Consider the following 70,419-nt stretch of genomic DNA (forward strand, 5'->3'; position numbering starts at 1 on the left):
TTTGCTTGGCTTTGGCATCGGGGGGGAAAATCAGATGCAGTTTTGGCAATTGGTGGGGGGGGGGCGGGCGGGGCGGTTGCATACACAATGTGGGATTTGTTTTTCTCCTTCTTTAATGGAATTCCTTATATGACAGAAAGCGACAAGAAGGGGACACCATCCGTGTGGGACGTCAGCCTGGCGAGGCTCCTGGGCTCAGCATCCTGGGCGCGTCCTGGAGGCTCCCCTCAGTGGGCCGTGCTGGGGCGGCTCCTCCGTGGGGCCCGTGGGCTCCGCTTCTGTAGTCTGCGCTTGTATGTGGAGGCTGGGGTGGAAGGGAGACCAGAAATCTTGACCGCTTGCTCAACAGGGAGCTGGGGCAGCCCAGCCTCTCCCCACGGGTCCCTCCTCTTCCCCTTCCCCGCAGGAACCACGGGCTCAAGAAGGAAACCTGAGGCTTTGAGCGCTTTCTGGTTTTGATTTTTTCTTGGCACCAATTTGGGCTAAGGGCCTTTGAGCTGGTGTTGAAAAGGAAAGCAGGCTACCTGCTTTTTCCTTCGAGAGCGAGCCCTCCCCGAAGGCAGAGGGAGTGAGTATGAGGGAGTGAGCCCCCGGACAGTGCGGACAGCTGGTGCTCAGGCCCCCCCCGGGAGAGGGCAGGAGGACCTGGTGGCGGGATCTAACACTGTGCCCAGCCAGGGTCGGGGGCGGGGGGCGGTGCTCACGGTCTGTGCAGGTGACCCGAGGCTCCTCCCAGTGCCCGCTGGGCTGGCAGCGGATGGTGGGCACGTGACGCTGGACAAAGCCCTCGGTGCACTGGTACCGCACCAGCGAATTGATCTCATACCGGTCCTTCTTCTGCCCGAAGGTCCTGGCGTGTTCCACCACGGGGGGGTCTCCGCAGGCCACTGTGGGGCAAACACCCTTGAGAAAGTGCGCTCAGAGGGTCTCCCGTGATGGCCCATGCCCGTGATGAGCCGGTGCAGCCCCCTCTGGCTGTGAGGAGACAGCCCAGAGCCCAAGGAAGGGACACCTGGCCCTGAGCGCCGGCTGCTGGCAAAGGGCCGTTTTCGCGCCGTGCTAAGCATCTGGGAACCACTGGTTCTAACATCTGGGCCCCTGTGTGGTTTAGGGCAGCAGGGCAGGAATACAAGGAGGGTCTCGAGGGGACGAGGAAAGGACAACAGAGTGGGAGAAGGGTGGGAAAGGGGCGAGAGCCAGGCAGACGGCCTGTGACTTCTTTATGAAAACAGTGGGACAGAAAGGAGGCCCGGGCAGGGCACAGGAACCAGAGAACCATGTTCGACCAGCACCTCCGTGTCCACAGACTCTGAGCAGAGGATCGGGACCTGACCACTGACACCCCTGGGGACCCCGAAGAGCGCCGGGCTGCCCGGTGTGTCACTTTCTGTGTGTCACTTTCTGTGCAGGTGCCCAGGGGGCTGTACATGTCTGTCCTCCAGCCTGGGACCCTCACCCTCCCTAGGAGTAGGCCTGATCTTGCCACTGGCCCTGAGATGCTGGCACAGGGAGAGCCCCCAACGCCCAGACCAGCGCCAGTCTGCCTGCTGGGCAGGTGAGGGGACAGCAGCACCCAGGAGGCAGGAGATGTGCCCCAGATCCCACAGCAGGAGCCCCAGGGCCTGACCTCAGCCAGGCTGGGCCGCTCCAGGGTGGCCGCTCACCTGTGCCCTTTTTACACGTGAAGGGCAGGTGATAATTGCAGGGCACGTCGTTCCACTCTCCCTTCTCATGCCAGATCATCACCACGCAGTCCTCTCCGCTGACAAAGAAGTTGTCTGGCTGGTTGGGGCGCCAGTTCTCAAATTGCTGGGGGCGGGGTGGGGGTTTGGCAGGGGTGAGGCTGAGGCCAGAGCTCGGCCTGACCCCCGCCGCCTTCTCTGTCTCTGATGAGCCCATGCCACTCCTCCATCGGGCCAGCAGGGGCGGGCCTCACAGGCTGCCTCGTTTGGGTAGGACTGGGCGGTGAAGACGTGGCTCCCAGGTCCAGACTGTCTCCCTAGGCTTCTCCCTCAGGCTTGGCCCTCAGGCGGAGTCCGCTTCTCCCACCCTCCAACTCTGTTCCCATCCACCTCTTCCAGGAAGCCTTCCCTGACTTCCTTTGCCGAGCTGCAGCATTACTATGTGTACTGTCCCTTGGCATCTACGTCACTTCCTGTGGGCCTGCCTCCTTGAGTCGACTGAATCTTCATGGGCAAGGAAGCCCTCAAAGCCTCCGTGTCCCCTTCTGTTGGTGTGCCTGCATTCCGTCATTGTCTGCCTCACCCCTCCTTCATGCCAGCGTTCCTCGACCCGCCCTGGCAGAGAGGACTGAGAGCAGTCCCGGCCGCCAGGGCTCCCAGCCCAGCAGCAGCTCAGTGGGTGCCTCCATTCCCCTCCTCGGGCCCGCCAACTCTCCCCGGTGTCCCTGGCAGAACTCACCAAGGAGTGTCCGTCTGACCAGCGGAAGTCCCCTTCGATGGTCCTGTCATTCAGGCCGATCCACTGGTAGTCTTGGGCGTTGTCTAGAGAGAGGCGTGAGGGTTGGGCATGGCACTGAACACCCTGAGGGTGTCTGAGAACTTGTGCGCACAGACCCGGAGGGGATGGGGGAGTGGCAGGAGGCGGGTGGGCTCCTAGGAACAGGCCACCTGCTTCTATGGCCCTGAAAAGGGTCTCAGCATACGCACGTGAGGAGTGTGCTTCGGACCAGCCCCCAAGCTGGCACGGACTGGCGATACCCACTCCCCAGGGTAAGTCTGCAGCTTCGGGGTGCAGCCCCGGCGGCAGAAACCCCCTTCCTTCCCTCCCTGCCCCCCATCCCTTTAGGCCCCGACACCCCCTCTCCCCACCCCGCACTCACTGTTGACAAACTCCTGCTCCTCGGGGGTGACGATGCTGCTCAGGTGTGACTGTTGGGCCCGACACCGGCTCTCAGCATCCACCCAGCTCTCTCGGTCCGGGAAGTAGCGGTAACAGTGACCCTGGAACTTGGTCCAGCCCTCCTCACACAGCTCCTGGTCTGCAACACAGGTCAGGGGCTTGAAGGGAGAGACCCAGGGGCCGCCTGGGGGTGTCTGGTGTGGCCAGTCCAGTCGTATGCCAGCTGCCTCCATTCACCCCGCCTTCCAGGTCCGTGCCTGAGGGCGGGGCCCATCTAGACGAGGCTCGAGTTGGGAGCCAGGAAGGCCCGGCCCTGGAGCCCCAGAGACTCTGGGTATGTTCCCACCATCTTTCCCTTCTGTCGGCCCCCCAAGCTTTTCTCCTGTCGGACCCCTGCTCTGCAGGGTGGAAGGTGGGGGGTGTCGAGGTTGAAGTGGGGAGGGAGGGAGCTGTGGTGAACGTGTGAAGGGACCAGCAGCAGGCATTGCTGGGGGCGAGAAATGGCACTTGAGGTGGCAGAGAGGGGCAGAAATAAGTCCGGTCCGGGTCTGGAGAAGACTCAGGGCTTTCCATCTGCCGATCTGAGCTGGCCCTGGCTGGGCATGGGATACCGGCCTCTTGGAGGATGAGGAAGCCAACTGGGGGTCCCTGACCCAGGGGCCTTGCCTGTTAATTTAATTTCTTGGTGACAGGTGAGAAGCGGGGGAGCTTCTCTCCTCACAAACCTAAATGGGTAATGGGTTCCGAGTTCAGGAGAAGGACTGGTTTGGAGCTCTTGGAGCAGGCCGGAGGGACAGAGTCTCCCGTAGGCTTGGGAGAGTCATATGACCGCGTCTTCCCATCTCTGCCTTCAGTGACACCACGTCAGGAGCTGTAAATTCCTCAGAGATCGGCAGATGCTACCCCTCAGGGCTCCCCCTTCCTCCTCAGGAGCTAGCTGTTAACCATCAGCCGGTACCCCATGGGACAGAGGGAATTCCCAGACCCTCTCTTCCTCCTTCGCCTGGGGCCTCCCAGGGGAAGGGGTGTTCCTCGGGCCTGCGGGCAAGGCTGGGAACCCCTCAGGCTGTACGGAGCCTCCCTTACTGGGTGCAACCCACAGTCTGGCTGACCCGGGAAGGGAGGACCAGAACCAGAGGGGGAGGCGGCTTGGGGGAAGGGGTGGATGCTAGGCAGAGAGACACTCGGGGAGCCCGAGACGGAGAACGCGAGGAGGCCGGCAGCCCTTGGAGATGAGGCCGAGCAGCAGGAGGGCTGAGCAGAGGCCGCTGGCCCCCTGCAGCCCATGCCTCCTCCAAGGAGCAAGGCAAAGGTCTGCAAAGAAGGTGGCAAGGGGTCCGAGGGGGCTAGGCGCCTGAGCAGGTGAGAGACGGCATTCCAGGGCTGTCGGGGCAACGCGCTGGGCTGAGCAGGCAAACCTGAGCAGGGGTGGGGGGTGGGGGGGGTAACAGCTCTGGGAGGGCCCGGGGCATGCAGGATGGAGGCTCTGGGGAAGCATGAATTCCAGCAAGGCGGGAAGGCGCAGCGGGCCCGGAGCCAAGCCGCAAAGCACCCGCCGGACTGAAATGGGAGAAGAGAGAGAGCCTCGCTTTGCTTAGTTGGGCGACGCCGGCACCATCTCTGCGGCCCGCCAGAGCACACAGCCCGGTGGGGGCCCCGCCTCCACGCTGGGCAGAGCACCTCCTTCCCTAGTCTGGCATCCAAGAGCAGACGTGCCAGACACTCCTCCCCTGTGGCAAATATTTTGGCATCCTGGGAAGAGAGTCCTATAACCCTCCATTCTTCCCCGCAGCCAAGACCCCATGCCTAACTTCTTGGTGTCTCGGGGTGGAGGTGGAGGGTGGGAGGCTGCAGGGAAGGAAGGGGGTCCAGGCCTTTTCTTCCAGAAACCTTAAGTTCCTCCACCAGTCTGTAATCTTGGCAGTGCCTGGAAGGAAGATGCAATCCCAAACTACCTCCCCAGACTGCTTAGGAGTTTCTTTTGCTTTCTGGAAGTTCCTGGGATATCCAACTTGAGCGATCATAGAAAATGGTCTGGAACCCCTACATGCTTCTAGGTCTGTGTGAGTTATTGCTACTAGTAATCACAAGCCCCATCTCCCCCTTTCTGAGTTGGGGTGACTCTGAGGCCTAGGAGGATGGCAGGGGGAGACTAGAAGCACCAGAGTGAGGGAGTGCGGGGGGCGGTGAGCGGGGGGCGAGGCTCAGGGAAGTTCCTGGCACACGGCTTCTGTGACCGAGCCTGGCCCAGATGCAGAAGTGAAGGGGCTGACAAGGCCCAAGAGGGGAAACTCAGCCCCCATCCCTTGTAGCGAGGCTCTGTTCTCTCTGGCCAGCCTTTTGACTTGCACAAGGGCAGGAAAAAGGAAGCACGGGCCAGGAGTGGCACTGACATGGCAGCTGTCACTGGTGATGGGAAGACATTGACATGCAGCAGCAGCCCCTGCCCATGCATGTCATGCTGGTGACACAGAGCTCTCAGGCAGACAAAACAGAACGCTTGCCAGAGAAGAAAGAGGTAGCGTGGCCAGTGTGGCCTGGTGGCTCCCCAGGCCATGGAGGGGCCACAAAAGTCCCACGGGCAATACAGCAGGCCGACACACGCTCATGACCCATAGCTTCCTTCCAGACGAGTGCACGGGATCAGCTCTGTCCTCTTTAGTCTGAGGCACGCACTGACCTCAAGGTGCTATCAGTGGTCTGGAAGCCCTGAAGAAGGTCAGTGTTTTAACGATCCCCCAGGACCCCACCTTCCAGGGCACAGGCTGGCAGGTCTCTCCTATGGTCAGATCAGCCAACGCCCCAGAGGAGGGTTTCCGCAAGAAGAGTGGGACTGAGTGAGGCAGACTTCTCAGTGGGGGCCCCCGAAATGGCTGTCCGGGTGGAGCGTGCGGGCCCCAGCCAGGGCCGAGAGCCTGCGGTTAGAAGGAAGGGTGATGGAGGAGGGGGGGTGGTGCGGCAGTTAGTAACATTAGCTGAAGCCGAGACGGCCGTACCAATCTCACACAGGTCCCCTCGGTAGCTGGGAAGGCATAAGCATGTGAAAGAGTCGATGGCGTCCACGCAGGTGGCTCCATTCAGACAAGGACTTGAGAGGCATTCATCAATGTCTGCAAGAAACCAAGGGCCACCATTAGGACTCCGGCCGGCAGTTCCAGCTTGGCAAGCATCGCAGGTAGGTGCCCTATGGGTGGCCAGCCCTGCTGCTCTCCAGAGCCCTGGGAGGGGTGGCTGGACTTCCTAAGAGCTGTTGCTGCTGCTGCTGCTGCCGCCATATTGGAGCGCTGAGCCAAAGATCCAACCAGGGTTTTCTTGGATGTGTGGGATTCCTGACTGGCAAGCCCGGAGCCCTGGAGGCAGGTTTCCCTGCGGGTGGAGAGATCTGGGGCTTCTGAAGGTGAGCGCCCGCTGGAAGACTGAGCACGCAGCTCCTCCGGGATGCCTTCTCTTGTGAGTTATTTCGAGAGGCTCTGTGTCTGAGCTGGCTCGCGGCGTGACGCTGGTGAGCAAGGACACCGGAAGCCAAGCGCCTGGAGTTTGTTAGAGCTCTTTCTTTTCGGATCTTCCTCTGTAGTTACGAACTGAGGCAAGAGGGCAGGGCACAAACAAGCCGGAGGTGGTCTGGAGAGTACAGAACCATGAGAACATGGCGGCAGGGGCTATCTGCCCGAGACTCGTTCCATCTTTGGGAGTCGCAGACGCCTCCGTCTTCAGTAAATCGGATTCTTTTTTATAAAGGTGAAGCTGGCTGGCATCATTCTCCTGGGGGAAGGAAGAGAAACCAGCCCAGCGTTTCCCCATGTTCCTTCCAGCTTAGGGCCCTAGAACGAGGACATCTCCAGTGAGTCCCAGTTTTCAGACAGGTTCCTTTCTAGCCAGCGGGAGACTAAGATTTGAAGCTGGTGAGCCACTTACTAAGTGGCCAGCCACCACCCTGGGGTATAGCAGGTCTCCATCGACCTCTTCTTTCCAGGCAGGCTCTTCCTCCCTTCTGTTCTTCTGGCCCAAGACGTTCTTTCTGACCCAACTTCTTGGTGGGACTGGAACTGGTAAGCCACTGGCCTCCATTTTTCATCCATCAGCCAAGGTGAGAAGTGAATCCCCTAATCCGGTCTTTCTGCCTCGTTCTGAGAAGCCAGGAACCTGGGGGTCTCTAACTGTCTTCGTATTTCTACTACAAAGGCTCCTGCTGGTTTTCTCTGGGTACCTTCCCCTGGGAACATGATAGAAGGTATTGTGAAGCTTTTCTCCCCAGATCAGTAAGATTCTGCAACGAATGGGTGCCACTGGCCATTGGGGCATCATGATATATAAGGCTAAGCCTTGGCGTACGCAGCTGTGTTCACACAACCTTCAGGACCCGACATGTCCATGGGTGGTGTCCACGTGATCAGCGTCCCAAACACCTTCCAGGATTAGTTCCTGCCTCTCAGGACAGCAGATTAGACCTCAAAGTCCATCCCCTCTTAAGAAGGCAAAAGCACATTCCTGTGGATCCTTTTCGCAGGCTGGTGAGCAGTAGACGTCTTCTGAACCAGAGTTAGGTTTGGGCAGTGGGTGGCCTGAAAACCTCGGGTCCTCAGGCACCTTTCTGTTCCCACGGACTTCGTAGCTTCATCTCAGGGAGCGTGCGCCACGGATTAGACACCAACAGTTCCAAGGTCGGAACTGTTCCAAGCAAAACCAAAATGCATGGAGGAACTGACGGGAGTCCCAGCATGCACTTGGATTCCCAGCATGCACTTGGATTCCCAGCAGCAGCAGTAGCAGCAATAGGTCAGGCCGGTGGGCCGGGCGGAAGCTGGGGGCTACTCAACGGGAGCCCCTGTTCTCTTGTGTCCATTAGCGTCATTATGGGATGTGGGAAGCACCGGGCGAGGGGGGCTTAAGCAAACGGAGGCGCTAAAGCAGTTGTAGAGAGCAGGGGACAGGAGTGGCCTGTGGGCGGAAGAGCTGGATGGCAACCCCACCGCGGGGGAAGGGCGGAGGAGGAGGAGGCCCCAGGGAGGTCGGGCCAGGTGGCCTCCCTTGTCCTAGAAGCTTATTTCACATCATTCGCCCCCTGGTGGCCCAGAGACCGGGGCTGGGGGGGCCGTGTTGTTTTTCTCCTGGCTTTGGCACCCGATCTGAGAAGGTTGCAGGGGAGAGATGGTCCCCGAAACTCAGGGTACCCGTCCCCGGGTTCAGAAGCTGTTTTGTGCAGGGCCCAGGGTTCACAGATGAGAAGGGAAGGAGGGCCAAAATGCTGAAGACCACAGAGCCTGTGGGTGCCCGCAGGGCAGTGGAGAGAGGCCTTCTGCGCAGGAAGGGGGCCCGGCGTTCTGTGCGGGGCTTTCTCGTGAGCTGCTCACGTCTGCCAGGCCTCATCTCCTCTCCCTCCGGCCTTGCAGTGCCCATACCTCTTTCTGTGAAGGGCAAATGGGTTGTTGCTCATCTTCTGGAACCACGAGAGAAGGTGAGCTGGGCTGAGCACAAAGAGGGTGGGGACCCAGACAGGCTGCCAGCAGGTGGGGGGACGGGAAGGGCTTTGGGCAATGGGCAGACTGCATGAAGGAAGAGAAGGAAGAGAAGGAACCGATCTCTCTCATGAATCTTCTCTGAGACAGACAGTATGGCTTCCACACGCTTTACCCTTCCAACAGCCCCAGGGCGCAGAGGTCATGTGTCCCAAAGTACAGGTAAGGAAACAAAGGACGTAGCCTGCCCGTGTTGGTAAGCTGGGCAGACAGACTGGAAGAGACGGAGGCAAGAATCAGACACTCAGGCTGCAAGTTGCGCCTCTGTCCTCTGTGAAGGGAGAGGGTCACTGAAGTCTTGGATCTCAGTATCTCACTATCATTTCTGCTGCACCAGGCCAAGAGCTCCCCTATTGTTTCACCAGGGACCCTGGGGAGGGTCAGAACTCTGAGTCCTCTTCCCACTACTATAACCAAAAGGGATGATTTTTTTCCTGCACCAGACCCTAACTTAGGGGAGACAAGAACTAAGAGCCCCCAGTAAAGGTGAGGGGAATAAGATACTTCCAAATAATCACTTTGGCATCTGAATTGGGGCACTCAGGCCTCCGCCCTGAATAGGCCTTGGCTGGCTTTTGCTTATGTCAGAGATAAGGACCTCCAAACAAGAGAGTTTATTTGGCTCATAGGAAAAGGCTGAATGAAGACAGCAGGTACTTTTACTCAAAGGATACCCAACTAAAAGGGTTGCCAATCATAAAGAATATATGAATGGTATTCAAGTTGTTCAGTGCACAACCTGTGCAGCTTATGTGTTGACCCTGGACCTAACTTTCCTGGACAAACATGGAAGAAAATCCCCTCCCTCAAGAAGCACAGAGATGGGGCGCCTGGGTGGCTCAGTTGTTGAGCTTCTGCCTTCGGCTCAGGTCATGATCCCAGCATCCTGGGATCGAGGCCCATATCGAGCTCCCTGCTCAGCAGGGAGCCTGCTTCTCCTTCTCCAGCTCCCCTGTGTTTGTGTTCCCTCTCTTGCTATCTCTCTCTGTCATAAATAAATTTAAAAAAAAAAGAAGAAGAAGAACAGAGACAATTTCTTAACTCAGTGGACGTCCTACAACCTGCCAAGACCTAGGATCAATCAGATGGCCAGAACTGAGTAAACACACTTGCTTTCTGGTGTATCACAATTGACAGAAGGTTTATAAGAACATATTTGTCAGTTTCAATTTGCTTTTAAATAAACATAATTAAGTTAACCAATATGCTATAATTATACTATCAAGTCTTTTATATTTTTAAAGTTTGATCCTGAATATAAGTTTAATAGCATGCATCTTAAATTCAATCACAGTTGACCTTTGAACTAACATGGGTTTGTGTGTTGTCTGCTTATATGCAGATTTTTTAAAATACAGTACTGTAAACGTGTTTTCTCTTTCTTATGATTTTTTTTCTATTTTTTTTTTAATTAAGTAAGCTCTATGCCCAACATGGGGCTTGAACTCATGACCCTGAGATCAAAAGTCACACGTTCTACCTACTGAGCCAGCCAAGAGCCCCCCTTTTATGATTTTCTGAATAACATTTTCTTGTCTTCAACTTACTTTATTATAAGAATATAGTAAATAGTACGTATATCATACAAACTAAGTATTACTTGACTTTCTGCTATTACTAAGGCTTCTGGTCAACAGGAGGCTATTAGTAGTTAAGTATTTGGGGAGTCAGAATTTATATGCAGATTTTCAATTTGTGGGGGACTGGCACCTCTAACCCCCGGTGCTGTTCAAGGGTCGACTAGTCCCTGTTCAAATCTGCCCATTGACTTTTCCGTTATGTCGTGTCATGAAGGTGTGATTTGTATTTGCACTTGTAACCCTGTATTTTCCCTTGCTTTGACAACATCCCCTTCCCCCTGAGGCTAAGATTTCACTGAAATTCCAACCTCCCTGCTCCAGGGGAAGAGACATGTCAAATCATAGATCAGAGCCTCAAACCTACAGAATGAAGAGTCAGTAAGACGGAAAAGAAGCTGATTGAATTCTGAGTTCATGCCCTCCTAACCCAGGAATTTAGAGAAATCCACCCAGCACCAGTGATTGCTGGAAAACTGGATGTTGAGATCTGATTCGAACAGAATGTCTCAACCTTAGCAGAACAGAATCACTGCGGTGGTTAACAAAAATTTTTAAAAGATCTTTTGAACTACCAATGCCAGAAGCCCTCTTCAGACCAGTTCTGCTGGGGCCAGAAATCTCAACAAATGTCAGCAACAGAAGTGGGGGGGGGGGGTTGCTGCTTTTTAAGTGGATCAGAATGGGGGAGGTAGCCCTACTTCTTCAATCGCTAGGAAATCTGAGTATTCACTAAACATTATGTTCATTTCGACGTCAAGTGTGCAGATGACTCATTTATCAAGAACTTGCTTATGGAATGCTGACTTAGCAAGATGATGGCAATTGTCACGTATATTCTCTTAAGGGCTACATAACAGCCTCCAGCCTCATTTATTAGGTGGAAGGTTACCCCGAGTATTCAAATACTGCCACAGGAATAATGCGACATTTTGCTGCTTCTGGGGCCTGGAGAACACCCCCCCCCCCGCACTGTCTTTCAATAGCTTGTGCTTGCGGGTTCTAGCTCAAGACCACGGTGGGTCACCTGCAGAGGCGGAATGCTATCTGCAGGCCTTCTGGAAGCATCCTTACCACCTGCTCTTTAGAGATGATAAAGTTCTCCCTAACCAGTGGTGTGAGAGATGGGGAGGGGGAAGCGATGCCTCTTGGGGGGGCCCAGACGCTGCACACAGGTGCTCTTAATCCTCAGCCCTGGCTGCACCCCGGAGTCGCCTGGGCAGTCTTAAAAACTCCAATGCCAAGGCCATAGGACCATTTCAATCAGAATCTGGGGGAGTGGGACCCCAGACATCAGGAGGTTCTTAAAGCTGAGAACCACTACTTTGAACCTATTACAAATGAGGTCCCAAGGGATGGCCAAGCCCCACTTCTAAACCTCTCTCCAGTCTAGCGGCTCTGAAGTTCATCTCCCAAGCAAAGACTAGCAGCTGCCTCTTGTGTTCGAGGGAGGGCTTCTTACTTAGCGGGGCGTGTGAAACAAGTGAGTGAAGACCCCAGTTCTGGATTTGACTCCCTCGGAGGAGCTGTCGCTTCAGATGGGGATAACTGCCAAGCTACACACAGAGCTGTCTGGGAAGGAATCGTGGGGGCAGAAAGCACTGTGGGGGTACACATCAGAGAAAGGACTTGCTAAAAGGGAGAGAGGTGTCAGGAGGTACAAACACCAGGGCAAGGGGTTTCCGGTCCTGGCAGCTGTCCCGGAAGTCCTGCTGGGCCCTGAGTCTGCTCCCCTCTGACTCAGGCCGTGTCCAGGAGCACGTCACCCGGGACAGGCGCCCCTGCTGCTCCCCACCAGCCATACCCAGAGGGAGGACGGACTCTGCCCTCCCATCGGGGTGGATGATGGAGGGATGCGGCTGGAGTCCCAGGGGTCACCGTGGCCCCGTGACACTATCCCCTAGGTGGTAAGGCTGATTGCCCGAGGAGAGCCCACCCTCTGGCCACAGAGGCCCACAGTGCTCTTACTCATGGCCCCACCATGCGACCAGAGATCGACCCCAGTGGAGGAAAGAGTGAATCCGCAGTCACCTTAGGACCTGCTTACACGGACTCTTTCCGGTGTAAGGGCCAAGTATACAGCATATTTACGTGATGGGAGCAATATATTATGAAGTATTAATTTGCGTGTCCATAAATATATGCAAACACAAAATCTTTCTTTGTATATGATGTGATGACTATTAGGAGATAGCTGCCCGGCCCTAGTTGTCTCATGGGATCTGCTTTCCCCCAGGATTCATGGCTCTGATTCTGCCTGTGTCAGAGGAATGAAGCCCTTCTAGGAAAGACTCTGGGCAGAGGCTGGGGTAAGGGCGCGGGGGCAGTGCAGACACCTACCCCGAGAATACAGGCTTGGAGGTACCGGGCATCTGTTCCCTTAAGGGTGCTGATGGGACAAGAGGAAACGTCCTCATGGCCACAGGTCTCGATGTGTTCAGGGAACACAGGCAGATCCTCATTGTCTCCTTCTGGGGTGCCACCTCCAATCAGAGGACCCCCACCCCTGGGCTCCTCACCTGTCCCGCAGGCTGCTTGACCCATGAAAAATGACAGAGCCCCAGGGCAGTGGGGGCCGAGGGGCCAGACGCGGCTAGATCAAGTGCCCCAGCAGCTGGGGGTGGTAGGCAGTGCCCGTCATTTCCTTCAGGTCAAGAAGGGGACCCAAACCCCACCCAGGTCTGAGCATGGAGGGGCGAGCAGGGGCTTTCCTGCAGAGGGTGGCTCTGACAGTGCAAGGCAGCCCCCTTGGGGCTTCCCTCCCGGGGCCCAGGAGGCATGACCGGCTCGACCCCACTGATGTCCTAGCTCCACACTTCCTGAAAGTCACGGATGTTGTCTTCAAAATTCAAGCATATTTGGCATTTGACTCATAAAACAATCATTGGCTTAACAAAAAAAGGAACTATTTCCCGGTTTAATTACTTGAACTTTTTTCCCCGAAAGTGCCATGTAGACTAGATTTTCCAGAGAGACGTGCCATGTTTACCCTGTGGCGTCTACCCTGCGGTGTCACTGTGCCCCTCTCCTTCTTGGTCTGGGAAGCCTGAGCCTCAGCGGGCCTTGGTCACCTCCTCCTGCCTGCGGCCCCTTCTGGGGAATAAAGGGGTCCCCCTTGTTCCCCTGCCTGTCCCCCCACGGTCGACGAGGGGCTTAGCTATGTTGCAATGCTTGCCAATGTGGCCGGGGTGGGGGGCATGGGCGGGAGATGGGTCCCTCCGTCTCCCGGCAGTTCCCACAGGGCCCCTCGGCACGGGACCCGATGGGGCCGCAGCTCCCGGGGAGACACTGAGCAGCGAGACCGCAGCTGCCTGCCGGAGGTGCAGCCTCGCCTCTGAGACTCTGAGGTTGGGGCACAAAATCCCTGAAGCCCATGAGGCTGGCTCTGGGTCAGCATGTTTCTGGGGACTCTGGGGACCTGGCCCCAGCATCTCGGGTGGGGGGACTCTCTGACTGGGAGAGGTCTCTCGGCCCAGAGGGAGGGACAAGGGAGCCCCAGGCAAAAAGCAAAGGAAAATATCAGCCTCCTGTGCCCGGTGCCTAGGCTGTGTCAAAGTGAGACCGTGGTACGGAGAAGGCACCTGTGCCGGGGTCGGGGTCGGGGGGGGACCAAAGTCAGGACAGCCGGCGTGACGCTTCAGGTCTTTACATCATGCAGGTCTTAACCCTACATGAAGTTAATATCTGGGCATAGATGTCATCAAATTCATTCTCTCCTCTCACACGAACTCCATGGGAAAGGGGCGCGAGTAGAATTTCTAGCACTATCTGAAGAGTCCCCCTTCTCTCTCCCTGTGCCAAGCACAGACAGTTGGACTCACGTCTAATTGCTCTTGGGATGTAACTCCACTGCAACCCGAGCAAGCACGAGCCTCCAAGTGTGCGCCGGGTGCGAAGTTAGATGCTAAGTACTTGTTCGGTATGTATTTATATCCTGTTTACTAGTCCCTGGTACTCTTCCCACCTTCCAGATGAGGCTCAGAGAGATTAAGAAACTTGCCTGAGGCTACACAGCTGGCCTGTAGAGGAGCGTGAGTTGACGCTGCCTCTCACTACACTACAGTCTGAACTCCCCGAACACACTGAAAGGAGAAAAAAACATCGCGACCGTACCTGGAGCGGTTGGTGCTGATTCATCTGTCCCTCGTGGAGAAGTGGGGATGGAAACATCTGTGGGGAAGGTGGCTGTTTCGGCTGTTTGGGTCTCTTCTCCTGAGTGCAAGGGGCTTGAGGACTCGATTTCTAGAGGCGCCTCTGCAGGGCGCTGGGTCTGCTGGATCCACTCGGACTCTGGGACGCTGGGGCTCATGACAACATCCAGCCCTGACGTGGCACTGGACAGGTCTCCGCTGACTTCAGTCCTGTCTCCAGATGTCATCGGAGTGGCCGAAGGCCAGCCTGACGCCTCTGTGCCCACAGCATAGGTGCTGGTCGGCTCCTCTTGTACTCCCGGGGTGGCCGAGCCTTCCCTGGGGCCTTCAGGAAAGGCAGAGGCGCTGCTGCTCACTCCCAGGCCTGAGGCCCCCTCCACATCTGCTTCAGGGAAGGCGGAGGTACCTTCACCTACCTCAGCGGCCCCGGAAGCTCGTCCACTGGCCTCAGGGGCGGCAGACGCCCCCACCCCAGCCTCAGGAAAGACAGGCGTCTGGCTGCTGGATTCCGGGACTGATGACGCTTCTAGCCCAGCCCCGGGGAACGTTGGTGTAGCTCCACTAACTTCCCCAGATGCAGCGGCTTCTCCACTGGACTCAAACAGCTGGGGGGTATGTGTCACAGGGGGTCTTTGGGCAAGTTCCTGGGAAACAGTTGGTTCGGTGACACCCTCCACGAACTCTGAAGTGATTAAAGTAACTTCTGGAAGCCCCGAGGCCTCCCCACTGGTGCTTGTGGCTGTAGAGGAATCTCCACTTACATCCACGGTGCCAGAAAGGTCCCCACTAAAATACGGAGTACCCGATGGCTCTCCACTGGGCTCCAGCAGCCCGGACGGCAGCCCGCTTAGGTCCAAAACCCCCGAGTGGTCTCCAGACACGTCTGGTGCTCCAGAATGGGCCCCGCTGAGTTCCAAAATGCCCGAAGGCCCTTCTCCTGCTTCCTGGGCTGTCGGAGCCTGAGTGATGGATTCCACCAAAGTTCTGTCTACAAGAGACACAGTGGGGAGCCCAGATGGGAGTCCACTGCTGTCATAGGCTCCCGAGGGTGGGCTGCTCCCACTCTCTGCTCCAGAGGATTCTCCACTGACTTCAGCTACTCCACTTGGAAGGCCACTGAATTCTGGAGGCTGGGATGTCAACCCGCTGGAGTCAACTGCTCCGGAAGATTGGCCACTGACATCCACAATCCCAGATACGCCCGAGACATCTGCCTCCCCTGAAGGGAGTCCACTGACTTCCACAGACCCTAAACCTTCTTCTTCTTTAAACACAGTTGGGGTCACTTCAACCAAACTGGTGTCCACAAATGTAATTCCAGAAGACTCGCCACTGCCACTCGTGGTCCCGGAAACCAGGCCAGGGACTCCAGAAGTTGTCCCGCTGAACTCTGGCAACCCTGATGGCTGCCCACTGATATCACGGATCCCAGATTCTTCTCCACTGAGGTCGGTTATGCCAAATGGTGGGCCACTGCCAGAAAGAACTCCAGAGGCTTCTCCACTGACATCTGGTTGTCCGGAGGGCAGTCCGCTAAGCTCGGTTACTCCAGATGTTTCCCCAGAAAACCCTGATGGCTGTCCACTGACCTCAAAAAGCCCAGATGTTCCCCCACTGATGTCAGGAAACCCTGATGGCTGTCCACTGACACCAAAGAATCCAGATGTTTCCCCACTGATATCAGGAGACCCAGATGCTTGGCCACTGAGTTCAGCTCCTGAAGGGAGGCCACTAACTGCCCCACTAATGTCCAGCTCACTGAAGGGCAGTCCTGACGTTTCTCCAGCACCGCTGATGCCAATAGTTCCCCTCCCTTCCAGTTCACTTGCACTGGTAGTTGTGACCACTTCCACCAAGGTAGTATCCACTAGGGAGACAGTTGGGAATCCAGAGGGAAGTCCACTAAAGTCAGGTAGACCAGAGGATGGGCCACTTCCAAGGTCCATCCCTGAATACTCACCACTAAACCCTGAAGGAAGGCCACTTGCTTCTGGAGCTTGCCCACTTCCCACAGTTCCAGAAGGTATTCTGCCAAAGTCCAAGGCTCCAGAAGCTGAACCAATTGAGTCTTCTTTTCCAGAGGGTAACCCGCTGAGATCCTCAGCGCCAGAAACAGAGGTCTCTAGACCCTCCCCTCCTGAAGGCAATCCACCAAGGTCCTCTACTCCAGAAGCAGAGGTCTCTAGACCTTCTCTTCCAGAAGGAAGTCCACTGAGGTCCCCTATTCCAGAGGCAGAGGCTTCTGGGCCTTCTTCAGAAGACAGCCCACTGAGGTCCCCTACACCAGAGGCAGAAGTCTCTAGACCTTCTCTTCCAGAAGGAAGTCCACTGAGGTCCCCTACTCCAGAAGCAGAGGCTTCTGGAACTTCTCCAGAAGGTAGCCCACTGAGGTCCCCTACTCCAGAGGCAGAAGCTTCTCCAGAAGGCAACCTGCTGAGGTCCCCTACACCAGAGGTAGAGGTCTCTATTCCTTCTCCTCCAGAAGGAAGTCCACTGAGGTCCCCTACTCCAGAGGCAGAGACTTCTGGACCTTCTCCAGAAGGTAGCCGGCTGAGGTCCTCTACTCCAGAGGCTGAGACTTCTGGACCTTCTCCAGAAGGAAGTCCACCGAGGTCCTCTACTCCAGAGGCTGAGACTTCTGGACCTTCTCCAGAAGGTAGCCGGCTGAGGTCCTCTACTCCAGAGGCAGAGACTTCTGGACCTTCTCCGGAAGGTAGCCGGCTGAGGTCCTCAACTCCAGAGGCAGAGACTTCTGGACCTTCTCCGGAAGGTAGCCGGCTGAGGTCCTCTACTCCAGAGGCTGAGACTTCTGGACCTTCTCCAGAAGGAAGTCCACCGAGGTCCTCTACTCCAGAGGCTGAGACTTCTGGACCTTCTCCAGAAGGAAGTCCACCGAGGTCCTCTACTCCCGAAACTGAGACTTCTGGACCTTCTCCAGAAGGTAACCCACTGAGGTCCTCAACTCCAGAGGCAGAGACTTCTGGACCTTCTCCAGAAGGTAACCCACTGAGGTCCTCAACTCCAGAGACAGAGACTTCTGGACCTTCTCCAGAAGGTAACCCACTGATGTCCTCTATTCCAGAGGCAGAGACTTCTGGACCTTCTCCAGAAGGTAACCCACTGATGTCCTCTATTCCAGAGACAGAGACTTCTGGACCTTCTCCAGAAGGCAGCCTGCTGAGGTCCTCTACTCCAGAGGCAGAGACTTCTGGACCTTCTCCAGAAGGCAGCCTGCTGAGGTCCTCAACTCCAGAGGCAGAGACTTCTGGACCTTCTCCAGAAGGTAACCCACTGAGGTCCTCAACTCCAGAGGCAGAGACTTCTGGACCTTCTCCAGAAGGTAACCCACTGAGGTCCTCTACTCCAGAGACAGAGACTTCTGGACCTTCTCCAGAAGGTAACCCACTGATGTCCTCTATTCCAGAGACAGAGACTTCTGGACCTTCTCCAGAAGGCATCCTGCTGAGGTCCTCTACTCCAGAGGCAGAGACTTCTGGACCTTCTCCAGAAGGCAGCCCGCTGAGTTCCCCTACTCCAGAGGCAGAGGTCTCTAGGCCCTCACCTCCAACTTTAGGAATGCTGGACCATGGAATTTTATCTTCATCCCCTGAAGCCAGTCCACTTCCCACAGGAAGGCCTGAGCCCACAGCAGAGGTGAGCCCACTGGCGTCAAGATCTTCAGAGGGCAGTCCGCTTGCACTTTCTCCTGAGGGTTGCGCACTGGAGTCCAGACGTCCTGAAACTTCTCCACTGCCTGTGAAGTCACCACTGACTTCAGGTACCCCGGATACTTCCCCAGAGCCTGGCAGCTCAGTCCCACTGGGCACTGGGGGTGAAAGTGTGGACAGCTCCTCCCAGGGGAACGAAGGCTCCTCTGAGGTGGATGGCTCTTCTGAGGGGGACGGCTCTTCTGACGGGGACGGCTCCTCTGACGGGGACGGCTCCTCTGAGGGGGACGGCTCCTCTGAGGGCGATGGCTCCACTGAGGCTGAGGGCACTTCTGTTCCAGAAGGGCCTTCTGTGCTCTCCTCTGTTGCTGTGCTGGTGGAAGGCCATGTTGGAGGGATCCCTGGAGGAAAGGAAGAAGATGAGGTGTGGATTTAGTAACTCTGCTCTATTGGAGCCTCACCCATTCCTTCCACAGTAAAACTTTTCTTCAGAGGTGTGCTCAGACGTCTTCTAATGGAACCTTGCACAGTGTCTGGGGAAGGAAGGAGGGTGGGGCCCAGGAAGCTGTGCTCTTTGAGACTCCAGGGGGCGCCATCCACAGCCCATGCAAGTAGGGGTCTGGCTCCCATGGAAAGTAATGGAGGTCCCCTCTCCAGTACCTCCACACCATCACCTCATTTAGCTAAACCCATGATTTGCAAAGTGTGCTCCCTACACTGGCAGCCTTAGCATTACCAGCAATACAAGCATTCTCCGGGAGCCTGACAGAAAAGCAGACTCTCAGAGCTCCCCCACCTCCCAGTCCCTCTGGGGACTCTACGGTGGGGGTAGCATGTCATCTTTTTTTCCCCCCAACTTTTATTTTTTTAAATATTTATTTGTTTATTTTAGAAAAAGGGATAGAGCGTGAGCGGGGGAGAGGGGCAGAGAGGGAGACAAGCAGACTCCCCACTGAGTGGGGAGCCCAACACAGGGCTCAATCCCAGGACCCTGAGTGGAAACCACGAGTCAGACACTTAACCAACTAAGCTGCCCAGGCGTGTCATCTTTCAATAAGCCCCTTCCCCACTGCCCCCCGACCCTGGAACCCTCATGATGCTGATGCCCCTTCAAGTTTGAGAATCACTCATCCAATCCCATCCCTCTGAGGCAGGGGAGGCCAGGTAGTACTGTTTGCAAAAATACATCAACTTTTCCAATTCTGAGACTGCTACTGCAGAGGACTGGGAAACCAAAGCGGAAAAAGTCTCATCATTCTAAATAATCACGGTTGCATTCTTTTCCTTCCCTCTTGTTTCTACCTTTTGCATTTAAAAATAACCCAGCTGGCTGGGGCACCTGGATGGCTCAGTCAGTTGAGCGTCTGGCTCTTGGCTTCGGCTCAGGTCATGATCTCAGGGTCATGAGATGGAGACCCGAGTCGGGCTCTGTGCTCAGCACGGGAGTGTGCTTAAGATTCTCTCTCTCCCTCAGCGCCTCCCCGCGCTTGCCTGCACACACACGCTTTCTCTCTCTCAAATAAATACATAAACTAAAAAAACAAACAAAAAGAAGACCCAACAAAATGCCTAGCTGGGATTGGAGCTTGCACATTCTTTTGGGCTTATTTCTTAGGCAGAGAACCCGAGCCAAGCAGATGCTAGTCCCACTGGGCAGGCTCACAGCCTACTCTGGCTTACAGGAGAATCCTGGAGGTAGGTGTGGGGTTCAGGATAGTAGTGGAGGCTTGCAAGAGGGCGTTAGGTGGAGACAGATATATAAAATATACATATATACCGGAAACATTCTGGAGTAACCACTTACAGTCATGATAAAACATTTCTCTTTTAAATAAATTAAGATTTCTTTTTAAAGGCAAGTCAATTTAAAGAAAAAGACAAGAGAGTTAACAACAGTACAGATGGTTTCTGATATGGCCAAGGTGGTAGGGAACTGAAGTATGGAAAATGTTTCTAGGGGCCCGTTGGAGTCCCTTCCCTTGACAACTCCCACTAGTTGGTGCCAGGATCCTGTGCCAAGCTACACACTCTGGCCACACAGGCCTCGGTTATTCCGGTCTTGGTGAAGTGTGAGGAAAAGGCACAGGCAGGTGTGGCTGCTGGGTGAGGTCACTGGGCCAGAATCCCACCTGTTCCACTGACACATCCTCACCTTCCCACCTGGAGGGAGGACAGGCTTTTGCATTTCCAGCACCCAGAGGCGTGTCTGGCCTGGATGAGTGGCTTGGGAACAGTGCAGTGAATGAGTGACTACACGGACCCGTGCAAAGCTCTGATATACTCATTTCTTCAAATGAACATGTCCCTGGACAACCTGACTCTACTAAGCACACACACATTACTGGGCTTTGTTTAATTCAGCCTTACCCAAACTGGGCCATAAACGAATACTCCATGGGGGCTGGGGTGGGGGGAAGATTCATTTGGGACACTTTGAATACATCACCCCCTCTGCCTTACAGCACATATTAGCGTACTAAAGGCACTGAGAAGGTCTGTAGTGGGGGGGCATGGGGGAACCTTTTAATCTTTCTGTAGGCCAGCATGTCCCTAAACTTACGGCTGTAAAACACTTTTTCTGACATGGTTAGGGGACCAAAGCTTTCATCCCATCAAGTTCCATCTGACTTGATCAGGACAGATGGGGCTCAGGAAGTGCTGGCTGGGGATACCTGGCCCAAAAGAGGGACATAGAAGGAGGATCAAGGCAAGGTGACAGGTCACAGTCACACTTCCAAAGACCCCTATAGGTCCTTCCCCACTCTTGGAGATCTTCCTACAAGAGAGTTTTTAAAAGGTTAGAGGATAAAGATGTGAATGCAGGAAGACAGACTAAGAGCCTTCTGATCAGCTCAGTGATAGGTAACGCAGTACAGGTGGGAGGAATAAAAAGCAGGGAATAGCGAGTTGTGGGGTAGAAGGCGGGGGGGGGGGGGTGTTTTGTGAAAAAGTCTGCCTCTTCTTTCCCTTGGTGGTTGTCCCAGAGGCCAGTTGAGATGGCTGGTGTTGCCCACAGCTGGATATGCGGCCAGCCAGTGTCAGGGCTGGGGAAACAGCACAGGCCCCGGGGGAAGAACCACTGCGGGCTGGGCCACAGCCCAGGGAGACAGGCACATGCGACTTCAAGATACACCCCAGAGCCCTCGCCTCACAGACCTGGCGGTGGGGAAGTGCCCGCTGGGCTGTAGGCTGGTTCCCATTCCGTCTGGTTTTCCGGCTCAATGGTGAAGTCTGGGATGGCAGTCGTCTCCTCCCCCACAGGGACAGCAGCCACACCAGGCCCCACTTGGGTAGCGATCCAGTCCTCCACCACATAGGGAGTAGGTGTGCCACCCTCTTCTTCTCCTGGAGAGGGCGCTGCTGAGACACCTAAAGAGAGGCTGGTGGTGAGTCTTCCTTCCTGCCAGTGACCCATCCCAGGGGAACTAGGGGATTTTGGCAGGGGGGGGGGCAGCCTGGTGCAAAAACCTTGTTGGACCTCGACCTTCACCTGCAGCCCACCTCAAGCCCAGAAAGACGGCTCAGTCTTGAGCTGACTGCATCACTTACACGATACTGATACGCACACACCATCACACACAGATTATTTCAGGGCGGTCTGGGGCATGCCTTCCGCAGAATGTATCGTACATGTAAGGCACTGTTTAAAGGTGTTATGTATACAAAATCATTTTATCCCACAACAGCCTTATGAGATAGAGACTATGATCTCAGGTCCAGATGGGAAATCTAAGGCCCTGAGTTAAATGACTTGCCAGGGCCACTGGCTTATAAGTGGCAGATCCCGTCTTCGAAGGCAAGTATCTGGTGCCAGACTCTGCTCCCAGGCACGATGCTGCCTTTCCTGGGGTCTGAAATTAGGTTCCAAGTATGTCTGGGTCAAAAATAGGAGGCTGTTATTTAAAATCCATGAAGTGGTCCTGGCACTGGAGGCAGAAGGTGGGATTTATAGATGGGGGAAGGGGGCGCGTAACTGTTTTGGTTTAAGGAAAACCAGTGGTGGGCTCAGTTGGGAAGGAGGTCAAATCTCTTCAAAGTTACAGAAAAGACCGAGTTCACAGAGGGTCGGGGCCAGTGGGGGTGCAGGTCTAAGAACGAACTGGGAGGCTAACTGGTTTGGCTTCTGTTGCCCAGAGCGGGGAGGGGGTACCGGCACAAGAGCCCCAACACATCCTCCAGGAAGGGTCTGGCTTTCTTGAGGCTGTGCAGTGGGGCTGAGTGTCCTTTGAACTAGGTTTTTCAAAGATGGCTCTCGAAGTCTGAGAAGCTGGGGAAAGCTCAGGTTTTATTTTTTTGTTACCTTTGTTTTAAATAATGATACATTCATAGGAAGTTTTGATGCATTGGATATAAAACGTGGCCCAAGGAGTGACTATAATCTCCACTGTAGTAGATCGAAAACCGGGGGTGGGGGGGGTGGGGGGGGTGGATCTCATCCAGGCAGAGCCCTGCAGGGCTTGGCCACGCCCTAGCCACACCCCCTGGGCTGCTGGAAGACATCACTCCCAGAACTCCCACAGGTGATGAGGACGGACTGATGCGGCAGTGGGTCCTCAGCGTGGGCCAATTAGAACCATGAATTTCTGGTGCTTAGTGAAGAGTAAAAGAATACTTTGACTCAACTTATCACAAACATATTTACAAGCAGGAGAAAACTGGGCGAGGGTATACAAATTAAAACAGCATATCTATATGTATGTGTCTGTTATCTATAGAAAAAGTAACATTTACTGAGAATTTACTATGTCCCAAGCACAATGCCAAGTGTTCTGTATGCCCTCTTCCAGTTTATCTGCACACCTCTTTGAAGAAGGAATTATTATAGGCTAAGCAGAGGAACAGAGAGATCAAGTGACTTGCCCCGGGTTACACAGCCACTAAGCAGCAGAGCTGTAATTAAAATTCAGGTCTGCCTAACTTTAGAGCCCCAGTTCTCACTCATCTCTCTCTGCTGCTCTCTGGGGACCTTTAGGAGGATGTACTTGCCTTGGGGTCAACACTTAAGGTCATGCTAGCTCCAGAACTTTCCTGCCCCAGAGGGGCTTTCTCCTCCTTGCTCGGAGGGACAGGGATGGTGGACAGGGCCCAGAAGGGGTGAACCCAGAGGAATCACGCGCCAGGCAGAAAGGAGGCTGGAGGAGAGGCAGGAAAGCATACCTCGGAAGCAGAAGGCATGGTGCCGGGACTGCGGGTCAGGGAGGCCTGTCTGGTTGGGGTAGAGGTAGACAGTTCTCACGCCTGGCTTGTCTCCGCCGCAGGAAGGCCTCGGGGTGACGATGGGGTAACGGAGGCTGCCGTCCGACAGCCAGCCGGCATAGCACTTGTCCAGGCCTCGGCTCCAGGCGGCGTAGAGCTGGCCCGTGGAGGCCAGGGTGGCGTTGTGAGATTCACAGAATGCCAGCGCTTCCTGGAAGGTGAACTGCTCCAGGCGTGTGACGAAGAACACCTCCCCTGGGGGCAGAAGCAGGTGGCAGGTGTGACCCTCATGCCCACAGCCAGAGCGGCCTCTGCTTACTGGGGGGTGGGGGAGTGAGGGGCAGGGCAACTGAACTGAGACCAGTCGGTCCGTCTGTATAGGAACAGCCTTCCCTCCTTCCGTCTTGTCTAGCGTGTCCAGTCACTCTCGGGCACCCTCCCTCTGACCCCTTGGGCTCCCCTCCACCACAGGACTCAAGCACGGAGCACCTGAGGACTGGCAGCCCCCCACCCCCACACCTGGGGACTCACTGAGGGGAGGGCTGGGTCCTGGAGCCACTCTTGGGGTTTGGGTCCCTACATCCAGAATGGTACCCAGAATGGTACTGTCTGATTTGAGGGAAGGAAGTTCATGTTTACTGAATACCTACTTGTACCAGGCCCTTCTCACACACATCTCATTTAATACTCACCAAGGCTGATATTAGCACAATTAACTCCTATTTTATAGATGAGGGAACTAAGGCCCAGAGAGGTTAAGTAATTTGCCCCAGGTCCCCAGAACAAGTGGGTGGGTATGCTGAACTCTTTCCAGGACACCAGCATTTCCAAAATTGGGTTCATTGGAATAGTAATTCGGTGATGATCATTGTAATTAAAAGAAATGAAACGAAACAAAAAAAAAGGTCTTTTTGCTTGCGCTGCTTGGTTAAGCAGAGTTTAAAAGATTTTCTACTGCAGGACTTCCCAGAACCTTTGATTTGTTCCTGGGCATTGGGACTCCCCACGAGACAGATGGCATACCTAACATTTATTTGTAATAATTAAAGACTCATTGATCGGCAGAACTCACTGCTTTTTAATCAGTGCTCGCCTGCAGTGCTGGGGGAACCCGCATGAACCATGCAGGAGGGAGAGAATGAGCTTGATCTGAGAGAGAGGCTGGAAAAGGAACAGAACCGGGTGGTTCTTTGTGTCTCCCCATTAGCCCCCTGCCTGGGGCCCAAAATTCGAGAACACGGGCCGTACCTTCGAGCCTGTCCACGTAGCAGTAGACATCATAGGTTTCTGATGCTGGCTGCACACCGTAGGTCCTGACCCCTGGGCTGCTGTCTTTGTCACCCACACACGGAGTCCGTGGGCTCACAATGGGGTATCTGCAAAGGAGCACAGGAGGGGTGCGTGGAGGCCTGTTCTAGAGGCTGGGGGATGCGGGGCCCAGGGAGAGGCTGGCAGGTCTCTTGGGGACTTGGGCACATCTTCAGGCATCTGGTGGGATCGAAACCCGAATGGAGCTCCTCTTGCATCAAGCTCCCTGCGTGGCTGGGGGAAGGGTCTGGGGGCCCCTGGGGGATTCCTGGCTTCAGAAGAGAGCACGTTATATGGAAGGGCACTGAGTCAAGCTGGAGGGGTCTGGGGTGGGGGACCTTGAGGAGAGATTCTCCCTGTCTCCAGGGGGTAAATGACCAAGGACTTAATGTCACCTTGGGCCCTTCCCCACCTGCTCAGAATATGCCTTGGTTCTGGGGGAGAAATTAGGGGAGGAGCCATGGAGTCAATTAATTAATTACTGCACAGTGTAGCAGGTGCCCGTTCTGCTGGGTGCTGGACAGGTGCTGCTCCCCGAGCCCGACCACTCATGGTTGGCTTTGGCCTGGGGGGCGGGGCTGGTCCTTCACCTGACGGTCTGGTCCTGCAGCCAGCCGGCGTCGCACTGCTCGTAGCCTGCCTCGTAGGCGGCCTGGAGCTGCTCTGGAGAGGCGATGACAGCCCCAGTGCGCAGGCAGGCCTGCTGAGCCTCCTCAAAGGTCAGTGAGTAGCGGGCGGATCCAGGGCGGTAGTGGAACACAACCCCTGCTTGGGGGGAGAGGAAGAGAAGGAGAGACCAGGTAGGCTCAGGGCAGGCACTGGACACCACGGTGACAGAGCCCAGGGGGCCTGGTTCTTTGGCTTTGAGGGCAGGGAGGGAGCCCCGGCTCCTTCAGGAATGATTCCCCTTCATCCTCTCCTTCCTTTCCTTCCTCTGATCCTATTCTCAACCAAGTTGGTTCCCTCTGCTTGTTCAAGCCACTCCTGAAATCCATCTCCCTGAGAGGGCCTTGGAGGACTCTTCTGCCCTGGGTGTCCCCAACCCTCCTCTTTGTCTCTTTACTCTTTGAAACAAATGCATTTTTTTCTCATTATGAAAAGAATAAGCACTCGTTACAGAACATTTGGAAAATAGAGAGAAGCCTAAGGAATATATTGGACAACCCCTTGCATTTATTGTACCCGGCCCAGGCCCCAGGAAGCAGGGCCTGCCTGAAGATGCCAGCCAGTGTTTCTATGGGCATGTACCAGGCATATTCTGGGAGTGGCCTCGTGGTTTTTGCCAGGTTCTCGAAGAGGCAGAGCCCTGTCCTTGAGCCACCCCCTTACTCTGCGTCTCCTGCTGTGTTCGGCTGTATACACTGGTCTCTGTTTCTGACCCTCCCCAAGGTGATTGACCAGCCTATGTCACACCTTCAAATCCTTGGTCTGATACTGTCCCACGTCCCTTGCTCTGTCCTGTGGCCAACACTCATCTGTCCCTTGGCACCTTCCCACCCAGAGCCAATGGGACTCTTTCTAGTCTTGGCCTAACCCTGGGACCCAGCCATTTGGGGGGTACCCTAAAACTCTGAAACGATTTCTCCTTCACAACAGATTGTATTCATTGGGGCATTTCGGGCTGAAATCCCACTTGGTGGCATCCTGGGTGTGATAGTGGGTGGCAGTGTCCGTCTGCTTTTCCCCCAGAAGGGGATACCACCAAGGCCCTTACAAAAGCCACCCCAGAATGTCCTTCCTGTCCTTGGATTAGAGTTTGGAGAGCAGCTGAGCTCTATAACATCCCAAGCCTCCACACCTTTATTAAGCCCCTGGAATACACCTTTCCTAGAAGAGGGGCTGGCAAGCATTTTCTGGAAAGGGTCAGACAGGACATAGTTTAGTTTCGTGGGCTCACTGGTTTCTGTCACAACTGCTCAACTCTTCGGTGACAGCCCATAATGGGCCACAGAGAGCACACTGACGAGTAGCTGTGGCTTTGTTCCAGTCCAGCTCTATTCGCGGATATTGAATCTTGAATTTTATGTCATTTTCGTTACATGACACAAAAGGTTATTCTCACTCTGACTTTGCCCCCCAACTATTTAAGACTGTAAAGCCATCCTTGGTGTGTGGACCATATAGAAACAGGTGGCAAGCTGGTGTGATCGTCGGAGCTTGGTTTACTGACCCCTGTCCCCGAAGGTCAACTCTGTGAGGAGCCCCGGGGTCACCTCGTACAGCGGTTTTCAAGCGGCTCTGTTCTGTGGCGGTGCCTGATGGGGAGAGGGGGCGCCCTGGACAAAAGGGCCCCAGTTCTTGGCTCCACTCCCCCCTAGACCCAGGTGGCATCCTTCTCTGCTTGACACATATTTCCATTTCCACCTACGATTTCATTTGAAGGAAATGCTTTGTGGCAAAAGAGCATGGGGGTCACTCTCTGGCCCACCTCCTTGTTTTACAAGCGAAGAGAACCGAGTCTGAGGGGAGGAAGGCTTGGCCCAGGTCTCAGGCAAAGTTGAAGGTACAGATCCTTAGGTACTCCAAGTTCTCTCCACCTGGCCCCCAGCCCCCATGCAGCCCCCTGAGGGGCGGGCACTTACCCCCAGGCAATCGTGGCCGCCCAGACACCTCAGCTCCGCCTGGGGCTGCGGTCACCTGCACGACATGGTCCTCACTGGTGAAGGCGGTGAAGGCTGGGCCGGGCGTAGCGGGAACACCCCAGGGCCTGGTGATCTCTCCGGTCCTGTTCTCAGCCTCAGGGAAGGCAGTGGCCCCTCCATCAGGGGCAAACGTGAAGGGCTCCTCGGGCTCCGGGGCGGACGTGAAGGGCTCCTCGGGCTCCGGGACAGTGGGAGAGACACCGAAGACGGGTCTCACGGTGAGGATCACGTTGCCTCGGGCTTCACCCTCGGTGACGTTTCTGGGCAGCGGCAACTCCACGTCAGGCCAGGTCACGGTCTGGATGGTGATGTCCTCCTCGCCGCCCACCCCGAAGAAGTTTTCTGGGATGTCCACAAAGTCTTCACCTGGGGTGGGGAGAGAGACAGGCTTTAGTGGCTCAACATGGGGCTGGCCTGAGGGAGATGAGCAGCAGATCCCTCCTTCCCCACCAGGGAAGGAAAGCTCTCCGTCTCCGTGTGGCCGAAGAGTTCCAAGGGATCATGCCACGAGACACTGACCGAGCGGCTCACCACTTATATGACCAGTCCAGCTAAACGTCCCTTCCTGATCAACGCCTGCTGCCTCCTCACCTATCTTCTGGGTACCCGGTGCTGTAACTGGCCAGCAGGACAAGGTAAATCAGTTACTGGCAGGGACAAGCCAGTCAATCATTTTAAGAGAGGAGACCCACAAGCGTGCTACCCCTTCCAAAAGGCTGGTTAGGATATTGAACGGTTAAGAGAGGCTTTGGGGGGAATCCTCGTTACTTTGGCAAAAATGCCTCTAGTCATGGAAATTCAGGCCATGAAAGCCAAACAGAAAGGAGCTAGGCCACTGTGCTGTCCCAATTTTGTCATAACAGGGACACAGCTCCATAGTATCCACGTTTTTTTTTCCCCTCTAAGAATTAGCATGTAATTGTTATCCCTAACCTAGACTGTGTAACATGAGATAAAAATCTTATTTTTAAAAGGTTTAGTCTGAATTTTCAAAATAAATTGCAGGTCAACACTGTCCCCTCCTGCCCACTCTTTTCGATGACCCTGTGGCCCTTCTGTAGACTGGATTCCAGAGGGTGGGTAACAGTGCCCGCCTCTGGGGGGGGCATGGTTTCATGCCCACCACCCACCCCTTGGACAGATGGGAACATTGAGGCTCTCCCTAGCTGCACAGTCACCTGAGGCAGAGCTATGACTCCAACCTGAGCAAACACAGATTCTAAGCTCGCTCTTTTAATCCTCTTCTGAGCTGACGAGCCAGGGCGGGATCTGCCTACGGTGCCTCTCCCTTAGGCGTTCTAGGAGCTAGTGATAGCAGAGGTGTTGAGACATGGGGTTTGGGCACCTGTGGCTCCTTGAAGGGGTAGAAAACAACCCCCATTCCCAGCTCCTCTTCTCTGGGCCCCCATTCCCACGACACAACGCCCCCCCTTCCTGGCATCCCTCTGAGCCCCACCTGTGTAGCAGATGGCGTCGTAGCGGGACGAGGGGTCCGGGTAGCCCGTCTGGTTGGCGTGCAGGTAGACGGTCCGCACGCCTAGGAGGTTGCCCCCGCAGTTGGGCCGGGCCTTGGAGATGGGGTAGCGCACGCTGCGGTCGGCCAGCCAGCCGGCACTGCACACATCCATGCCGCCCTGCCAGGCCAGGTAGAGTTGGCCCGTGGTGGCCAGCCGTGCGCCCAGCCGCCGGCACTCGTCGGCCGCCTCCTGGAAGGTGAACTTGTCCGGAGACGTCGCATAGAAGACCTCACCTGTGAGGGACGGGGTGGGCAGGGTGAGGACCTCTGTCCCCACTCCTGCCCTGCATCCCCAGGGAATCCACGTGACTCCTAGGCTCCAAACTCCCGCTCTACAGCATCCTTGCTCACGCTCTGCTGTGCAACGTACACCCTCCCAGGGCATCTTTCCTAGGAGTTAAGCATTGTCCATGCAAGCAATCCTTTAAAAAAATTCAAGTTGTGATGGGAAGAACAGGTATTAGACTTTGACCCTCCCAGTGGTGGTTCCCAAATGGGGGTCTCTAGCCCCCAAAGCATCCATAAGGGCCTCGTGAGCTCTTTTTACTATTTTCACAAACCCAAGCATGTTGTGTGGGGGGTAGGGGTTGGGGGTGGGCATCTGTTTCCTGGGAAGGCGCTGGTTGTCCCCACTCAGTGGCAGCTCTGATCGGCTGTGCCTTTGGTGAGCCAAGAATGGGAACACAAATAATTGCTCCTTAATAGGCCCTGGGCCCAGGGGTGAGAGAAAGGGAGCCCAGGGGTGAGAAATCAGGGGACTGTCCCAGCCTCGGAATGAGCCAGGTTGTCAGGTCTTATCTCCAGCCTGGGGGAAGCTGCAAACTTGGGTGGACTAGGGGGCAGAGGCGGCAGAGCCTGGAGTGTCAAAAGGGGTAATGTGTGCAGATGGGAGAAGAGGTAGTTTTCCACATGCCTGGGTCACTCAGGAAGTTCTGCGTGTGATCAAAATTAGCACCCTTTACAGAGCAGAGAAAGACCCAGGTTCCTTCCTGCCACCACTGAGGCTCTCCAGAACTAGCCCACCAGGAGAGCCTGGATGACGCTGGGGGCTGGCAGCAGGGAAGCTAGAGAGAGTGGAAGGGCAGCCGGCTCTCCTGGGAACTACATTTCTAATGGACCCACCCTGGAGTGGTCTGGGGTGTCCTTTGCGAGGGTGACAAGGCTGAGCTGGGCTTTACTGGTGCAGTGACCCTTGGGACAGTGATGGGCTGGTCAGAGCAGCAGGGGTCCTGGCTGGGAGGGGCAGTCCCAGCCCAGCCCAGCAGAGAGAGAGAGACAAACGTTCTTGAGCCCAGTAGTGGGACCAGATAGTTGGTAGGTACCCACCGCCTGCTGAGGCTCTTTCCAAAGTGGGGAGTGAGGGGATCTGTGGGCTCGTTCCTTCCCGCCACAGTCCCCTCACCCTCTCTGGGCAAGGCAGAGAGGGGTCTGGTGTGTGCTGCCCTGGGTTCGTGCTCTGCCTCAGAGGAGGCCCACATGGTTCCTAGTGTCACTGGGGAGAAGGGGACAGACAGGTGTCTTGGGAAGGGGACAGGGCCTCACCCTCCATCTCCTCAGCGAAGCAGTAGACATCATAGGTCTCATTGGTGTCGCGGATGCCATAGGTTCTCACGCCTGGAAACTCATCCTTGTCCCCATAGCAGCCTTCCCTTGGAGTGTGGATGGGGTACCTGCCAGGAACCCAGAATGGATGTTGTGTGACACTCAGGGAACAGAAGGGGTACGTGGCCTGGGCCCTGGTATCCTCCTCCCATGTGGGAGGAAATGGGGACTCACTGGTGTGTTTGCCAGCATCTGCCCTGGATATGGGGACTGTTTGTCTTTATGGCTTTGTTCCCCAAGCTTCGATGGAATACATGTTCTCACAGTTAGTGGTTATTACAGGCAGCCCCCTTTGCCAAATACATATTGGAACCAAACATCCAGGGCCTGCAAACCTTTTCGATACAAAGGCCAGAGAGCAAATATTTTAGGTCTGTGGCCCGCAGTGTCCCGTCTTGACCCCTCAACTCTGGCAACGGTGGTGTGAAGCAGTCATAGAGTTCCCACACGACTTTATGTACAGAAACAAAGGTGGGTTGGATTTGACCCATTGGCCACCATTTGCCGACCCCTACTTTGCGTCATTTGAGTCTCACGTCCACCTAATGAGGCAAGTGTTAGAAATTCTCCATTTTAACCTGGAAGAAACTGGGCCCCGAGACGATAAACAATTTGCCCAAGGTCACACAGCTTGTAAGTGTCAGGGCTGTGGTTTGAGCCCAGCTCTTTCTGAGGCCACAGTGCGGGCTTTTGCACTATGCCGGGCTGCTGTCTTGTCTTGTCTTCCTGCTGATAGCCTTTGTGTCCTAAGATTTGAAAGATCTACCCCAAGATTGCGAAGATATTTTCTTTCGTTTTCTTCTGGAGGCTTTGTGGTTCTGGCTCTTCCCTTCAGAGCTCTGATCCACCCTGAATGAATGTCTCATCCTGCCTCAACAGGCTCTCATGGCTTGAGATCCCTCCAGGGCAGAGCTCTGTCTGTGCGGCTGGGCTACACATCCCTCAGCAGCTGCCCGCACGGAAAAAAGCACCAGAAAGCTTAATTTATGTCTTGCCTTGTTAAAAACAACAACAAAAAAAAGGCAAGCGGTTTACAAAAAACACAAAACACCAAAGCCTCAAGAAACTGCAGAGATCCTGGCAAAGGGGAACAGGGGTAGGAAGGGTAATGATGGGTAATTTGCTCATTTAGGGCGAAGTTGCTAGCAGCTCCTGACTCTGCCACAAGGCAGACTGACAAGGATCTAGACAGGTCAGGAGTCTTCCATCAACAGAGCCAGACATTTTCATCGGACATTCCAGAATGTGTCGTGACCACCCAGGGGCTCCTATCTGAGACGGTCTGGGACAAGGGGCACACTTGCTTTATGGCTCACGCTACATTTTCAAATGAATACAATAAGTCCCTTTTTAAAACACTAAGGCACAGAAAGGCTTTCTGTGCAAGTTCTATATTATTTTAAAATTCCTTGCAGCCACTAAAAGCATTTGCCCCGGAGCACTGGAGCTTTCTAGAAAAGCACGTGGTGAATTTTTTGCATGCAGCATAGCTGACCCATGATTGTATCTTTCCTCATAGCTCAACTGGACGGTCCCAAATCAAATATTTGCTTCCGAACAACGACATAAGCATGGATAGAGTAGGCCAAGGCATTACTCCAGCCCCAGCCCAGGCTGGCCACAGCATCACGGCGGCCCCAGACCCGGGCTGCCCGACTCTGCATGTGGCCCTGGCAGCATACCTGACAGTCTGGTCGGCCAGCCAGCCGGCGTCACACTGGTGGAAGCCGTCCTCGTAGGCGGCCTGCAGCTGCTCGGGGGTGGCGATGATGGCACTGTTCTGCAGGCAGGCCCGCTGCGCCCTGTCGAAGTCCAGCGTGTAGCGTGTGGAGATGGCTCTGTAATGGAACACGATGCCTGCAAGACACGCGCAGGTGGGAGAGCAGGTCAGGCACAGCCTCCTGTCGTCAAAGTCCTTGAAGATTTATGGCTATGGTCAAGGGGCCTGGTCTGGGCATCTAGCTGATGCACTGATCTCCCCACATTCCCATGTGGTCCTTCTGCCTTTGCTAAAATACCTCTAGTGACGGGGACCTCACTACCTCACAGAGTATCTGTTTTGAATATCTGATAATTCCGATAATCGGAAAGTTCTTGAACTAAAATCTGCCTTCTTTTACTTTTTTTGTGGCACTCCCAGGCCCCATATTTTCTTCAGGGAAAGAGACACTTAGAGCTCCAAGTATCCTTAGTCCAGGGGCATCCTAGTGGGAACCCTATCCTCAAACTAATCAAAGTAACCGTATCCTCAAACTAACCAAACTAACCTTGGGCCAAGGAGCGAAAGGGAGCCAGGGAGGATTCATCCCTTTCTCTGGCTTCTGGAGCTGAGAATGGGTCTGGGGTGGGAGGTGGGAGAGGGAAAAGCATCTGGATGAAGAGTCAGGAGACCACTCTGACTTGCTTCCAGGGAAACGTCAGGCAGATCACCTAACCTCAGTTTGCTTATCTGTAAAATGGGGATGATCACGGAATCATGGGATTGTAGCAAAGCACAAACTTTCACTTACATGTGATGATGGCCAAGATGTTTTTAAGTCCCTCAAAGTCCAGAGAGAATGACAGTCCCATCTCTGTGTTACAGAGACACAACTGAAGCTAAGTGACTTGACTCAGGTGGATGGAAGCTGGCGGGGTAGGAGCTGGGATTTGAAAACCAGCCTGCCTGCATCCACTCCCATGAGCATACCATTCTGGTTCTTTCCCCAGGTGAAGCAGTGTCCCTGTGGGACGTTCTCACCTTTCACCACGACCTCTACGGTAGCCTCGCTGTCCTCAATGCCGTGCATAACCTCACAGCGGTAGATCCCAGAGTCATTGGAGCGAAGGTTCTGGATTTCCAAGGTGGCGTCGCTGGGGATGGCCGGGTAGTTGGGCAGCGAGACCTTGTCTTGGTAGGCACTGTTGACCCGTACCTGCCCTTCCGTGGCTACCAACAGGACCACCTCCTTCTCCTTGGAAATGCGGCTCCACTTAATTCTCGGGGCGAGGGGGGCAGTGGAGGGGGCGGTGGTCACAGGATGCATGGGGTCGATGAAGTAGCAGGGGATGGTGAGGGAGTTCCCCAGGAGGACCCGCAGAGGGGACGGTTCGGGGATGCTGACACTCAGCGAGTTGTCAGGGTCTGTGGGGCAGGGACAGAGCTGTTAGTGACTGGAGAGGACCACCCAGCCTCCTGGTCAGTTCTGGAAATAACAAAATCCCGTGAGTGCGTCTGTATTTACGGTGTGTGGGGGGGACACTCCTGTACCATCTGGAATTCTAGGAAGCTTTGCAACACCTTTTCCAGACCAACCTTCCTCAAGAACCCCAGTCTCCTCACCTCAAGACAGGAACTATGGGACTGGAAAAGGGCTGCAGGGAGGGCAAAGAAAACTTTAGAGCTGAGATTCCCCCTCTCTGTTTCTCAAGCTGGGGTACCCCAGGGGATACCAAGCCATAAGAGAAACAGGACCCCCATCTTCCTGAAATGATAGCTTAAAGATTTGGGGGAAAATCACTTTCGGGCAGGAAAAATTGTGATGAGGAAGAAAAAAAAATCCACATGATGTTTAAAGCTCAGATGCAAAATGACATAGACACTTGAGGTCTGCTTTGGACTCCATCCTGTCTTTGCAGAAGGACAAGGCATTTTCTCCTGCTGTTGGGGACTCAGGGATGGGGGGCCGGCTGGAGAAGCGTCGGAAAAGAGTAGACATTCATGTACGTCCGCAAAAAGTCAATCAGGGGTGGGAGTTAGGAGTGGCATATGATCACCTCCTCAAAAAATCACGGAGAGTATTGGTAGGGAAGATGTCACATGTTTACCAAATCCACTTAGAAGTAAAAGATCTTCCTGGAATGGGAAAGAAACAACTTTTGCAAAAATAGCACCTTTCACGGCAGGTCATATAGACTTATGGGACCCCCCTTTTTTTTTCCAGGAGAGCCTACAGGTTGAATATAAAAATGTCTCAGATATTTGTGGGTGGTAGATACGTAACAGGGCAAGGAAGGGGGGCAGGAAAATTTGGAGGGGTCCAGCCCTAAGCTTTGAGGTTCTGGGCAGCCACTGTTAGGTCCTTCCATAAAAATCTCCCTCTGAATGCTCAGCCCTCGCCCCACAACACAGCATGGTTTTAGAGCTGGGTGTTCTCCGGTTCTCCGGGGAGAGCTAAAAGTGACTGCAGGGCCCAACGATGCAGTTTTTAAAGCTCTCATGTGACCCTATGAACCGGTTTGCCTGTGTGGGCAAACCACCCAGGTTACAGCCAGGGGCTGGATATTTGTGGGTCCCCGAGCGAGAGTACAGATGGAGACCCATATATCCTATGTATAAATATTTAAAAGTTATAAATCAAGTCCACAGATTGTTAAATAAAATGTGCTCTATCTTCTTTGACAATGATACCTTTCAAAATGAAAAGCCAGATTCAAATTTAGAATTCTTGGATTCCTAGCGTTTTGCACTGGGCTCTGGTGGCCAAGCAGGAGGCCGCCTTCTCTGCCAGTTCTCTGCACCGTGAGGGGTCTGCGCTTATCCCAGCCCTCACACCCCAGCTCTGTCCACACCGCACACAAACAGCCACCCCTTGACCTCTCCCTCAGGCCTGGGACGGCTCTCACCAAGAGCATGGTCCTCCCTCTTGGAGGATGGGTCGTGGAAGTGGCTTGGGTCCACTTGGGCAGGTAATTTTGAGCATGCTGGGTATCCAGAGTGTGGTCTAAAGGGAGAGCCTAGATCCGGATGGACATGTCCCTACAGACCCCTCATCCTTTAAGGAGCACTGGGGCTGGAGGAGGGCCAGAGGGAAGCCCTAAAGTGCGTGGCCCAGAGCAGGGGCCTCTCTTGCCTAGGTCTAAGGGAGATACAGCTCACTTTGGGGCAAACCCGTGCTGCAGTCAGTGGACAGTCTGTTCACTCGGTTGAGGGCTCCATGATCAGAAACCCCGCGGGGTCTCCCCGAGGACGACGGCTTGCCAAGAAAAACAAAGACCTGTGTGATATGTTGGGGACTTCTCTCTGCTTCTCAAGGAATTTTCTCTTCTTTGATGTTCTAGCGGATCCTCCCTTGGCAGCTTTTCCTTTTTTGGTTTATCTATAATCCCGCCCCAGCCCCAAGCTCAGCGTGTGGCGGTTTAGGGTAAGATCCACAGACAATAGATGGGAAGGTGGGTACCCGCCAGGAGCTCTCCCCCTCGGCTGGCCATCCGCGAGGACGGCCGGGAGCAGACCTGCGCTAGGGCTCCTGGACGCATGCGCGCGCGTGTGCGTGCGTGCGTGCATGCGTGCGTGCGTGCGTGCATGCGTTCAGGCGCACGGGCACGCTCCCCGCACAGCTAGGCTTGCCTTCCATAGGGAAGGGGCCTTTAGGCCCAGGAAAAGGCGAGGATGGGGGAGCTTATATCCCTGGGAGCGGCAGCGCTCAGTTCGGGCCCTAGTACCCGGAATCCAGTCTTCTGCGGCTGCTGGATGCGCGAGGCACGCGCCGGGGGTGTCCTTACCTGAAGCTTCTAGGGAGCTGACGGCTGTGATGACTCTCAGAGTCACAAACACCAGGAGTAAAGTGGTCATAGTTCACCTGGGAAGAAGGGAGGCGGAGGGGTTAGTTGGAGGTTCAGATATGGTGAGATTGGGGGATCACGTGGCACAGGACACAAGGTGATCAATTCCAAGGGCAGAGATCTGACATCCCAGCAAGATAAGGCGGCCGCGTGTGGTTCGAGGGGTGTCTCCTCCAAGAATCCTCTCTTCATAAAGCCTTCACAGATGTCTCCGTTTGATGACACGTGCGGGGCTGGAAACCTCCTGTCTCTTCTAGGGCACTTCCCACCTTCTGACCTGTAAAGGCTGTGTCTGAAGGATCCCTGTGATGGTTGATGTCATGTCGACTTGACTGGACCCTGGGCTGCTCAGATATTTTGTTCAAACATCATTTTGGGTGCGTCTGTGAGGGTGTTTTTGGATGAGGTGAACATTTAAGTTGGTAAACTAAGTAAAGCAGATTGCCTGATAATGTGGGTGGGCCTCGTCTAATCAGTGGAAGGCATGAAGTTAAAACAAACAAACAAACAAACACTGAACCGCTCCCAGGAGAGAGCCCATTCCTCCTGCCTGATGACCTTCAAACTGCCTTCAGATTTGCACTGAAACATTGGCTCTCCCTGGGTCTCGAGTCTTCAGACTCAGGCTGGAACTATACCCTGGCTTTATTGGGCCTCCAGCTTACCTGGTACCTCCAGAATCATGTGAGCCAATTCCTTACATCAATTCCTTTCTCTATAGACACATCCAATTGACTCTGTCTCTTCGGAGAAGTCTGTTATAATCCCCCAGGCCAAGAGAAATGAAATCAGTTAGCCAACCTCCTTGATGGAACCCAGGCCTGCCCCCAACTTCTAATTTGGGAATCTTGTGTGTTTTTAGGATGAAGAAAGCCTGAGCTTTGGACACAATTCACAGGGGCCTGGTTCAAGCCAGGGGAAGGACTCCTAACCAGGGAGCCCTTAAGCAGGCTTTGGGATGGACAGATTACTCATGGAGGAGAGCAGTGAGAACCCAGGACCCCCAGATCCCTCCTGCTGGCCCAAAAAGTGACTTCCTGGGAATCAGAAAAGCTTTCTTTATTATTATCTGCAGTAAAACTGTCATGCCAAGAATACAAATACATGACAACCACAACATAAAGGCCTCCCCTGCACAGCTGGGCCCCTGACGCCAAGTGGGTCAGTGCAGGTAGACCCCAAAAGACCCCATTAAACTTACAAGAGATCAACCAGAACAGTGGTCGTCAACCTTGGCTGTATATGGAAATCATGTGGGCTTCAGCCTGGTCTTGAGGCATTTTAAAAGCTCCCCAGAAGGTTCTAATGTGCGGCCAAGACGGAGCACCACCAGCTAGAGAGTGTGCAGTCCCATGGCAGACCCCGTGGCTGGCACCCCATCCCAGGTACCTGATGATGTTTCCTGAGTTGTTCTGTTGGTGGGACCTGCACTGGCACCCATCCTCCCCTCCTCTCCAGCCTGGGAGCATTTCATCTTGGTTTAAGAAGTATCTGCATCACAGATGTTCCTTGTGGGGTGGGGGGAGGGAGGTGGGAGGGCTGGAGGACCTGGAACTAAAGACAAGCATGGAGCTTTGGGGAGGCTGGGACGGCACTCCCGGGTTCCCTGCTGTGTCAGAGTCGGATGGCCCAGCAGGTGTCGCTGTTGGCTCAGTCACCATCAGCCAGGGGAGCGGAGGAGAGGGGCAGCTCCTGGGCTCCCTTCCCCAGGAATGCATGGGGGAGAGGCAGGCAGGGCCCAGGACTCTGGGTTGACCCAGTCAGTTGTTTTGCGTGACCTTTCTTTCTATCACTGTCATTCATGCCACATACGTTTGTCACCTGAGAGTTGGAAGGACTGTCCGTGTAGGCCCCCGCTCAGGGGACAGAGATGAGGGCGTGAGGCATGTTTCCCTCTCACCATAGAGGGAAAAGATCCCAAAGACCTAACAAGCAGTCCCTTGCTTTTCCGAGATGCTTCTCCTTCAATGCTGCCTTCATTCTCTGGGGTTCCAGGTCCTGGCTCCGTGTGGGGCCACTCACGTGTGGCACTCCTTTTCAGGCCCAGCGTGACCAGTTGTGGGAAATTGTCCCCCAGAGGCTAGAAGGGTAAGGTGTCCCCTCCTGTCTGGGGAGGGGGCTAGACTTGCGAGCTCCTCTCCTCCCAGAGCCTCTGGGATACGGTGTCCAGACACAGGGCCCGCCTGTTCTTCCCTCAGAACACCCTCCACTGGGAAGTTCTGTGTATGTTTTTGGAGGCGCGTTTCTTCCCAAACTCCGTGAACAAGCCCGCCATTGTCCCAGAGGCAGTGCCTCTCTGTGGGGCTGGGGCCCTCTCTGTTTTTCTCCCTGGCCTCCACCAGGAGTGGAAAGGGCAGGGGTTTGGGGCAGGGGTGGACTGGACAGAGAAACTAATTTTATTTCTTCTTCTTTTTTTAAGACAAACTTTGGGATAGAAACATTGCAATAAATATGCTCTTGTGTTTGTGTTTTCTCAGCTGTAAAGAAAATAGGGAGAAATACCATTCTGTCCAGCTTCCAAGTGTCTCCAGGACTCACTGAGTCTTTTATGGAAGGAGAGGGACTCTGCCAGCCTGTCAACAGGGAGGCCTTTCTCCACGGGAAGCACAGCGAGGTGGTGGCGAGGGGACGGGGCTGGGGCAGAGGAAGGGGACCGGGGTGTCTGGATTGAAGTGAAACAAGGAGTTTGGGGGAGCGTGATGGGAGGGTGGGGGCTGAGGGGGTTCCGTGTGTGGCTGGGTGGGTCACCAAGGAACTGGCTTTCTCAGGAGAGAAGAACTAGGAGACCTGACGGGAAAGGAAGCTTAGTAGTGTTTTTGAACTGAGCTGAAGGTTGTGTGTGTGTGTGTGTGTGTACACACACACTCACGTGTGCCTGCCCCACAGCTGGAGATAGGGAAAACCTCCACCTTCTCATCAGCTAGCCTCTGCCTCATGGTTGCCAACCCAGTCAGCGCCTAAGCCTTTACTCCACCAAATTAAGAGACCGGACGGGCAGCTCACCCCCTTGCCTTGAAGCCCTCTTCCAGGACATCCAGTGGAGACCCCCAGACCTGAGACCCCCCTCTCTAGACTGGAGACCCCCAGTCCTGGTCCTGGCTTGGCCACCTACTACTTTAATACCCAACCCCATGGCTGTTTCAAGACCAAGTGAGATAATGTGCCACTCTGGCTCTCCTATCTGGGGCGGAAACTGTGTCCCTGGCTTGGAGGGGTGGCACTCGGCAGGCAGCTATCAACGCCACTCTCGCCCTGGTGTCCCTGGTGGCAGGACTGGGTGAGCTGACCGGAAGAGGGGCCAGTGGCTGGGGTTTATAGCCAGGACCTCCCTGCCGGGGATCCTGTCCACATGGCCAAGACAGATGGTCTTTCGTCTCTAACTGAATAGAAGGGGCCCGTTCCTTCACAAGGTGGCTCATGCCATGGCTGACGCTGGGGTCCAATGGCCCACCCCCATTATAATTTCCACTCCTGAACTCCCTCAGGGACCACACTCAACATGTCCACTCCTCTTTCAAGGGACTCATGCCAGATCTGCAGGGGTCCCCTCTGCTCTCTCGTCTTCTGTTCTCCCACAGACCGGCCCGTTCCTTCAACTCTTCCTCCTGTGCCTTCCAGACCTCGCCTCCCTTCCTGGAGCCAGAGCTGGGAGAGACATCAGTGAATGGCAAGTTCAACTCCTTCAGTTTACAGGTGAAGAAACTAAGACCCAGAGAGGTTAAGTGACTCGCTCAAGGCCACACAGTAAGTTGGAGGTGGAGCCAGGACCGGAACCCAGTTCTAGGGAGCCGGTCATCATTGTCCCCTGTTGTCAGCTCTATGTGTCTCTCTTGTACCTCGCAGTCTCCACAGCCCTCCGCAGAGCGCCCAGCACAGAGAGAGGTCATTCAGGAAATATCTGCGGAATGAATGAATGAGCAAAGGGAGGCCCGAGTACCCCAGGCCTCTGATGGAGGAGAAGGGATGCTGGAGGCTCACACTGGTTGAGCCCACAGCTGTGGGATAGACCACTTCCATTTTGCAATCAATAAATCTCAGCTACATTGCTGGTGACGTACTTGGCCGTGCTCCTTCATGTCAGCACGCCGGTGTAGCCTGTAGCTTTGGGGAAGGTCACAACCCATGTGCAGCCCAGGAGTGAGACAAGTAGGGACTTCCCTTCCTGGGGTCCCAGGGAGAACCAGTGGGACGGGGCTAGGCTGCACTGGCTGGGCAGAGATAACTTCCCATATCTCTTTCCAACCCCGTGTTCAGCGATGGCACACTGGGAGATTGAAATTGGTCATGGGACTATCTCTAGCACGGAAAATGAGGGAACACCACAAATGACAGTGTTTGCCTTTCCCTGCCTATTTGGGAGTGGGCTTACCAGCACACTACTGGAGGCATCTAATCCTAAACAAAGAACCAGGCTGGTTCGCCTCCCCCGACTAGGGCTGCTGCTACAGCCAAGTTAGTACCTAGCTTTTCTCCTATGTATGCTAGCTCTGCCTCACCATGCACACTGTGACCTCCTTAAGGCTTAAAAAAAAAAAAAAAAAGGCTTTTTTCTTTAAAAAAAAAAAAAAAGGAATTCCCTCCACATTAACTCATGCAACGCTGGGAACAACAAAAAATGGTATTTGATTCCTACTTACTGGTGAACCAGCGGATGCTGGAATTTTGTAGACTGGTTGACCAGTAGGATTAGTCGCAGACAAGCCCTCTGTGCATCATGGTGTTAACATATGCACCTAAGGTTGGGATTTCGAGCCCAGCATAGAGAAAGGGACAGGGATCACACACCAAGGACACATCTAGCCAGAGTGACCCCAAGTGCAGCTGCTAATTGATGGTGGGATGGTATGGAAAGGGAGAGCCAGGCAGCTGATTCCAGTCCTAGCTCTGTTCTAACTCACTGGGGAACTCATGGAAGCCCTCAGTTTTCCCATCTGTAAGCTGGAATCACAGCACAAGCTTCGCCCCCGTAAGAATTGTGAAGGTATTTTTTTATGAATGCGAAGATTCTTTTTGTATTTTCTCCTCTTTCTCCTCTCTTCCCTCTTCCTCCTGTTCCTTATTCTGTGTGTCTTTTTCCATATCTTTGCTTTCCTTATTCCTGTTTTGTTATTTGCTCTGTTGTCACCGAAGCATCTGGAACTCTTGACAATCACTAATGCGGGGTCCACTCTGGGGGTGGGTGTGAGTTCCCAAGTGAGAAAGTGCTGACCCATTCCTGGACCTTCCATCAGTAGGGAGGAGCCCTGCAGGTGTCCCGAGTCCTGGCTCTGCCGGTGCCTCCAGAAACCCAGGGAGAATTGGCTCTTGTAGCCCAGCGTGGCGGCTCCTCCCCCAAATCTGTCAGGGCAGGTGCCTGAGGGAAAGCGATGGCCGCTACACAAGTCCACTTCTGCTCAGCAGGGCTATGGCAGTCCTTGCTAACTTCCTTCCAGGGATTTTCAGGGTGGGTTTTGAAAAAGCTCTAAGCAAGCCACACCTGATTGAATGGCTCCTGTATCAGCTGGTACCTACAAAAACATGAATACACTTGCTCAGGAGTGTCTGGATTCCCATTAGCCAGCTCAGCAGAAAGGCCAGTAGACCCTGAGCTGGGTCTTCTGGACCTTTCTAATGTCCCACCCTCACCTTTGGCCGCTGGACGCGCTGGCCAGCTCCTTGCTGCTGCTCATGCTCCTGACTGCAGGGAGGGGGAAGCTGAGGGAAGAAAGCCCTTTCTGAACATCAGCTTCAGAAATTAGCCCAACGAGCTGTTTCTGCCGATGCCAATCTGTGGCCAACCTCACCGTCCCAGCCCGGGTCTAGGTTTTACTGGTTCCACAGTTTAAAAAAAGAAAAGAAAAAAAAAAAAAAAAAAAAAAGCAGGCCTGGGTTTGCGGAAGGCCTGCATGGTGGGAAGGGGAAGGCCCTGCCTACGGAGGTGGGGGGTGAGCAGCGCAGACCACTGGAAGGAGCCGACCCTGGTCAGGGCATGGAGCACATCCGGTACTGTAGAGACAACCACTTCTTTCCTCTCCGGCCCTTCTGCCTTGACCTCCTTCACCCACTGATAAATGTCCTCGCTCAGGGCTGTAGCCGATAACTGACTTGGATCTGTCGGGACGAGAGATAGGCTGTTCTTCCTCTGCTCTCTGGGGTCCACTGTGAACGCAGGCTCTGGGCAGTTCCCTGAAGTGGTCTCTGCTCCAGTTTTCCGGGAAAAAATGCAGTATGGGAGAAGATGAAATACAACCTGAATTCATACCTTTGACCCACAGCTTGTTATTTGGGTGAAGCTGGGCAAATTTCTTGCCATCTCTGGCCAGAAAATCCCTGGGTGAGGCTTCTGGAAATGGCTTCTTTCCAGTTAAGAGGAGAGGCAGGGAACCATGTTCTAAACTTCTTCTTGTTCCTTCCAAATCACAAAACAGAAGTTTCTATGTCCCCCAGGTAGTCTGATCCTGTTGGGGGAGCTGGCAGGAGGAGTGGGGAGAAAGGGAGCTTGTATCCCACTGAAATCTTCAATCAGAAGGGAGAGCTGGCCTGGGTACTTCACGGGAGCACAGGGTGGATGTTCTTGGAGCGAAAGCCAGCCCTCCCCTCCCATGGCCTGCAAGGCCCTACGTGATCTGCCCCCGTTCCTGCTCACACCACATCTCCTACTTCCATTTCCAGCCATATTCTAGCTGGCCCTTGAGCACAAAAACTTCTTTCCTTCTTTTTTTCTTTTCTTTTCTTTTTTTTTTTTTTTTAACAGAGAGAGAATCACAAGTAGGCAGAGCAGCAGGTAGAGAGAGAGGGAGAAGCAGGCTCCCTGCTGAACAAAGATCCCGACTCGGGGCTCAATCCCAGGACCCTGGGACCATGACCTGAGCTGAAGGCAGAGACTCAACCCACTGAGCCACCCAGGTGCCCCAACTTGCTTCCTTCTAAGAGCTTTTTGTATCTCATCTTCTTTCCTTCTGGTACACACTTGTGTATCTCTCCGTAGCTGGTCACCTTTCAACATTCCAGGCTCAGTCCAAAGGTCCCTTCCCTGACCACCCTGTTCCTTCACTCCCACCTGGTGCCTCCCTGATATTGTTTATTTATATTATTATTATTATTGGAAATTATCGTCCTTTCCTGTGTGTTGATGATCTGTTCCCCCTCCCAGAATATACGCCCCGTGAGGGCAGAGACTTTCCTCTCTTTTGCTCACTGGTCTGTTTCTGGTGCCTAGAACAGTGCCTGGCACACAGCAGGTAAATAAAAAATGTTCATCGACTACATGAATGGATGGCTCTTAGTGAATGGGCAATGTCCCTTCTGGATTAAGTTTGGGAATGCAAGGAGTGGTGAGCTTAAGGCTGATCATAACTGTTGGATGTCACCTGATTTCAAGATATTCCTGCCTCCTCAGCCTTGGAGACCATGAGAAGCCCTCAGAGAAAGGGTGACTGGGAGCGGGAGCTGTCAGGGGAGCTGGGAGCATTCCTGTAATCCATGGAAATATTCATACATTGCCCATGGAAACACTTATTCATGTTCCTCTCCTGCTGGGAGAGGACCAGGAGTAGGGCAGAAGGGCCATGTACAGAGAGGGAGAGACTCCAAAGATCCAAGGACAAAACAGAACTTGGAGCCATGCTGGCATCTGATGAAGGCTGCATTTACAAGAGGCTGGGGGGAGGCTGAGTCCGGGAGCTGAGAAGAAAGGTTGGCCATCGGTCTTGCTTCCTAAAGGTTGGGTGCCTGCAGCCATCATGGCCCCAAAGGGAGGGGGGCAGAACTGGAGGGGAAAATTCAGCTCAACACCATCAACCTTTCCCCGTTATGCCCACCTCTCCCCACTTGCCATTGCAAATTCCCAGTAAAACCAGTTTAAAGGGGAGGCGTACATAGTACGATTAATGGTTCCCGTACACTCACTCAGGGACTTTCAGCTTTGCCCCATTCTCTCCGTGGAAAAAACCCTAGGACTTGGGACCCAACCCTTCCTGCTCTCAGACTTCCCTTCCAGCTGGGCACTTAGAGGTTTTCTCTGCATTAATTTCAGACGATGTGTAAATATCGAACCTGGGATTTTGGAAGGGAGTGTCCTTCAGCCCAAACTTTCCATCAGGCACAAGCTCCTTTTCTGGGGCAGGGATCCTGGGCCAAGAGCTGAGTTCCCTCCACTCGGTGCTCACCGCCAACCTGGCAGAACGGAGAACGCCTTCTTGCCGGGGTTTGGGAAGGGGCTAGGGGGTCCAGTGTGACACCTCGGTGGCCTCCCCAGCTGAGAATGGAGCCCAGGTTTACAAAATGATCTTTGGTAGAGGTGTCTGGAAGCCGAGAGTCCCGGTGGAAAGGCCCGCTTGTCAGAAAGGGCCATCAGGTGTTTGGGGTGATAGCCGAGTCCCTGGCCAGGCAGACGGCCAGGTGCCTGGCTTGTGGCTGATGGGAAACAGGGGGCCACTGTCTCCCTGGGGCAGACGCTCGGGTTCTGCAAGTTAAGTCCCGGGGTCTAGTCAAGAGTAAGTAAGAAAATGGATTACTGGAGAAAAAAAACCTCATTTACTTTTTTCTTTTTCTTTAAGATATTTAAAGTAATGTCTGCACCCAACACAGCGCTCGAACTCACAGCCCTGAGATCAAGAGTCACACCTTCACCTTATGGCCGTCCTTCACCCACACTCTGTTCCCTTTCTTAGAGCATGAGCTCTGAAAAGCAGAGGATTCTTTTTCAGCTCTCATGAGCAAGGAATAATTATCTGCCTTTTCTCTGGAAAAGTTCCAGCCATTTGGGGCTTTCCTCCCTCCCTCCTTTCCTCTGTCAAACTCTGGAGCGGGTGCTGAGGAGGATGGAGGGATGGCCCCATGCGTATCTGCCCCCGGGGCTTACTGTGTGGGATGGGAGATAAGATGTATGAATCAATCCTACAACCCAAGACGAAAGGCCTCTCTCGTGGAGAGAATTCTGGGAGCTGAGAAGATGCAGAAATCGCTCCGCTTGGGAGGCCCGGGAGCGCTCTGAGGAAAAGGTAACATTTGAGCTGAGCCTTGATAGACATTCAGGGACCCAATGAGAGAGGGAAAGGGCCTTCGAGGAGGGAAGGATCCCATGAGCAAAGGCATGAAGAAAGGAGTATATCCAACTGGTGTAGAATTAAATGAAGTTACAAACGAGGCGGGGTCAGATTCTGAAAATCCCCTGTAATTAGGCTAGTGAGTTTGGCTTCATTCTGTAGGTGATGGGGAGGCTCTCGGGATGGGGGTGTGTGTTCAGGAATGTCCTGATCTGAGGTGTGTTTCAGGAGGAAACCGAAGCTTCTGCTCTAGCTGTCGCTGGCCCCCACCTCTGGGAAGTCTCACCAGGACCCCACTGTGACCAAGCTCACCCTCCTCCATGAAAGCAGGATCGCACGTGGCCGGCAGCATTCTCCGCAAGGAGATGGTGCCCACAGGAGCGGGCACGGGGCTCATCCTTCCTTGGGTCTCCTGCGTGCCTGAGCACCGACAACTACATCCTCTAAGAATGACCCTGTATCGAAAGCTGACCCCAAGCCAGCGTGGTGCCCGACAGCAGTCTGAACAAAGGCGTTGTCTCATTCAATGCTCACAATCATCCCGAGAGAGGGTCCTGGAGACGGAGGCTTAGAGCAAGTCAAAGACTTCCCTCAAATCCCACAGCCAGGGAGTGGCAGGGTCAAACCCAGGCCCCCCTGACTCCTAACCTGTTCTCTGCTTCCCGCATATATGCTAGCAATGGGGTTTGGTGCAGAGGGCGGCGCCTGTCAGGAGTCCGTTCTCACTGTCCAAAGGCCTTTGACCATGTACGGACGCAGCCTTAAAGCACAGCTTCCATTCACAGACATTTGCCGAGTTCCTCCCACGAAAGGAATCTTCCCATGGATGGGGTTAAGCTTTAGAGTTGGACTCAGAGCCCCCAGCCACCTTGGGGCCCCTGAGCCCCTCACAGATCCCCTCTGACTCTCAGCTTGCTCCAGAAGAGTTGGCCAAGAGCCATGAGCCTGGGCATGACCTTATGCTGCTCCCCTTGTTTCCTCCCCTTCCAGCTGTCTCCAGCATGTCCCCAGTGCTCGGCCAGCCTTCTCTGGCTGCGCCACTCTGCCCTGCACAGCTGTCAGGATTACGGGGCCTAATCGCCTCCCAATAGGATGCCAGCACAGCCGCCTTCCAGAAAGCATCTTCGAAGGATTCCCGCCGTCCTCTGCCTCCCGGCTCCTCCCTGCCAGTGTTTCTCCAAGGACATGGTCCTCACAAGAAACCCACCTTTCCTTTTGCGTGGTTGTTGTTTTAAATTCTTTTAAAAAGAATTGTGGTAAAATACGCCTAACACAAAAGTTACCATCTTTTTATTTAAGTAGCTCCCAACGTGGAGCACCGTGGGGGGCTTGAACTCATGACCCAGAGAGGGGCTTGAACTCATGACCCAGAGATGGAGGCCTGAGCTGAGATCAAGAGTCAGATGCTTTACCGACTGAGCCACCCAGGCACTCCACGAAGTTTACCATCTTCACTATTTTTAAGTTCATATTTCTTACCGTTCTGTAACATGAGGTACCTTCACATGTCACATGACTCTGCCGCCATCACCACCGTCTGCCAAGCTGAAACTTTGTGCCCCTTGGAAGACAACTCCCATTTCCCCCTCTCCCAGCTCCTGGCAACCACCATTCCACTTTCTGTCTCTGCGAATTTGACTACTGCCTTCCCTTTGAGGAGGAAAATCAATATCCCTATCTGTGCCAGTATGTAGAGATCTTTATGCACTATTCCAATTGGACAGGTCCCTTTTTTTTTCTGGAGGGCTCTCCATGGTCAAGGAGGCCTTCCCGTACTCAGGGCCCTGCCGGGCACTGCCTTTGGCATCCAGGAATGCCTGCATCTTCCTGGGGTTGGGCTCTAAAGCAAAGGAGAAACAGGTATGATCAACATTTCCCTTGAAAATTGCTAAGAAGGCGCCATGTTGGGGCCCCTTACACTCCCCCTAAATGAATCAAACACAATGGTCCTTTTTCCAATTTGGGGTTATTTATCTGAGCAGCAGATGAATTAGTGGGCTTGTTAGAAGGGCCATGTTTTTGGAGCTATACTTATATTAAAACTAGAAACAGGCTTGGCTCTTCAAGATGCTCGCACCATGAGAGGAACAAGGGACCCGATGCTGATTCTGGGAGCAGCAAATTTGAATCTCTCATCTCAGGCTTGCTGGGGCACAGATACGTTGGGTGGGACAGCGCCTGCAGACTTTCTTGCCGAAGGGTGCTCTCTCTTGGTAACTACCCCTACTGAGCCTCAGACCCCAGACCTATCTGAGCTTGGTGGGAGCAGCTGGGCCCATCTTCCTGGATGGGAAAATTCACCCACAGCCGCTCAGACAGCAGCCGTGCTAGGATGAGGCCCTGGGCCTCTCTGCTTCCTACTTTCTCCTACCTGGACTGCGGGCTCTCCTTGAGGGCAGGGCAGACTTCCCTCCTCCTTGAATTTTCCCTGCAGTATCCCATGGAGAGCCTGGCACGTGGGATATTCTAATTATGGAAAACTGAGTACTGACTTGGAAACACGTTCGCACAAAAAGCAAACGGCAAAATGTTACGTGCAATGCAACGCCATTTCATTTTTGGGTGTATCCATGGGGGGAAAAGGCCCAAAGGATGTACATAAATTTAACTCTAGTTATCTCTGGGTGTTAGGTTTACAGTAGATTTTTATTTTTCTACGTCTAGTGTTTATAGTCCCTCAACTTTCTGTGATGGTAAAACGTGTTTCAAAGAAAAAGTGTTTCCAAAAATAAAATGAAATTTTATATCCTTTAAAAAACAAAACAAAACAAAACCTTCATTCAGGACAACGAACTCCCCAGTGACCAAGGTGCCAGCCAGAGAGGGAATGGTGAGGTGGGGGAGGGGGAGGGCCTGGGGCTGGGGTAGAGGAGAGGAGAAAGTTCTCTGTATACTCTAAAATTCTTGGGAAAGGGCTGACAGTCAGAATTTTCTTCTGTCGCAGTTAAGTGTTCAACAGACTCTGGGCCCAAGGTCTTCCCAGCTCATGACTCTCTCCCAAAGGTGGTCCTGGAAACTGTGAGCCAAGGAACCCCCATGAGGTTCATAGGTATGGAATGCCAGAATGAACAGATCTGTATGCTCACATCCATGGATGGGCCCCAGACTGGGAGACAAGCCCCTTTGCTTCTCTTTCTTACGTTACATGTCTGGGTCCAATCTGAGAAATTCACCTTCTCTTTGGGCCTGAACTAGCCAAGAAACCATGAACTTCGGAATCAGACAGTCATGAGTTTGAGCCCTGGCCCTATAACTTACCAGCCATGCCTCCATTTCACCATCTACAGAATGGGGATATTAGACCTACTTCAAGCTTCTCGCTGCTTCGGGTCATGAGAAAACATTTATATCTTTTCTACTCAACATGCCCAATCTCTGGTTAGCATAAAAGCACTGACCCATCAGAGAACACGTCGTTTATCTAACTTGATAAACTCCCTGTACGTCTCAGAGACGAAGCATGGGTCCAAAATATGGTAACAAGTCAATGAAGGGTGTCATTGGTTGAACTGAGTTCTCCACCCCCCAAAAAAGATATGCTGAAGCCATAACCCCCAGGACCTGTGAAGGTGACCTTATCTGGAAACAGGGTCTTTGCAGATATGATCGAGTCAAGGTGAGATCATTGGGATGGACCCTTATTCCAGTATGACTAGTGTCTTCATAAGAAGTGTGAACAGGTGTGAAGACCCAGGCATGCAGGGAGAACACTACGCAGAGGCAGAGATCAGAGTGAGACAGCTCCTGGCCCAGGAACACCACAAACTGAAGGCCATTACCAGTAGCCAGGAAGAGGCAAGGACGGGTTCTCTCCTACGGGTTTCAGAGGGAGCATGGCCCTGAAGAGAGGGCCATGTGAGGTTCTTGTTACTTGTTACGGCAGCCCTCGGGAAAGGAATACAATAGGTAACTTTCTATTCTATTACAACTACAACTAAAAACACTTCTAAAAAAGGAGACTGCCTACCTTACTTGGTCGTCAACCTCAGGATGATTGAGATTTCTTTAGAAAATTATTTCTCATGTCTAGTCTAATCTAGTCTAAATCTCTCCTACCTTTTTTTTTTTTCTTAGTGGAGATGTGTCCTGCTTTGGGATTGTTTTTCGTTTTTGTTTTTTAAGATTTTATTTACTTGACAGAGAGAGACACAGCGAGAGAGGGGACACAAGCAGCGGGAGAGGGAGAAAGAAGCAAGCTTCCCGACGAGCGGGGACCCTGATGGGGGGCTTGATCCCAGGACCCTGGGATCATGACCTGAGCCGAAGGCAGACGCTTAACGGACTGAGCCACCCAGGTGCCCCCCTGTTTTGTTTTGTTTTGTGGATTTTATTTTTAAGTAATCTCTACACCCAATGTGGGGCTCAAACTCACAACCCTGAGATTAAGAGTCGCAGACTCTACCGACTACGCTAGCCAGGTGCCCTGGGATTGTTCTTGATGGATTTTTCTAGATCTTTCTCATCTGCCCTTTGAACCCAATCTTTGTGACTTCCTTGGTTTGGCTCCTTGACCCTCATGCCCTCATCAGGCCCTTCCATCTCCCCTTCCACTCTCACTGATTGATGACGGTGGCTCTCTGTTTTTCTAGGGAGCCAGGAGAAGGGAGAAACAGCCCAGATCCTGGTCTGGAAACTGTCTTTTAATAACAAAAACCCAGAAGTGAACTTCTCTTTGAGGCTTCTGGTCCGTCTGGACTCAGAGCATCTTTTCTCCTAGGGTCCAGGTAGGACCAAGAAACGCTGACGTTTCAACAGAGACCCAACTCAGGCAGTCCAGCTGCCTTCGCTAGCTCAGAACCATCGAAGGTTCTCTTGGGACAGTTAGACTTCCTGGCTCCCCAGTCCCAGAAGGGGAGGACAGGGCATGGAGCAGGCCATGGGGGGGTGTGTGGAGGGAGCTCTGAGTCCTGCACCAGCTCCCCCTCCCCAGCCCGCCTCCTGAAAGCACAACCAAGTTGGTAGCAGTTAGAACATCTGAAAAGGAATTTCTTGTTGGTCCATCCTGTGTAGGTGTGGTGCAGTCCCAAGGGGTGGCTGAGGGAATGGGGGCTGATGGGTAAAGCCGCAATCAGCTGTGCCCTGTACCGCCGCAGGGGGCAGTCTACACGTGGAAGGGAATGGAATGGCCCCCCCTGGGATTACACAGTGGGGATGGGGGGGGGGGGCTTGGTACAACAGGTCTTCCTGCAGCCACCTGCTGTCAGGCCTGCCAGGGGACCTGCCCTTTCCGCCACTAGCTTCCAGGTGGCACAAAGCATAAGGCTCTTCTTGGGTTCCCCACTTCCCTCTGGGCTCCAAGCTGCAGGGCTGCCTTAAGAGCCTCAGTGCTCAGGAAAACAGTGAGGAACGGCAGGCTGGGCAAGCAGAGGTAGTCACGTGACCACCCAACCCATCTCTGCAAAAGGTCAGGTTCTCAGATCCCAGGAATGCCCCGGGGATATTCATGATTAACAGCTGTTACTGCTTGGAGGCTTTTGCTCCGTGCCAGGTAGCTTAGTTTAGTGATGTTATTTTAACCTCAACACCTGAGGGTATCCACAAACTCATGAGGTCAGAAACGTTATACCTGATTTACAGATGTGGAAACTGAGGCGTGCAAGACTGATCAGCTCAGGCAAGGTCACACGGCTGGAGAATTGGAGCCCATCCACCTGACCCCCCTCCTGCGGGACAATGGCCTGATGGATTCTTTTGTGAGTCTGAACGCTCCAGTGATATCAGGAAGGGGGCTGGAAATAAAACATTGATGACCTCGGGCTGGACCTTCCATCACAAAAGAGAGACAGGATAGGGCCCCAGGCTCCAGGGAGGTCCCCAGCGGGGGAATCTGAGACACAGGCGAGCTGGAGGGGAGATGCTGTTCAGTGTGGATGGTGAAGGCAGAGTTGCCCGCTGAGGTCTGCAGAGCCATGAAGGCCGGGAAACCTCCTCTTGTTCTCTCTCCTAACCCCGGTGTCTGGCCCGCTTCCTCCAGGCCATAGGGAGTGCCGGGACCCCACAGCTTGAAAAAGGTAAAGGAAGCGAGATGACAGAAGGCTCCCTGTCCATGCTGGGTAGCCCAGTGATAGAACTTGAGGCTCCAAAGGTGGTAGAACCTAAAAATATAAATTAATTCCTAAAGGCAGCTGCTCCCTCTTGATGCTCGAGTCATCATGAACTACGAACGGAAGCTGGGAAGAGGGTACTGGCGCATGAGAGCGGCCATGTCTCTCCTCAGCTGGGTCCCCTTGGTGGCAGAGCCCGAGCTGGCTCAGGTGGTGGCCGTTCTGACACTGCAGAGTCCCTGAGCCATGGCCAGGGTGAGATGGGGCTGCCGAGGGGGCCGGAACAGGCAGGGGCTGTTTTTAGACAACGGCTCAGTTCAGTGGGAGTTGGGTCCTAGCTCCAGCTCTGACACCTTCCCCTGCCAGACCCTTAGGCCACACATGTTCTTTTTTTACATTTTATTTTAATTCCAGGATGGTGAACATAGTCTTATATTAGTCTCAGGTGCACAATATAGTGATTCAAGTCTTCCATACAACCCTCAGTGCTCATCACGACAAATGGCCTCCTTCAACCCAGCCCCGATGTCCCCATCCCTGCTCCCACCTCTCCCCTGCTCGCCAGCAGTCTGTTCTCTACAGTTAAGAGTTTGTTTCTTGGGTGCCTGGGTGGCTCAGTTGGTTAGGCGACTGCCTTCAGCTCAGGTCATGATCCCAGAGTCCCGGGATCAAGTCCCACATTGGGCTCCCAGCTCCATGGGGAGTCTGCTTCTCCCTCTGACCTTCTCCTCTCTCATGCTCTCTCTCACTGTCTCTCTGTCAAATAAATAAATAAAATTTAAAAAAAAAAGTTTGTTTCTTGGTTTGCCTTTCTCATGCTTTCCCCCCCTCTTTTTTCTTTTTTGCTCATTTGTTTTGTTTCTTCAATTCCCCATAGGAGTGAGGTCATATGGTATTCGTTCTTCTCTGATTGACTTACTTCTACCGGACATATTCCTTTCTAGGGCCCAGTTTTCTGATCTCTGACAAGAGTAGAAAGCCCCATATCAGTAGCTTTCAAAAGACACAAAAGTGCAGTTGTTCTGATCGAATCTGACATGGGGGGACCCCTAAAATCACTGTCCCTCTCTACTTACCTCTATGGCCTCTGTGGGGCATCACAGACAATGACCACATGCTTCCTGCAGACAGTTTGAAAAGTACTGGCCTAAAGTCATTTGTCTGGTTAGCACACTTTTACTGAGTACCTATCCTGTGCTGAGCATTTTCTAGGTGTTGGAGGTAGAAGAAGATCAAGACAGATCATCCGTGTGATGGGCACCTGTCCCGTGCAGTTTTGATTTGCTGGGGGCTGAGGCAGGGGGAGTCAGACAACCACCAAGGAAACCAACCAACCAGCAGTCTTTAGACAGCGGCAAGCGACAAAGAAAGTGCAACACAGGACTGCTGGGACCTGGGGGTGGGCGCGTCTATCTTCTTTAAATTGGGTGGTCAAGAAAGGCCTCCTGGAGGAGGTGACATTTGGACCTGAATGAGCCAACCTTGCAAAGCCAAGTGGGAAGAGCTTCAGGCAGGAGAGACCAGGAGAGGAAAGGTCCTCAGGTGGGAATGAAGTGGAAGATGCTGGAGGGTGGTGGGTGAGGGGAAGGTGAATTGGGATGCCGAGGGGGGAGGGGAAACGGGCTCCTGAAGGCCTATGGGCCAAGGAAGAGAACTGGGCTGTATCCCAAGGCTATGAGAGCCTCTGCCATGCCCAGAGGGCTGAGAAGTGATGTGCAAATAACCTGAAGGATTTCCATAAGCTTCTAAGCATCCGTCACCCATGCTATACTTGCAGTTACGGAGGAGGGAGCTGGACGAGTTACAGTTTTCCAGCCACAGAACGTTGTAGGAGCCTTATTTGGCATATGTGAGTTTTGCTGACCCCTGTGGGGACCCCTGGAGCCCCTGAGGCATTGAGATGGCAGCTGGGGCTCCTAGATGGAAGCCTGGATGGGAGGGTCCAGGTGGGCAGGGGACGCAGTGGGGGGTGAGGGTCTAAGCTTGTGCCAGGTTCTTCCCATGGTTAATAAAGCTCATTCCACCTCCAAGCCAGCCCTACAGCACTCTCCTCTCTCAGGACGGGGTGTGGAGACGACTTACGCAATCAGATCCCCCCACACCAGGGGGACCCTCTCCGCTAAAAACATTCCCAAAACAAGATCAGCGGAAGCCACTGCAGGTTGGGCTTAGGAAGGGGGAATCACAGAGTGAGGCTACTTTAGGGGGAATTAACGGCCCAGAGAAGGGCAAAGAAGCCCCCCCTGGAGGAACTGTGGGCAGGTGGGGTGCGGATGACACTCATGGATGTCATGACGAGGACAGGGGACAGAGGCAAGCATGCAGACGCGGCTCTTCCTTGCTCAGCTCCAGCGGCAGGGGTCATCCATAGAAATAGTCCCGACACGGGCGCCCCCTGCAGTCGCACGGCGAGCAGAGCAACCGGGTTAGGCCTCTGGTCCAAGGTGGGGAGGAGGGCTCCCATCATCATCCCCCAGTGGACCACAGGGAGTGCTCCACCTCCCTCCCATGTTTTTCAATCCGGTTTAGTTCAATGGAACTAAAATAAGCATCCTGCATGGTCAACCTTTAAAGAGAAGGTGGCAGGCGGGAAAGGGGAGGGAGGGGCCAGCCTGGCTCTGGGGGTGGAGAGGGCCTGCTGGATCAGTGACCCCGTTTGCGATTTAGGTTTTGAAGCGCTCCCCTGTCCCTGGGCTGCCCCTTGGGCCCTGGTGCAGCTGCCTCATTCCTGCCGCAGGATCAGAGCTGGCTGATTGCTTAGATCAGCATCTCTACAGACCCTCCATCCGCTCTAGAAAAGAAGAGCTCCCTGGAAAATTCAGTGTAAGAAACTCTCGGAGATTTCCAATATCCATCAGCAGCTGGAGAATTCCTGCAGAACAGGGGTGCATTCTGTTCTGTCTGACCCTCAGGGATGAGGCCCTTTTTACATGAAATGTCCTTTGACCATCCCTGAAACAGATGTTCTGGGGAACCCACTTCTGGGAACCCTGGCCTGGCTTCATCCTTCAGGGACAAATGTACTTTGATCCAGGGTCAAGGACAACTATGGTAAGGAAGCAGGGCCCCTGTCTCAGGCAGGAGGGAGGAGACAGAGAAGCAGGTTGTGACCTCCTCATTCTCCTAAAGGGCAAACTGAGGGCAGAGGCTGTAGTTCTGCCTGCAGGGAGGGGAGGGCAGGTGACCCCAACAGGCAGGGCTATGAGAAAGTGGCTTAGACCTAAAGGCACCCAGAGAACTGTTCAGGGCTTTACACTAAGAGTTCAAAAACCAGGCTGCATTGGGATCACCTTGGGTGCGTCTGAAAAGCACAAATCCTACCCTGCCCCCCCACCAAGCGGAATCTCTGCAGGTGCATTAGGATTTGCGCATACTTGTTTTCCCAAAGCTCCTCCAATGCTTTCAATTCTAGGGACAGAGGCTACTTCTGATGATGGCGTCTGGGTCCCTTTCTCAGTGTCTTGTCAAGCTGACAAACATCCACTACATTCCTGAGTCACCTAAAACCCAGGTGCTCCCCTGAGCCAGCTGGATAGGAGGTCAGAGTGAGGGTGGTTTGGGGGATGGGGAGGAAGGGAGCCCCTGAAGGGGAAGGTCAGGCCAAGGTCCAGGTTTAGTTGGGGAAAACCCCCTCCCTATGACCAAGCGGGGAGGCTGGGATAAGAAAGCCCAGGGGTTCTGAGGGAGAGGGGAGGCTGGGCTCCGCATTGCCCTGGACATTTCTCTTATAAGGGCTTTCTTCCTCCAAGCATCCTGGGAACCAGCAAAGACCCTAGAGGCACAGAGTCAGAAGGTGGCCCTAGAGTAGATGGTGGGTGGCCCCAGGAGGAGGTCTGTCCACAGTTGGGTTCTTATGGGATGGCACAGTGTTTCTGTGATCAGGCCCCTCCTTTTACTGGCTTGAATGTGACATGTGATGTGTAGGGAGGAGCCCCAGCAGCCCTGATGGGATCTATGGCTCTGCTGAGAGCAGCCTGAACCCCTCTCTGGGGCTCAGGTGCCTCATCTGTATAATGAGGGAGGTGGGTGATTCAGTCCCCTGCATCCCTTTCTGATTTAAAGCTTCATGACTCTGAAAAGCAGATGCTCAGGGAAGCGTGGCAATTCTCGAATCCACCCCTATGGCTAGTGACTTTTAAGGAGGCCTTAATATATTCTAAGTTCAGCTCCGTGTGGTCAAGCAAAGGCCTTGCTGTTCAGATGGGAAAATGGATGCGCCCTGCACTGAGATAAGTATCCACGTTCCTGATCCGGACTGAGTCCTCTTCTTGGGCTTTCTCCCTTCTGGTGTCTCACCCACACCTCCAGCTCCCAGGGGGGCTCCCTCCTCCCGGTTAGCACAACTCAGCGGCTATGACCGCAGTACCCTCTAGAGGGCGCTGCTGTCAGCGCTGTGACCTGAGCCCGGCGCCCACCGGGAAATACAAGGCCCGGCTTCTTCCGGCTGGCTTGGGATGGAGGCGTGGCCAAGTGGAGGACCGCCCATCTGAGTATTGGCGCTCTTCTTGTCAAGCGTTGAAAGGAACTTAGAGTGTGAGGGTCTGCTCATTCATTCATTCGGCCTGCCTGCGTGTGCCAGGCCCTGGGTTAGGTGTAGCGCACACCAGATACGAAAGATGCCTGCTTAGTCCTCATAGGTGTTCCCCCCATCCCCACAAGTTATTTCCCAGAAATAACTTCTCCCTGGATCTTGCTCTGTGAAGACAGGCCTTAGGATGCCCATTTTACAGAGAAGAAAACCGAGTCTCAGGGAGGCAAAGCGATATACCCACGTCACGTGGCCTGGCAGTGCCCAGTTCAAGTGGCTGCAAGCCCAGCTTCTCCCACTGCCCAGACTATAGGATGTGTTCTCCCTGGAGCACGCCCCTCCCCCTTGCCGGGAGCTGTGTGGGGTGGGGGGAGGTGCTGACCCACATGCCACCCCGCAACCAGAACGCACTACTGTGGCAATCGTGCCCTGAACAGCAATCTTCTTTGGTCTCGCTATCACACGTCCACACCTGCAGACGTGATTTTCCAGAGTGGGACCTCGAAAAGCCTCCAAGACAATAATAGCAGTTGCTATTTTACTGTAGGTCTACTTTGTGCCAAGTCCCTTATTCGCTTTATCTTGAACCCCATCGACCATCAGAGGAGCCTCATTTCACAGATGTGGAAAGTGAGGCTCAGAGAGGGTAAGTGACTTGCCCAAGGGCACACAGCTGGGATTTCAACCTATGACGGGGCTGCCAAAGTCCACGTTTTTTCTGCTTTACCACTGGGGCCTGGCTTCTTGTTTTCTTTTGTTATCTGCTCTTCACCCCCTGCCAAACCCTCCCTGCTTGCCCTCCCACCCCCCGTCTTCTTGCTGGTGCACACAGCATGCTTTGGCCCCATAGCTAAATGAAGGTCTGGAGCAGGACTTCTCGATCTTGGCATTATTGACATTTTGGGCTGGATCATTCTCTACTGGTAGGAGGAAAGTGCTGTCCTGGGCATTTTCAGATGGTTACAGCATCCCTGGTCTCTACCCACTAGACACTAGTACTGTCACCCCCTCCCCATGGCAACAACAAAAAAATCTCCCCACATAAGGCCAAATGGTTTCTGGAGAGCAAAAGAACTCCCCAGTTGAGAGCCACTGCTTTATAGGAATGTGGGGTCGGGGTCAAGTTGATTATAGCCCGTCTTCCTCAGTAGACCATGAGCAGCCAGAGGGCAGGAAGAGTGAATTGTTTACCCACACCTAGTGCAGTGCCTGTAACATGTAGCAAGTGGTACGCAGGAAGAATGAATGAATGCTTTCCTTGGATATGGTATGTTTCAGGGTGAGGGCCTGAAGGCCTAGGTTCCCATCCAGATCCTCACTGGTCTGCTGTGGGCTAGCCTGGGGCAAGCACTTTCCCCCTTCTGGGCCTCCACTCCCCTTGTGATGTCTTATAGGAGGGTCATCACAGGCCCCGAAGGTCCTGGACATCCATGGTCTGGGAACCACCATGTTCCAGCTCAGAGGCCCAGATTCTGGGGGCTGAGGAGGGGTTGTCCACCTGGCTGGACATTACACCTCTGTCCGGTTCTCAGTTTCTCCTTTGGACCCTTGCTCCTCAAGCCAAATCCATCACACAAAGACGAACAAGCCCTCCCATCCCCAAAAGCGACCTGATGCAGGAGAGGAGGCTCCTTTTTTGGGTGTGTGTCTTAGAAGGGAAAACACGTAACCTCAAAGGTAACCAAATATCCAGATCGTGATGGCTAGCATCGCACACCCCAAACCCACCTATTCATGAGCTTAACAAAAAGCTTCTTTAGGATACACTGTAAGGCCATTGAGAGGGAGAAAAGTCGCCTCTCACAAGCCCAGGCCAGCCCGCAGGGCCCGCCCTCCTAGCGTGTGCTCACACACACACACACACACACACACACACATACACGCAGCCACTTACAAGGAGGCTCTGAGTTTTTAAAAGTAAACTCCACGGTTTCCGTTCTTGCCCTGGATTCAACTTTTGAAAAAAGGAACCGTTTTCCCGTTCTCCCTCCAAATCCCCCTCTCGCTGGTCCTCCCTCTGCGTCACTCCCGCTCTCCCTCTCTAACCCTGCCCCTGCTCTGCAACCCCCCCCCCCACCCAAGCCTCTCCTCCCCTGCAATGTTGACTCCATTTCCAACCACGCCCAGGGGCCCAGGCCTCCTCTCAGGGATGGGGGTGTCCTATCTGGTCTGGGGGAAGAAAAGCAGCTGGGGGAGATGCCACAGCCCCCTTTCACTCCATAGAGCAGAGCTTTCTCGAGGAAGGAGGACAGGACAGATGCTCCCATCAAGGCTCCCAGCATGGCCAAGAGGCCCACCTGGTGACAGCAGAAGAGGAGGGCTCCTGTTTTAAGATGTTCCCCCTCTGATAGGGGTGCCTGGGTGGCTCAGTGGGTTGGACATTTGACTCTTGATTTCAGCTCAGGTCATGATCTCGGGGTCCTGGAATCAAGCCCCAAGTGAGGCTCCACGCTCAGCAGAGTCTGCTTGTCCCTCTCTCTCGGCTCCTCCCCTGCTCACTCACACACACGTGCACACGCTCTCTCACTCTTTAAAATTAAGTAAATAAAATCTTGAAAAAAAAAAAAGATGTATCCACCCATAGACTCCCTTTCCCGGGGGGACCCCATTGGCACTCTCACCCCTCCCGCTCCACTCTCAAGCAGGCCTCATTGCTTCCTCTCTGTCTGCGTCTGGGTCCTCTTCCTTGAACTTGCCTTTCACTACTCCCCCCGCCCCCCATCCCGCTTCTACCCCTTGCTGCTCCCACTCCCGAGACGTTTACAGGTCCAGTCCAGGTGTTAGCAGAGGGGCAGCAAGGAGGCCCCAGCACCTGCCTGCTGGAACCATGAGGCAGGAATTTATCAGGATCAGTGTCTTTCAAACTTTTTTGACTGCAACCCACAGTAAGAAATTCATCCCGTAAACATCAAATTTGTATATATTGTGTATATACCTATGTATTATAATCACATAGACACTTATTTAGGATTGCCAAACATAAAACAGAAGTAGAAGTTTCTGGAAATAATACTTACTTTTATTACATGGGAGACACTATGAAATTACTCTTTCCTGTGTCATGACACCCCCCTAAATCAGTTTTACAACCTGCAGATGGACATACTCAGCGCTAGATGTGTCTGCTGGAGCAGAGACTGAGTAAGAGCGAGGCTCCAAGCAGGGGTCCATGGGCCTCCCCCGGCTCAGCTGAGGCCCTCCTCGGGCCCAACAAGAAGGGGCTTGGAAGGGACTGGGTTCTAGGAGCCAGCATGAAAAAGATCCACATGAAAAGTTGGGACACACAGTCTTTTACTACTACAGAATATTCTCAAGTACTACTCTCCTGAACTTACAGTTTGTGACCCCAAGGGGGCCTAGAAGCCGCTACAGGAGAGGAATTAAGGTTTCTGGTGCCCGCTGAGAGCAAGACAAGGCCCTCTTCAAAATCATGTCACCAGTAAGTGGCTGAGTTGGGATTCGAACCCCGGTCTGCCCTACTGGGCAGGCTCCCCACCTCGTGGCTCTCCCCCACCATCCCAGGAGTCAGGGCTCTCTTGGAGCTCCCTCTCCAACTGGGGAGTTGGACAGTCTGTTCTGGGCATGTGCGGATGGAGGTCCCCCCACTCGGCATGCAGGGGTGCGGCTGTCTGGCATGTGGGTGTGTGGGAGATGGGGAGCAGGGGAAAGCCTGTGCGTGGGTGTGAGAAGGGGCCTGGAGTCAGGTGTGGCTCCAACAGCATACAGTTCTACCACTCGAGCTCACAGAGACTCCCTGAAGATATGTAATAATACTTCTATCATCTCCCCCTCTGGATTCTTTACTCCCATATATTTTTTAAAGATTTTATTCGTTTTTATTTGACAGAGAGAAGAGACAGTGAGAGAGGGAACAAAAGCAGGGGGAGTGGGTGAGGGAGAAGCAGGCTTTCCACTGAGCAAGGAGCCAGATGCAGGGCTCGATCCCAGGACCCTGAGATCATGACCTGAGCTGAAGGCAGATGCTTAATGACTGAGCCACCCAGGCGCCCCTGTTTACTCCTATCCTGAAAGGAGGGCTTTCAAGTAATAAAGACTCCCAATGTAAGTATGATTTTCATAGAAAATTCTAGGAAAATAAAAATATGTACTTAGAATTGAAATTAGTGATAATAATAATAAACGATATCAGTTCTGGCATACTTGTTTGCGTAACCCAGCAACTGTTTTATGGAGGACCAGCAATGGCCAGCACTGGGCACAGAGTTATTAGGTGGCGCTCAGTAGTTACTGGAGAATGAATGAAGGGACCCAAGGACACGCTAGAAATTGCACATACATGCATCTCATTTAAACCCAATTTGATGTAACCTGAAAAATTCCAGCATTTCCCTGAGAGATATTTTCTTCCTTTTCATAATTCCTTCTTCTGAAACTTTTGAAATTGGGGGGATCCTTGCTTCTGGGTGTAGAGGCACCCCTTCTTCGGGTTTTCTCCCTGACCGCCCTTCTATTCTTGGGCAGTCTCTTCCAGGTTCAGTGATGGACAGGCCAGCGCTCCTACACTGATCTTCCAAGCCCCTCCTAACCCGCTCTGCCCAGGGGTACAGGCGATCTTCCCCTTGGCAACCCAGACGCAAGGAAGGAACCAGGACTGGAGCCCAGAAGTCTGGATTCTTAAATCAGGACAAGCAACCAACTAGAGCCTCAGAAAATCCTGATTCTAGTCCTGCCCTTCCCCTAAGGCAGGTGTGACCTTTAGAAAGTCATCACACCTTTCTGGATTCACTTTCTTTCAAATATCTTTCCAAGGTCCAGGGTTCCCCCAAACTGACAGATACCCCCCCACCGCAGTGTCCCGGACCTGAAACACCATGCTAACCCATTCAGCTTTGCATCCTCCTTCCTTTCCTCCTGGGAGCCCACTCCCGACAGAATTGGAATGTACACACCAAGCAAAATGCTGGGACCTGAGGCTCCTTGTAGGATGAGACCCTACAAGGTAGGGTCTCACCTTGTAGGGTGAGACCCTACAAGAATCCTATCAGAACCCTGCTCACGACTGCAAGGAGTGGAATGATGGAAAAGTTTGGGTTGGAGTCTTCCAACAGGAGACAAGCCCCTCCCACCCTCACCCCACAGTTTGCTCTGGCTTGGAATGCAGATTGGGTAAACGCGGACAACCATCCACCCAAACCCGGGGTTTGAAAGACTCCACCATCGTGGGTTTCCACTGCAGAGGAACCCAGAGACGGCGAAACTGTCCCTGGTCATGTGTCCTCATTTCCCCTCTTCTTCCTTGAGAGATGCCCCTGCCTAGTGGCCCGGTCCGAGTTTGTCTCCCTCGCCGGCAGCTCAGTGGCCCTGTCCTGGGTTCTGCCAGTTCCCCCCTTTTCCCCAGCTTTCCCCCATCCCTGCGCTCCTGGAGTAGGCCAAGTGGCCCAGGAAGTGGGACCAGCGGATTCTCTCAGCCCCTGCTTGGGCACCTGCCCTGTACCCGATACACTGCCCATGCCCAGCCACCCTGCCCAAGGGCCTCCTCCTTCCCACCGGTAGCCCAGGCCAAGGCTCGGAACCATGAAGCAACTCCTCCAGCTCAAGGGTAGCCCAGGGGATCTGAACCCACATTTCCCCAACTCCAAAGCCGCTCGTCTGTCCACCGAAGCGCGTTCCAGACCCTAGGACTTGCAAACACACGGGAGTCGGGAGTAAAAGCTCCCCTGTTCTCTGTTCCTTAATTTCGGGGGAGCGGCAGACAACAGCCCCTCGTCACGTGTTCCTTCGCCCCATGCACGCCGCGTCCGCAACAGCCCGAAAGTTTGCTCAACTCCGCGGCCGGACGCGGCGGTCGGGAAGCCGCAGCGCACGCCTCCCCCCGCAGGGGACACCGAGGCAGCGCAGCCCCCGCGCGCGGAGCGGCCGGTGGCGGGGGGACCCCGGGAGAGCCTCTCCCCGGAGGGAAGGGGACAGTTACCTTGAAGACTTGGACGCCCTTCGCAAGAACTTCAGTGCCACACAGCTGGCGAGGCGGCCGGGGGGTCGCGGGGCCGGGAGGCCCGGGGCTGGCGGCGCCGCGGGGGAGACGCTCTGCGCGCGCGCCGCGCACCCCTCCTGCCGCGGGCGTCCTGTCCGCAGGTCCCCTCAGGCGGCGGCCGCGGCGGCAGCGGCTGGGTTGCGGAGTCCCGGCTGGCCGAGGGAAGGGCCACTGCAAGGTGCCCGGAGCCCCTGGCGCCCGCGTCAGATGCCGGCCGGCGAGCGCGTGGAGGGAGAGACCCGGAGCGGCGCGGGCGCGTCCTCAGCTCTGCGAGCCCCCTCTCGAGCGGCGCGGAGGTAGGTGGGCGGGCGGGCGGGCGGGCATGGCGCGTGGTGACACATACATAGGGGCGGGCGGGGGAGGGGAGGGCGGTGGCGGGGGGGGGGGACGCGGAGGGAAACCCCACCCCCGGGGGACCCGAGGGGCGGCCGGCGGGGGAGGGGAGGGCGGAGGCGTCTGGAGCGCGCTGGACCCCGGCTCCGGACCGGCGCGCCGCGGGGGAAGCCGCCCGGGGCGCAGGGCGCGAGAGGAGCCGGCAGCCCCTGGGCCCGCGGGAGGCAGCGGCGCGGGAAGGGCTGCAATGCGGTCGGCGGCTCCGCAGTCCGAGGGGCCCGGGAGGGCTGGGCCGGCACCCGCGCCGGGACCCGCGCCTGCATCCGCGCCCGCACCCGCACCCGCGCCCGCGGTGGCCGGACGGGACTCCTCGGCGCCCGGCGCGGGGTGTGCGGCCGACGCCCGGCGGGAAGCGAGAGGGCACGGCGCGCCCCCCTGCTCCCGGGCCACGGTTTGGAAGGACCCTCGGGAGGAACTGGCCGAAAGTTTTTGGGGATGGGGTGCGCCGGGCTGGCAGGGGGGACGGGGAGAGAGGAGGTTTTAGGGGGCCGCGGGGAGGCGTGCTGGGGACGGGGAGCCAGCCTCAGGGCGAAAGGCTGAGGGTCTTCAAAGTCCCGGAGAGGCCAAGGACATCTCTCGAACGAAGCAGGAATTCTCCAGGAGAATTCCAGAGACCACCCTCCTTAATAATGGTTTTCCCAGTCGAAAGAATAAGAGAACCGACAGCGTTTGAATACCTTCCGTGAGCTGGTTGCTTAACATACATTAATATCTCACTTAATTTCCCCAAAAGCCCAATGAGGTAAATATTAGGATTCCCCCCACACCCCAAAGATGTGAAAACGGAGGCTCCGAGAGCGAGGGAGTTACCTATTTAAGGCGGGGTCTGAATTCAAGCCCAAAGTCATGCTATGCTCTCTCTGCTACACAGGCTGCTGGCTTAGCTACAGCAGTTTTGGGGGGACCCGGGGTGGTTGGTGGTCTTCAGGGTCCTTATGGAGGAGGCCGGCCGGGCTCGATGCTAAGATTTAGTGGCCCCGGTCAGTGTGGTAGAAGCCGCTTGACGCCCTCGCTGGGCATGGCCTGAATGAGAGAGATCAGAAGCCGGGTCTCTGTGGGCTGCCCACTACAGAGATAATAGACGAAGCCTTTTCTTGATTAAAAGGTATGGAAGTGGCTCTGTTTCCCAGGGGTGACAACTCTGGAATTGTGTGGGTGTTTTGCTGGCCATCTCTGCTAGGGGGCAGGACTGGCCCTGGCCTAGCACGTTCTCCTGCCTGTTCTCTGCACTGGGCAGTGAAGCCTGGGGAGGGCACGGTTCCCACTCCACCCACTGGTGCCCAGGAGCTGTGGCTGAGATGTTCCACTGGTGGGCAGTTCTTGGCTTCACTGTTGTTCTACCTGAATCTGTTGGTTTCTCCTGGTCCGGTCTCCAAGTTACGGAGCACCTTGGGCCCTTCTGACATGATGGTGACCAGAGCCCCTCAGGGGGAAACAGCATTTTGTCCCTCAGACAAGGAGGTGGGATGAAATCTTACTAGTTACTGGCCCCAGCGCCTGGACCAGGGGAAATGACTCTTCTAGGAAAAAAAACAAAACAAAACACCCTTAGAATTCCAGCAGGAGTCATGGTACTCATGCCAGTATTTGCTTGATGCTCTAGGTGAGAACACATCACACCCTCATCTGTAAGACGGGGTCATATCTGACTTACATCCCAGGACATGTGGGGTTAGTGAAGGGCAGTTCAATTCTAGGACGAATATTAGGTAATTAATCTTTGTAGTGAAGGGAACAAATGCTTATCAGTCATCTAGTTTTGTAATGAGGCTAAGAAACATATAATAGGCACTTTTACATGCCAGACACTGTTCAATACAACAGCCTTGCAGGTGGACATTGTTCCCATTTTACACACTAAGAAACTGAGACTCACAGGCCACCCAGGTAGTGAATGAGTGCAGGTTGGCATGACTTCACACTACTGCCCCTTCAGGCTGCAGAAAACCCAGGATGATTAGGAAGTGGACAATGGAAAGACCACGTTCAGAAAATCAAAGGATGTTAGTGTCAGAAAGCCCTCGGTGGCTTATGGACACTCCCCTGTTCAGGGCTCTTCCTTGTGTAGTAACTTCTGATGCTGGTCCTCCCTCCTCTGCTCTAATACTTAATGCCTTTTCCAGGCTGCCTGACCCTATCTGCTGTCATGGGCGACCTTTAACCTCCCGCTGCTCCCAGTGTGGTCTATAGACTGCCAGCGAGAGCTGGGTGCTCGCTCACAGTGCAAAATCTCAGGCCTACTGCAGACCTTCTGGCTCAGAAGCTGCGTTTTAATAGGATCCCCCAGGTGTTTCATATGCCTCCTGACGTTTAAGAACCCCTATGTTGGCCTCATTCAGCAGGTGCCACTCATCCAATCACGAAATCACAGAATAAGGGTCTCAGAGCTGGGAAAGGGTCTTAGGAAACATTGAGGACCACGTCCTCCCTGACTGGGATATACACTCTGTGTGAACACGCCCGTGGATTTGACTCCCTTCTGAGTCTGCCTCCCATTTTCACGTGGTTCTAATACTTAGGCAGCTCTCAGATGCCATAGAAGTGCCTACTGGTTCCCATACTATGGATTCAGCAGTGAATAGAACAGGCGCATTTCTACCTCCTGGCCTTGTCCCCAGACCTCCTTCCACATGGCAGATGCTTTTGCATTTAAGATCAGGGATTGCCTTGATCCCTCTTCCTCTTCTCTTTTAGGAACTGGGAATCCCCACTTTGCTATGTCCTTCCTCATCTCTCTCCATCAGTGGAAGCTACCCGCTCCCACCAATCTTCCCCTAGCGTGTCTGGACTGCCCTTGTCCCGTGTAGAGTGATTCAGACTTAAACACAGTCCTGTTAGGGTACTCAGCCCAGGGCAGGAGCTCACCTCCTTCAATGAGGTACTATGCTTCTGTTAATGCAGCCTTCATTTATGTGCTTTTCTGCAGCCTCATCACGGCTCATGCTGAATCTGTAGCCAACTCAGATCTCCTTTCCACAAGTATTGAAAGGGCCCAGTGTCTTCTAATCCAAGTGTGGGACTTCACTCTTTCCTCTCTTAAAAATTTCCCTAATACGTGAAGCTCATCACCCCTAACCAAGGATCCTGTTTCTATCATTCTATGCGTTTGCTATCATTCTTGGCAGCGGACATTCTGCAAAGCTGACCAATGTCCCACTTTCATGTCTTCACTTACCCTGGGGCTGAGTTCTAGAGCAGGACAGGATGCCATGGCTCCATATTCCAATGACAATGGCTGTGTCATGCATTACCCCAAGCCTTAGTGCCTTCAAGCGATGAGTCTTTTAATATCGTTCATGGGTTCTGTGGGTCAGGAATTTGGGAGAAGCATGGCCAGTCATTCTGCCTTAGGTTATCTCATGGGGTTGCAGTCAGGTGTCAGCTGAAGGCTTGACCGGGGCTTAGACGATCCAGGTCTAAGATGGCCGGCAAGTTGGTATTGGCCGCTGGCCAGTGGCCTCAGCTCCTGTCCATCTCGCCTGCCAGGGGAGTCATCTCATGACATGGATGGCAGCTGGCTTCTGCCACAGCAAGTGATACCGGGGGCTGAGTGGGAGCTGCAGTGCACTGATGTCCTAGCTTTGGAAGGCACACACTGTCATGTCTGCCATATTCTCTTGGCCACATGGGACCAGGGGATGGGGATTGCTGGGAAGCATCTTGGAGGTTGGCTTCCAAGTGCCATTCGTGTGGCTCTTAGAGGATGGCCAGTCCCCCAGTTCTCCTAACTGTAGCACCACAAGTGCATGTTTCTGTCCCTTAGTGGGGCACCGTGTACGAAACTTGCTGAGTCCCAATTTGCAGATTTCCTCTGAGGCATCCTTTGGTTCCCCCCTTACAAGCAAGCAGCCTATCCTGCTCTCTGGGACAACACATCTGTCCCAGTTTCTGCAGGACAGCCTTCAGCATCCCATTCTTCCTGGTACAAAGATTGTTGCGTTGCTGGGCTATGTCACACTTTTGGTTGATCTTGAAACTTGTGGACAGTCAAAAGCATCAGATCATTTTCATGAAAGGGCTTCCTGTCTCTCTCAAGCAACAAAACAGAGTGGAAGAGGGGGTCCCCTGTGTCTTCAGGAGCCTTGGAGGTGATCCCGGTTCTGGCACAAGAAGTTGGGCAAGTTTCTTACCCTCTCTGGGTCTCGGTTTTCTCATCTGTGAAATGGGATTGTATGGAACTGTAGAATTAGAATAAGGGATGTCAGTCAGTGCCTAGCAAGTGATCTGGCTCAAGATGGTGTATTTCCTTCCCTTTCCTCCCCATTACAATCTGATGTTCCCGAGCAAGTATGGGCTGCTCTCTGGGTTCATAAAGGAAGCTGGAAATCTCGCCTCCTCGGAGCGTGGTAATAATAAATACTATATGTCATGGGTGTAGAGAGGTTGCGATCCTTCCTGGAAGCAAAGGGCCATAGAAGTATGATATGGAAAAGTATTCTTATTGCCGCACCGAAAGGGGGAGTGGTCTTCTGAGAATTAGTGGAACATTTGAAAAGTGCTATTTTATTACTTTAACACCGTGCAAGTGACACACTCAGAGGGAAATGTTCTAATAATTAAGAACATGGGGTAAGTTAATGAAACACTTACGAATCCCCACAGGTCTGTGTGGAATAATGCCGTACAGTGACGGGAAAGTGCTGTGTCACTTAAGACAGAGAAATTGAAGGGCAGGTTTAAGGAAACTCTCATTTCTTGAAGATTCAGTTTGATTTTTCCCTCTTCCTCCCCACCTGAATTTATAGCAGTTTCTATTTTCAGTAAAACCCCTGCCATTTATAACAGAGGAAATTATGGCAAGCATTTTACTCATGACTCACTAGTGTTTTTATCATGGAGAAGACGCAGGGAATGACACGGGGGGTGTGTGTGTGTGACCATGTTACTGTAAAGGATTGTCACCGTCATCATCATCACCAACATCATCATCTAAAACAGTATTTTCCAAGCAGGTCTGGGGTTAAGAAGAGAAGTAGAAGGATCCTTCCCCTAGCAGCTTCAGCTCCCAAGGCTCCTGGGAACTTGCCCACTTTCTCTGTCCCCAACCCTGAGTCTGTCCCCAACCCTGAATCCTAAGGGACTGCCTCCCACACCTGACATGGCTCTTCCCTGCTCTTTCCTTTATTCCTGCCATTGAAATGTTTCAGGGACTGCCCAGCCCTTGTCACATTGGGCTTGATGATTTTATTTTCGTTCATTGATAAACATTGGGTCAGTCTGAAAAGCTTAGTCCCGGATGTTTTTCGCATTCCAGCAGGGATACAAAATGCATACTTTCTGGATGTGCAACTATGGTAGCCCCCATGTGCTGAAGATGAAATGTGAGAGGTACAGAGAGCATCTCCATAGCTCGAAGATCGTCTGTTAAAACACGGGCATGGCTTCTCCCCACAACACTTGGCCCTTCTTTGATACTAAAGCCCTGGGGAACGGTTATCTTGACATTTTAGCTGTTGTTATTGATCTGTTTGGTTTCTTAATGTGTATTCCTTTAAGGTGAGAACACACAGAATGTGTAAGGGGGGGAAAGCACTATTTAATTAGGTAATCTTTTATTCTTAGGACATTGACTTGTTGGCATTCAGTCTTGAAATGGTCATTAAAAAACAAGAATTATCAAAATGCTGGAGGGTGCTCGGTCTAGTCTCAAAATCTTAAGTTCAAAAAAATGAAATGCCATTTCCTTCATGGGCTAGCCCAGCCTCGCCTGCCTGCCTGCCTTCCTTCCTCCCTCTCCTTCTCTTTGTTATTGTGGTAAAACATACATTACACAGAGTTGATCATTTTCACCATTTGAAGCGTCCAGTTCAGTGGCATTAAGCACATTCACAGCATTGTACAAACATCACCACCCTTGGTCTCCAGAGCTTTCTCATCTCCCCAGACTGAAACTCTGTACCCATGAAACGTTAACTCCCCGGCCCCTGTCCCCTGAGCCTCTGGCAGCCACCATTCGACTCTGCCTCTATCAGTGTAACTACTCTAGGTGCTTCGTATACGTGGGAACATACAGTATTTATGTGCTGTATTGACTGGTATATTCACTTACATGACATCTTCGTACAAGTGGTAACACTTCCCTTTACTGTAGAGCAACACGTGTTGAGCTCTTACTATGTGCCAGGCCCTGTGCGGGGTGCTTCATTAAACCTCACAATGACCTTGCGAAGTCTCCTGAACTCCGTCCATCTCACTGATGAAGAAACTGAGGGCAGGGAGGCTTGGCAAGCTGCCTTAGTTCACGTAGTTGCTGAAGAGAACCAGGCATCTCAGCCAGGCCACCTGGCTTCAGAGCCCTCATAGTTAAAACAAAAAACTTTTAATAGTAACTGTTTATTGAGCACCTACTATGTGCCAGGTACTAAGGTAGGCGTTGTACCTACTTTTTTCCTCCTTCCCTTCCTTTCTTTTGATGTGTAATTTACATAGAATAAAGTGCATCTTAAGTGTACAACTCAAGGAATTTTTAGCATATACCAACACCACTGTACTCACAATAAAATCAAGATGTAGAAATTTCCAGCTACCTAGAAGTTTCCCTGGTGCCCCTTCTAGACGGCACACCCCAGGGAAACCACTTTTCTGACCCGACTGACAGATCAGTTTTGTCTATTCTTTTTTTTTTTTTTTAAGATTTTGTTTATTTATTTGACAGAGAGAGAGAGAGATCACAAGTAGGCAGAGAGGCAGGCAGAGAGAGAGGAGGAAGCAGGCTCCCCTCTAAGGGGAGAGCCCGACGTGGGGCTTGATCCCAGGACCCTGGAATCACGACCTGAGCTGAAGGCAGAGGCTTCAACCCACTGAGCCACCCAGGCGCCCCATTGTCTATTCTTAAACTTGATAGAAATGTTATTATCCGCGGCGCTTGGGTGGCTCAGTGTGTTAAGCCTCTGCCTTCGGCTCAGGTCATGATCTCAGGGTCCTGGGATAGAGCCCCGCGTCAGGCTCTCTGCTCAGCAGGGAGCCTGCTTCCCCCACTCTCTCCGCCTGTCTCTCTGCCTACTTGTGATCTCTGTCTGTCAAATAAATAAATAAAATCTTTAAAAAAAAAAAGAAATGTTATTATCCTATGAATACACCATTGTCTCTGACTTCTTTTGTTCAAGCTGGAGGCAACCTGGAGAGCATATGCCTCATCCAAGGGGACAGTCACTACCTTGCTCCAACTAAAGGTCGCCATTCAGGAATTCAGCTCGTTGTTGCTGGATCACATAGTATTAGTATTAGCATTGGTATTAGTATCTGCAGTAGGGGCAGTGGGGGTACTTTCGTTGTTTTCCTTGAGAAGCCAAATTTCTGGATTTTTATATGAGATCAGATGATGACTAATGTAAACATTAAAATATGGTGTGTATCAAAATGTTGAAGGATCAGCAAAAAGCATCTGTGAGTGGTGGGATCATGCGATGGGGAGGGCGGTGAGAATGCACAAGGAGGGACGTTCGAAAGGAAAAATCAGACACTGGATCTTGGGGGAGAGAGAGAGAAGCAAGAAAAGCCTCCGACTTTTGAACCCGCCTGCCTGGGAGATGGGGAGTCCATGGGACAGCAACAGGGAGGTCAGGAAGAGGAGTTGGTTTGGGGAGAAAGACAGCAAGTGCTGGGGCAGAGAGTTGTGTGTTCAGAGTTGGAGGGACGTTCAGGGGAAGCGGCCAGCAGGCTGAGAGAATTGTGAGCCTGGGACTTGGGAAAAAGCTCAGCCTGAGGAGAGTCCACACATGGAAAAGCAGAGAACATTGACTTCTACCCAATAAATACTAAAATAGACTTTAATTGCATACTGTAACCAATTAAGGGAGAGAGGAGCACAGGAAAGATGGAGGACGAGAGATTGTTGGATAGAAAGGCAAGAATACCGAGAAAAACAGACACAGCCTCAGACATGTAGAGAGGGAATGCCAGTGCCCCTGACACACTCGAGGGAAAGTGGTACCTATAAGGGGGTTCTAGAGAAACAGAAATACAGACAGGCGTCAAGCGATGAATTTTCATGAACCATAGGCAGAACTGGAGTCTAGCTCCATGTCAATTTCATCTTGTGCCTGTTAGGACTTTATGGCTAATGAATTTTAAAAACCATTGCATTTTTTCGTTGTGGTTTTTTTTTTTTTTTTTTTTTTTTTTTGCAGCTGGGGGCACAAACAAGGTTACTGCTTCTTGGCCTTTATCCTTATGCACACATAAATGAGACAAACAGCTCTGATCCTCTTATGCACACTGCCCAGGTCTCATGCACTGGGCCCACCTTTGGTTTCAGATCAAGTCAGAGGTCCAGTCCCCCAAAAGAACCCCCAGCCTTTCTGGGTATCCCTGGCTTTGTAAAGGCTCTGTCTAGTTTGGGCTAGAAGTTCTCTGCGGAGCTCTGTCAGAGCCAGCTTAGTCTTTGAAGGATGAGGAGAAGAGAGGGTGAACTTCATTCGGCTTGTGTGTGTGCAGGGGGGGAGGTGTCATTTTATTGTTATTTCTGTCCTCCCATTTTCCACATGTTGATGAATTAGGGCCACTGAGTCCCACTGTCGTGCCTCCAGAGTAAAGCATTCGATCAGGTCTTAGGCTGTGTGTGTGTCAAAAAAAAAAGAAAAAAAGAAAAAAAAAACAGCTATACAGCTACCAAAGGGACAATTATGATTTAACCAGGAAACAGGAAATTGACACATTAGAGCGATTTCGAGCCTTGACAAACAAATAGGAATATATGAATCAATACTGAGTAAAACTCACTGATGAAGACGAGGTAGAGGATAGATTCTGAGTGGGGTTAACCAGGGAGGGGTAGGAGGCCAGGGAAGGCTATGAATTAATTAGGGGGGCAAATAAACAGAAATTGCCCTGGAGGGTGTGGAAGGGCTTCCCC

The 70,419-nt window shown here is 53.5% G+C and overlaps 1 protein-coding gene across 5 annotated transcripts; it reads right to left on the reverse strand.

Moving 5' to 3' along the window:
* Positions 1–227: 227 nt before the first annotated feature.
* On the reverse strand, positions 228–35,592 carry ACAN (aggrecan; the record flags this gene model as incomplete). 5 transcript variants are annotated; one of them, XM_080809364.1, is made up of 18 exons in its annotated part: positions 228–304; positions 705–887; positions 1,665–1,809; positions 2,422–2,504; positions 2,843–3,001; positions 5,859–5,972; positions 14,069–16,228; positions 16,391–18,175; positions 20,931–21,143; positions 22,932–23,225; positions 24,219–24,346; positions 24,869–25,043; positions 26,861–27,286; positions 28,377–28,670; positions 29,979–30,106; positions 31,721–31,895; positions 32,779–33,162; positions 35,523–35,592. In XM_080809364.1, the coding sequence occupies 18 exons, from the start codon at positions 35,590–35,592 to the stop codon at positions 228–230; spliced, it is 6,993 nt and encodes a 2,330-aa protein (XP_080665490.1). The 5 variants fall into 5 exon arrangements, with proteins under 5 accessions (XP_080665490.1, XP_080665491.1, XP_080665488.1 ...); XM_080809365.1 differs by lacking the exon at positions 5,859–5,972; XM_080809362.1 differs by having other exon boundaries at positions 14,069–18,175.
* Positions 35,593–70,419: the final 34,827 nt, after the last annotated feature.

This window comes from Martes martes (genome assembly GCF_963455335.1).
Source record: "Martes martes genome assembly, chromosome: 7".
NCBI lineage: Eukaryota > Metazoa > Chordata > Mammalia > Carnivora > Mustelidae > Martes > Martes martes.